General features: G+C 37.0%; 2 protein-coding genes and 2 non-coding genes across 4 annotated transcripts; 1 reads left to right on the forward strand and 3 right to left on the reverse strand.

The window, feature by feature from the left end:
• Nucleotides 1-21,033: 21,033 nt before the first annotated feature.
• LOC112713419 (small nucleolar RNA R71) lies at nucleotides 21,034-21,137 on the forward strand. The gene has a single exon (XR_003158392.1). It is a non-coding gene; the product is annotated as a small nucleolar RNA R71 (small nucleolar RNA).
• A 4,764-nt stretch (nucleotides 21,138-25,901) lies between these two features.
• LOC112713578 (small nucleolar RNA R71) lies at nucleotides 25,902-26,005 on the reverse strand. The gene has a single exon (XR_003158549.1). It is a non-coding gene; the product is annotated as a small nucleolar RNA R71 (small nucleolar RNA).
• Nucleotides 26,006-62,322: 36,317 nt separating this feature from the next.
• Nucleotides 62,323-64,483, reverse strand: LOC112709058 (uncharacterized). Its single transcript, XM_025760960.1, has 7 exons — nucleotides 64,412-64,483; nucleotides 64,036-64,285; nucleotides 63,824-63,923; nucleotides 63,605-63,689; nucleotides 63,240-63,359; nucleotides 63,033-63,145; nucleotides 62,323-62,365 (listed from the first exon to the last, which is right to left on the reverse strand). The coding sequence occupies exons 1-7, from the start codon at nucleotides 64,481-64,483 to the stop codon at nucleotides 62,323-62,325; spliced, it is 783 nt and encodes a 260-aa protein (XP_025616745.1).
• A 2,033-nt stretch (nucleotides 64,484-66,516) lies between these two features.
• LOC112710793 (large ribosomal subunit protein mL102 (rPPR5)) lies at nucleotides 66,517-69,050 on the reverse strand. Its single transcript, XM_025763197.3, has one exon. The coding sequence runs from the start codon at nucleotides 68,886-68,888 to the stop codon at nucleotides 66,609-66,611; it is 2,280 nt and encodes a 759-aa protein (XP_025618982.1). The 5' UTR covers nucleotides 68,889-69,050; the 3' UTR covers nucleotides 66,517-66,608.
• Between the last annotated feature and the right edge of the window lie 3,039 nt (nucleotides 69,051-72,089).

Raw genomic sequence — 72,089 nt, forward strand, 5'->3', positions numbered from 1 at the left:
TTTGTAGTTAATTTTTCTTATTTTCTAATGACTATTAATATCAGTAAGATCGAATGTTCAATAACATGATATAATACTACTATAGATCAAATTATTTAGGAAAATAATTTACACAAATATGCAAAATTTTGCGACTTGTTTTGGTGTACATAAAAAATTTGTTGAAATTACATTGTGATATAATAAATTAAAGATTGAATCTATCAATTTTAAATATGTTTAGTACAATAAATAGCTCTCTTGGGTGGAAAGCTCTAATCATTCATATTTTCTTGCATATACTGAAACGGTATCTACTTGAATCTATTGACACATTTCAATTTAATGACAAAAAAATCCAATATCAACATGCTATTTAATTTGGACAAACGAAATTTTTGTATAGTTGATCACCATTAAAAAAATACGTTAAATTAGTAGAGTCTTAGACAAACCAACATATAAGTATGACATTTTCTTTGAGGTTACAATCATAAACCAACACGAGGTAGTAGTACAAACAATAAAAAGAAAATTGTTTTTACAAATACAGTAGCACATACATGATAATACTCTGAATCAAATTGTAAAATACAAATTAATAAATACGACTTTGATCTCATAGCATTGCCATTAAATAGGAAACATGTCTTTATAATGAATATCCAGATACCTGAGCTCCACTTCACCATTATATTCCAGCCACTGAAGAATTTTTCTTGTATGATCAAATGGATTATAACGATAGATTTCGAACTGAGTGAACTGGATATCATCGAAATCATTCAGGTGAATATGCCTCTCCATAATCTGAATATGATCGGTGTCAACCACTATAGTAGGAACATAAATAGCTCCTTTTCTACCATTTTCAGACAACTTAGTCTAGAAAACAGAGTTATCATTATCATCTAGTTTCCAGATGCATGTTGTATATGATTAATTGTCATGAGTATTTGCAGCAAGACAAAGATGACCATCCTGGACCAAAAGCGAATGACAATGTCCCAGAGCTTCGGAAACAATGAATATCTAGCGAAAAGTAAGGCTTAGTATGCAGAATGTTACGATGTAGTGATGTTCTTTGTAACTACCATGTTCATGACTTGTTATCCAGTACACAATACCAACCATTAAAGCATAACTTGAATCCAATTTATGTACATAATTAGGGCATGTAATCTTGTCATTCCAGTTTCTTCTAAAACTGGTGTAAATAGTTAAAGTGAATGGAAGACTTTCGGTTTCTTGTTTAAAAATATTTAAGATGGCATAACGAAGGCTGTTTGGATAGTAAGTAAATGCGTAAAGATAAGCAAGATCACCATCGTTGTTGTTGCTCGAAGGATCCGCTATTATTCGTGACATTCGACTAACAGGATTTCAAGTTAGCAAGTAACTTGAACCCCCCATAGAACAATATCAGATACAAAAGATTCCATTATCCAACCATCAAAAGATAATAGGAAAGGAAGTGTGAAAGGCGCACCCTCACCTGTAGAAGCATCCATTTTTATGACCCAATCTATAGAATTGCTCAATGCAAATGAATGACCAAAATGAGCATAGAGATGGCAACCGCGACAAAGCCACCTCTTGGTTAGCTCTGTAAGAAACTCGTAGGATGTCAACTTCTGCCTCTAATAGCAACATATAGACTCCAAATTTAAAATAGTTGGACCATCACAACGGAAAATAATTTCATACATAACCTCGTCAGGAAGTTGTGGAATAAAATTGAAATTTGGTGGTATGTCACTCATGGTGTTGAACAAATGAGAAGGGTAATTACAAAGAAGGCACAAATAGATTCACTGATATAGATTAAAGAAGGATTAAGTAAGGTTAGATAGAAAAATGTTCAACTCTGTGTCCATTTATAGAGCTAATTTTCATTAATGATGAATTCAAAATTATTTCTTTTAGGTTCAGATTTGATAACTTGCAATAAATAGGATATTTTCATATTTACCTAAAACATACATATTTGCTTTTCCAAGAATACGAATATGGAAGTGCTGCTATAAATATTGAAAAATTATACACTAGTTTTGTTAGTTTGTTTGTTGTCATTTTTGCAAAAAGTATTCTTATTCAGCAATACCAATTTTGCATATGGAAAATAATAATTAAAGTAGTCTAAAATGGTATCATCAATTTAATTCTTCTAATCGCTATGGACAAAAAAATTTCACTTTTCCACTTCAAAATAGCAATATTTAGTGACTGATTAATTTAGTTGGATAAGCATCAACAACCCAAACAACATGGATCACAATTGCAAAAGTGGTATTATGGAGGACATGGAAAAGCATATTAAAAAATATTTTCTTTTGCATAACTTTACAGTTACTGCTGTTAGTCATTAATAGCATTCAATGGTCTTTTTAAATGCAATCTCTTATTAAAATGTACAATGACCACTTTATTTTCTTAAGGAAAAGTATTTGGAACCAAAAGGTTACCAGCCAAAAACTAAACAAAACCACATTAATTTATATTAATAATTAATTTTAAATTTAAGGAATTCAAAATTTAAAAAATTTAAAATTAATTAAGTAAACTTAATTAAAACCTATAAAAACCTTCCTCTTTTCTCTCACATTAACCTACCCACCTCCAACAATCACACACACCGACTTCTCTCTCTCTCATCAATGCGGGCACACTACTGATCGTAAGATTCGAAAAACACTGATGGAGTTGCTTAATCAACTAGATGGATTTGATCAACTTGAAAAGGTACAGCATGCTTCATTTACTTTGTTTTTATTTGGAGACCACCGTATGGTTTAAAAACATTTTTTCTCTTCCTTGTAGCAATTTAGAAGGATTAAAAACTTTATCTTGGAGACCACCGTATGGTTTAATAACATTTGCGACGTGTTCCAGCTGGAGGTTGGGATCCTGAGATCCAATTGGATGGACGGTGCTAACTACTTGGGCCAGGAGACGGTTGATAATTTTGTTTGCAATATTTGGGAGAAAGCTGATTTCATTGTTTATATGAAGATGTTGCTCTGTGTTTTGGGATATTAGGTGCCATTTTGATGATTAAAGAGACTGCAAACTACACAATTACAAAATTATAAAAAACATTTATTTAATAAAAAAACATTCTAATACTTAACAAAAGAAACATCTAACTATATTTTAGCAAAAATAATTAAATATCTATAAAATTTAAAAAATAAATATGAAATTCTTAAAGAAATATAGATATTCACATTTGCAATACAAAAAAATTCGAAAAATATATAAAGAACATCTATTTAGTATGAAAAAGAAACATTCTGATACTTAGCAGAAGAAACATCCATATATATTAACTCGTAGAGATTTTGGATTCATCCAAAGGTATTTGGCTAATTTTTTGCTAATACCCTTTTGGTTCCCTAGCATTGCTCTTTTCTTAATTGTCTATGTATAATAATACTAAACACTCAAGCATAGAGGAGATCAAGGTAGTTAACAAATAGAAATAAATTAGAATATTAATTTAATATAAGTAGTGGTAAGAAAGAAAATGCAGGCCAAATATTGTATTCTCATCGTGCTTATTAATTATTGAAAGGACAAGTTAAATTTGACAAATAGCTTCTGCAAAAAAGATCAGCAAAGTTAATTAATACATTAGGCTTATAGAACCACATTTTTTTACGTTTTCACGACTAAACGAAAAGACTAAAGTAACCATAAGTATAAAACATGTAGTTTGGTTCAATTGTAATCAGAGGACAAATATCACCAAAGAACAAATATGAACTTCTTATATAATACACATATATATAGTCACGAAATATAAAAAAATTAATACCTGCTTGGTTAAACAAAATTGATTAAAGGATTAAAATTTTGTATTTATATTTAACCTAACCAAATTTTAAAAATAAAAAACAGAATGTTTTACTACAAATTATTCCTTGTTATAACATAAAATATCTAGGATATAGAAACTTTTTTTATTGATTCAGTTGAATTACTAACATACAAAACAATAAACTAATTTAACTTGTCAATTTAGTTCGAAACAAACATAAAAAAACATATTTCATTAAAACATGAGTAATTTAAGAAAACTTTTAAGATCTCACTTCATTCTACTAATTAAAAAAATATATCCATTCACCTAAATATAATATTTTACTATCATAATTATTAACATTATCTTATTTAACCTATAATTTTATTAAGTATTTATTACTAAAGTTTTTTAATAATGCACAAACTACCATAATTTACTTATACATACAGTTCTTAAATTTAGGTACATTATTTATGGCTTTATTTTACAACTCTTCTCAACCATGAGTACATGTATTTTCAGTACTCTCTAATTGTAGTAGCGTATAAATGGGTGTTTTGATCCCACACCTTTTAGATAGTCTTCTTAAAACTAAATACAAAACATTAAAAAAGACATAAATAATCGAATTTGAAAAATACAAAATGAAACAAAAATAATAGTATCATTTCTTATTGTAAAGTTACATAATCTACACATTCATGATTTGTTTTCATTCAGATACATTGGAAATCCCGGATCCCATTATTTGCATCAGAAACCCACCCAAACTACTTTATTTTGATTTTTTTTTTGTATTGGGATAATCACAAAAAATGATACCCAAACCCCCTATCTATATCGCTCTTTTTAATTGTTCTTTTCTATTGATCTTTTTTTGTCATCGCACATGGCGAAACAGTCCAGGGTCACCCAAACTACACCAAGAACAGGATTCCCACCCTAATTCACTCCACATCATCTTTCTCAGAGGTATCCAGATCAACAATGTCGTCTCCTCCATTGATAATAAACAGTTGCCACCACCGGCCTACACCAAAGGTTGCATTGATCCTTTAACTCTCCATCAGCAGCGACAGCAGTGGCTTCAAAGGAGTCAGAGCCTATGGAAGCAACTTCATCGGTGATAGTAGCAGTGGTTAGGAATGAATGACGGCTTCCACAACCATGGAGGAGTACCTCTAATATGTATGAAATGACGGAGAGACCGAATGAGAAGGTTTGCAGTTGAAACCGGGTCAGGTAGTTATAAGGGTTCAATTTTCAGGTTTGGGCCAGCTTCTGGATCTAAGCATAGACCTAAAAGAAAAAGAAAATAAGAAATAATTAACACAAAATGACAAAAATATGATAAAGAATCTCCAAAGCTTGAATTTGAAGATAACATTCGTGTCTTTCCAAATTCAGCAGAAATAGCAGGCAGAAGAAGAAAACTTTCCTCATTAATCTCCATCGTATGAGGGAGCGCCATAATAGGTAAAACATGTTTGCTTAGTTAGCCCCAAATGTGGTACTGTATGTATTGTGTTAATTGAGTTTTTCCAAATTTGCACACATGCGTTTATTTTGTCAATGAATTAGGTTTGACTGTTTGAAACCCATTAATCAAACTTTAAAGAACTGCATAGTTGACCACCTTATTCGCAAAGTCTATGTTGCAGGAGACTTCAAATGACTAAGAATCAGTAGTAAAAAGGCCAGGATAGGATTCTTAAGTTTTTCTTATATAAAAGACATGTGAGATTTAACTCCGTAATAGCCATTTGATTTTGTCACATACCTCTATATAGTTTCCTTTTCTTTCATTAGCGTGAGTGGCGATTCCCAAAAGGGTTCTTAGAGAGTGTGGAGATTACTTTCAGAACGTCTGTTCTATAGTTGATGAATGTGACAATTTTATTGAGGTAGAACTCATCGGTAAGTTTAGGACCAGAATTACAACTGAATTCACTTTTCATAAGATTAAGACCATCAGTAAGTTTATCTTCTATGTCCATGCCAACACTTATAACCTTTCGTACGATGTTCCATATTTCAGGATACATGTTGGAGGATTTTGAAAAGAAGTCGTGTGATACGATTATGATTGACCAGAAAATTAAACTTTGGATATAGGCTATGATTCATGATATGATTCATGATATATGGTTTTTTGTCAAGCTATATTAGACTTTATATTTGTTATAGTGCTAAATGTAATATAGTTAGGAATGTGTCACTATGTATCCTAGGATTTTGTTCTTTTGATCAAGAATTTGAGACATATGCTTCAACTTTAATGTGATGTCAAGTTTAATGCTAACTATGGTGGATTAAACAATTTTCCTCTTTATTGTTTCATAATTCATGTATTCTTGATTTTGAACTCAAACCATTGCTTGTAATACTGAAAATCATAATTTTCATTAACAACCCAGGACTTTCTGGCTAGTAAATATAAATTTTAGAACATGTAATAGATAAAAGTTCATACAGAAAAAGGAATACATTCCAACTTCTGCATGTTATACAAGTGACCTAAGGGCATTAACAAACATGACTAAAATTACAAGATAAGTGGACACACCACCACTACTTGGTTTACGGCAAAAGCATAACACACAAGGTATTGACATAAATATCACGCGACTAACAAACATAAATATACAGCTTAAAAAGGAAGCACAATAAATTACTCCATTTTCCTTTTTGCACTACCTTGTCTAAAAATTTTGTTACTGGCAATTCAGGAGGAGAGATGTATGGAAGATCAGAATTAGATGCAACATCATGTGTTACAACCTTTCCAGGAGTTTGCAGACCGCTCTCATCATTGCTTTCTGTAGCACTATTTTGGTAGATTTTGGTTGCATACAAACAGAATAATTAATATAATCTTATACAATGGATATTAGTAGCTGTAAATTAATAAATAGTATGAAACAAAATCATTATTCACCTTTGATAAACATACAACAGATGCACTATTGACACCAGAATCTATTCCAGTTTGACCACCTGTAGCCAAACAACTCAGAATCATTCATCAACACCCTACAACACCATAAATACAATCTCAATAAATTAAAAACTATTAACTATGTTTTCTAAACTATATAGCAAACAACTCATAGGATCCAGAAACATACAGGAGTATCCATCGAAGATGACTGAGAGCCATGAAGTCCTATGATAGATTCATTATCGCTTATCTTGAGGACAGTGTAGACAGTTTCCACACAATTAATATTTTTTATGTGACCTATAAAATCCAAATTTAATAAAAATTAAATAAATAATTAATTAAATATAGGCAATAATGAGTGAAAATTTTAGAATCATAATTTGACAATTTAAATATGATATTTGGACTAAGTGAATTTTTCTGAGTCGGAAAGCACGGTTTTCTACGTAAAAAACGCACAATAAAAATTTGACCGGCAGTACCGGCTGAGATCTATCCGATACTACAGTTAAGGAAATTAATTATAAGTGAATAAGATTCAAAATTTAGAATTTATAATTTGAGAAGATAGAAATATTTAAAATACAATTTAGAACTATAATCTTAAATATTTTGACCCAAAATTGGACCAACGGGCTAAACCAAGTGAACCGAGCCCAAGTAGGCCCAAGCCCATATATATAAACACTCACTTCATAGAATTTCAGCAAATTATCCCCCATAATTGAGAGAGAGTCACGGACTTGAAAAGAGGAGAGTGAGGAGCCACCATTGTTACTATTCATTCCAACATTCAAATCACCATAACTTTTGATCCGAAGCTTCGATTGACGAGCCATTTACGGCCATGCGTAGCTCTTCTCATCCCCTTCGATTCTATTTAAGCTTGTAGTAAGAAACTCTCAGTTTTTTGCCCAGTTATTTGTTCCTTGGAAATTCGCATTTTTGGTTTTGGGATTGTTGAATTATTATGATTTTGGTTGTTTAGGGATGCTCTATCATAGATTCCTAGTGGGTTTTACCCTAATTTAAAGATGGGTTAAGGTAAGGGAAGCTTTTTCCTATTTGATTTTTCAATTTCATGAAACCTAGGTTGAGAAATTGTGATTTTTGTCGAATATAGTCCAATTGTTGATGTTGGTTGGTGCAAAGTTGGATTGTGGATCAAGCAGCATGAATTGATTTGGTGTGGAGCTCTTGTTTAGTGATTACAAGGCTTCGAAGGTTGAAACCGCCGACATTCAAGCTACGTGTTTGAGTTTCGAGTAGGCATTATGTAAAGTTATGTGAATGCCTAGGTTAGTTGACCTTAAGATAGGTGTGGATTGAATTTGGTTGTTGTTATGGATAGTTAATGGCTATCTGAATGTGTATATTGATTTAGAATTTTTGTGACATTATGAAGTGAATGGTATTTATTGATTTTATTCTTAATTGATTTGGGTGTTGGGCCGGAGGCCGTGATAGGGTGAGAAAATTCCCTATAAGGTAAGTGAAAGTAATCGGTGTGAATTATTGAATGAGATTATTGATGACAATTTAGTTGTGATTGATAATTGAAAATTTGATTGTGTTAAGTTTGGGTATGAATTATGATAAGAATAAGGTATGTTGAATGAGATGTAGTTAGTAGGATGTATGTTGATGATATGAATGATTATGGGTGAGTCATATGTTAGTGTGGATATGGATTGAGGACAAGGTGATTAGTTGCATGAAAGATTGGATATATGAAGTAATGATTATTGTTTAAAATTTGGATGGTAATATTGATGTTGATGCAAATTTATGGAACTTGAAAAGCATTGATGTGGTTTGTGTTGAGTTTAGAGTTGTTGGATGATTTGGAATTGCTTGATTAGGTGTGGAAATGGTTAGAGAGGGTAATGAATTGATGGATATATAATGAGTATATTTAAAAACGGTTTTGATATTGTTTTTTCTTGAATTTGGATTGAGAAATGGTAAACAATTGAGTTATGCAGAATTTTGGTAAAAGTTGGGTTTTAACCAATTTTGACGGGCCATATCTTATCCCTCAAAACTTAGATTCAAGTGAACTTTGGCTTAAATTAAAGATAATTAAGAGAGCTTTAAAATGGTATTAAGATTATTGAATTTGAAATTTTGCAAAGAAAGTTATGAATATTGGAAGTTAGAGTCAAAAGTTTGATTTCTGTGATGTGCAGAAAATTTGGAAATCCATCATGTGTGCCCACGCACACCTATGTGCGTACGCACAGAACAGAGCGGGTGTTTCAAGTTGTGCGTATGCACAACATCATGCGTATGCACAGGCCAAGAAAGCCTTCTGGTATGTGCATACGCACACAACCTGTGAGTTTGCACAAACCATGTTTTTCAATAAAAACTCTGTTTTTACTCGTTTTACCTTCCCGGCAAGCTTGTAAACTTCCCTGATACTTTTTTAAAACCTTTTGCTAGTATTTAGACTTTGAATCAAAGGAGAACACAATAAATGAATTAAAAATGGGTTATTTTAGTTATGAGTTTAGAGCCGGTGACCTAGGCTTGGGAAATCTGTGGATGGGTTACGTATATAAATATGGTGGAGTGTTATGTTGGTGATGAATGAGAAGGGAATATAAATTGAGAAATGATTGAGGTTGAGCAATGTCTTATTGAAAAGGTTTATGTGCTTAAAAGAACTTGAGGATGAGAGTGACTATGATGAGCTTAAAAGTGAGCCGGGCACTACATCCCAGAGACTTGGTTTATTGAAAGAGTTTTGTCCCGGCAAGAACACTGGTTTGACCCTGCTTGTCGTAGTTATTGTGCATCTGTAGGGATGGTGGTTTTATCCCACCTGCAGTGAGGACGGAGGCTCTATCCCGCTCACGTATTGATGAATTGTTTTGTGTTGAGCAAGGACGGTAGTTTAATCCCTCTTGCATATTGATTTGTGAATGCAATCCGAGAAAGAATGGTGGTATAATCCCGCTTGTTTGAGGTGTCCAGTAAAGATGGTGGTTTAATCCCGCTTACTGTGGAGGCAAGGAAGGTGGTTTAATCCCGCTTGCCTATTTCGAGCAAGGATAGTGGTTTAATCCTGCTTGTTTATGGAACCTATGGATAAGGTTTGTGGTTTAATCCCGCTTATCCGAGTTGGTTCTGCCAACATAACTGACGCGTGAACTCATGGCCAGTAGGACATGCATGCATCATTTACATCTATGTGACATTGTTTGGGTGTGTTTATTGTATATGTGGTTTGCCTATGTAATTATTATTTTTTAACTGCTATATGTTATAATTGCTGTAATTGAATCTGTTGTGCTTGAATTTCATTACTTGTGTTTGCTGTTACTATTTTATTATGAGACCTTGTATATATGGAGATTGAGACGAAATGAGAAGGACTTGAGGTTTATTGGAAAGAGAAAGGTCGAATGAAAACAAAGGTGCATGAGTGTAGTTAGTTGGTCTAGCATACCTTACTGTTTTTCTGGTTTATTAGTATATTTCTAGGCTTGGATTTTTGTTTGTCGAAGTGTTAGAATTGCCTAGAGGATTCGTGTAGTCTTTTCATCGTATCTGCTTTAGAACTATTACCCCTGCTGAGAACCCCAAAAGGGATGATGCTCTCACCCGTTTTGAAGATTTCCATCTTACAGGTACTGGACGTGATTCACTCGTTGGGTGTGCCAGTTTCTCTCCGCGAAGTGAAGATTGTCATTTGGGGATTTTACTTTTTCTTAGATATTATATATATGTTCTCCACTGTTGTATATTATGAATTGTATATCCCTCTTAGAGGTTGATTATGGAGAAACAGAATGTATGTTTATGATTCTATCATACTTTTGGGTTGTATTATATTAACTAGTCTGCCTTACCTTCGCAGGTCAAGACTAGTGTTGTTATGTATAACTTCTTGAATTATATATATATATATATATATATATATATATATATATATATATATATATATATATATATATATACTTCTGTCATTTCTGCTTATGTATATCGTCGGTTTTTGAATGTGATGCGATTTTGCTTATGTCTTTTCTTCACGGGCTCCTAGTATATCATACTCCTTCCATTATATATATGTATTTTGTTTTTAGAAGTCATGATACCTGACCACCATTGATTTACGACCTAGGCGTAAAGCTCTATGTGGTAGGGTGTTACATTATGGTATTAGAGTAATTTGTTTCTATTGAGCCTGAGGGACGGATTGACTATGCTTCTGAGCATACTCTAAGTTGTGTTTTCGTTCTATTTAGGATATCTGATTGATAAACATAGCATAAGGTTCATGTGTTTACGCTTGGAACTTTGAAGCGTTAGACTTGCGATATTGAGACTGATCACCTTGATATCACTTGTTTGGTGTGAACAGAACCAGATGGCGACTCGTGGACATGGCCACGGGCAAGGGAGAGGTACGAATCGAAATGAGGAACACGAGACGAATGAAAACAACCCCGCAAACTTTATGGTTGCCTTGGAGAATATGGTTGCGGCTATGCAAGCCACGGCTGCTGCCTTGGGCAATCAAGCTAACAATGTAAATGGAGGAAATGAGAATAATGGACCAATGACATTGTCATCCTTTCTAAAGGTGCATCCTCCAACCTTTAGAGGAACTACGAGTCCCACTAAAGCCGACAATTGGTTTCAGGCAATGGAACAAGCGTTGCAAGCTCAGCATGTACCTGAAAATCAGTATGTAGAGTTTGCCACATGCAAGTTTGAGGGAGAAGCTCAGTTTTGGTGGCAAGGAGCTCATCATTTATTGCAACAAGGTGATGTTGCAGTTAGTTGGGATGCCTTTTGAGTGGAGTTCTATAAGAAGTATTTTCCTAACTCGATTAGGGCGACGAAGGGGTTAGAGCTGCTACAGCTAAAGCAAGATTCTGTGACAGTGGCGAAATACACTAGTAAGTTTGAGGAGTTATGTCGATTCTCGATGGTTTGTCAAGGTGCTCCAGAGAGTTATGATGAGTGAAAGTGTATTAAGTACGAGAGTTGACTTCAGAGAGAAATTTTGACCGCTGTGGGGCCTATGGAGGTCCGAATCTTCTCCGAGTTGGTGAATAAGAGCAAAGTTGTAGATGAGTGCTTAAGGAAGGTTGTTATGGAAAAGAATGACTGTGGGGATTTCTATAGGAATGGCCAAGGCAGAGATCTTGCACCAAGAGGTCAAGACAGAGATTTCACACCAAGGCACCAAAACTTTAAGAGGAGTGGTCATGCATCGCAATACTCATAAGACTGCAACGCCTATCGAAAGAGTGACTATCACAAAGGACATGGTAAGGGAAAGCAGGCAGGGACTCAGCGAGAGGACTTGAGATGCCCGAGATGCGAAAGATACCATCCGAAAATGTCGTGCATGGCTGGGCTAAGATTATGCTACCATTGTGGATTGCCTGGGCATGTCTCTAGACATTGTCCTAACAGGAAGGACCAGGATGCGAGCTGGTCTTAGCAACAAGGGTTGAGAATCTCTAATATGAGGTATTTGTGAAATGGGTAACCAAATTCTAATTGCATTGTATGATATTGGAACATTGCGTTTATCCATAGTTTGTAACGGAGATAAGCATTTAAAACTAAAAGTGTCAAACTTAGTATCACATCTAGGATTAAATTTAATAGTTCCAGGTAGAGTATTGCCATTAGATTTGGCAAAACTTGAGAAGATTTTTGGTTGATGTGGGCAAATAATTAAATTCTTAAAGGCAAGCGAATCAAAGTAACGTTGTGGAAGCACAGTGATCTTGATGGCGACGTGAGATTTTATATGAATGAGAGTACCAATAAAATCTTTGTGACCTGATCTATCTCTTCTTTTGTTAGTTGCATTGCAGTTCTTTATTCCAAATTCTTTCTTGGAAATAATTTGAATATTCCCAATTCTATTCCTCGTTTTCATATATCCTTACATGAAACTTGTACTCATTGATGTGAGCCCGAACTCATTTTGAACTAATCATATGAAACTTCGACCCTTAAGGGATCATTGTTGAGTTGAGTCACCTCCATTCATGAACTTAAAATTCTTCTAAATCTTGCAGGGATATGTTACGAGTCAATGAGCTTTTTGTTTTCGCTAAGGATTCTTAATTTGGAAATTTCTTTCTTGAGATTCACTTTAGTTCTCTTTCTGGTGTATTTCGTTATTTTCTATGACCTCACTTGATCGTAACACATAGCGTCTTTCCAATTTCTGGTGGATACTATTCGAGTTCCTTGTTTTCTTTTGGGTCTAGTATAACTTCGAATAACTCGAGCCTATTTCGGCATTGCATGCGATTCATAGATGCAACCATTGAAATGCTAGTTCCTTAGAGCATGATTTGTGGACATGGAAGGTGAAACCTATAAGTATACGCCATCGCTAGAAGTTATAAAGTGGTGATTTTCAGGGAAAGAGTTTCGGATTGAACTAAGTCTAAAGTGGATGGTAGTAAGATTGCGAGGGGTTCATGCTCCGTTGTGTTGGTATGAGGATGGAGAGCTAAGTGTGGTTAGGTTCTAACTTGTGTTGAGAGACATCGCAGAAAAAGAAGTTCTGCTGATTATGTTCACTCAGAGTCGAACTGGGGTGAAATAACACACGTAGAAGCTTGATGTTAAATATGATAAAGGACTATCATCAGTATTGAGACAAGGTAACTTTTGGTTAACATAGAGAAATAACTAAGTTCTTGGTGGCTAATAATCAGAGTGACGCAGCGGAAGTACGTTGGAACATTCAACTTGAATTAGGTTTATGGAATTGGTAGGGGCGTTAGTAGCGTGGAGTTATCAGTTGCATTCTATAAAGAGTGAGAATAGGTTATATAAGTCGCGAATCTTACTATAAGTATTGAGGAAGCTTCATTAATGAAGATTGCCTGGAGTCGGACGGACCTTGAGAAGCATACTTGGAAAGTGGAGATACATGAGAGGAAGAATCATTCAGAGTTTGTTATGAGCGGTCAAATTTTGAGGACAAAATTTTTATTAAGGTGAGTAGGATGTAAAACCCTGATTTAACAAAAATTAAATGAATAATTAATTAAATATGTGCGGAAATGAGTGAAAATTTTAGAATCATAATTTGACAATTTAAATATGATATTTGGACTCAGTGGATTTTTTTGAGTCGGAAAACATAGTTTTCTGTGTAAAAAACACACACTGAAAATTTGACCGGCAGTACTGGCTGAGATCTGTTTGGTACTGCAGCTAAGGAAATTAATTATAAGTGAATAAGATTAATAATTTAGAATTTATAATTTGAAAAGATAGGAATATTTAAAATATGATGTAAAACTTTAATCTTAAAGATTTTGGCCCAAAATTGGACCAACGGGCTAAACCAAGTGAACTGGCCCAAGTGGGTCCTGGTGCACGAAATTATAAATCACACTTTTCACAATTCTTACCACTAACCACCAAGTGCACTGGGTCGTCCAAGTAATACCTTACATGAGTAAGGGTCGATCCCACAGAGATTGTTGGCTTGAAGCAAGCTATGGTTATCTTGTAACTCTTAGTCAGGATATCAATTATAATTATCAGTTGACTTGCAAATGAACAAGAGAGCATGGATTAAATGATACTTATTATTTAGTAATGGAGAATATGTTGGAGTTTTGGAGATGCTTTGTCTCCTGAATCTCTGCTTTCCCCCTGTCTTCTTCCTCACGCACGCAAGGTTCCTCCTATGGCAAGCTGTGTGTTGGTGGATCACTGGTGCACGAAATTGTGATCACTAACAATGGCATTCAACTTGGTATGTGCATCTACTAACCCAGCACTTTCTTCACAAATTCGCATCACTAACTGGCAAGTGTATTGGGTCGTCCAAGTAATAAACCTTACGTGAGTAAGGGTCGATCCCACAGAGATTGTTGGTATGAAGCAAGCTATGGTCATCTTGTAAATCTCAGTCAGGCGGATAATAAATGGTGATAGAGTTTTCGAATAATAATAATAAATAAATAGAAAATAAAGATAGAAAAACTAATGTAGATCATTGGTGAGAATTTCAGATAAGTGTACGGAGGTGCTTTGTCCCTGTTGGATCTCTGCTTTCCTACTGCCTTCCTTCAATCTTTCTTATTCCTTTCCATCGTGAGCTGTATGTAGGGCATCACCGTTGTCAATGGCTACATCCCATCCTCTCAGTGAAAAAGGTCCAAATGCTCTGTCACGGCACGGCTAATCATCTGTCAGTTCTTGATCATGTCGAAATAGAATCCATTGATTCTTTTGCGTTTGTCATCACGCCTAACAATCGTGAGTTTGAAGCTCATCACAGTCATTCAATCCCAGAATCCTACTCGGAATACCACAGACAAGGTTTAGACTTTCCGGATTCTCATGAATGCCGCCATCAATTCTAGCTTATACCACGAAGACTCTGATCTCACGGAATGGAAGGCTCGATTGTCAGGCGAGGGCAACCATGCATCGTTCATCAGGAATCCAAGAGATACACACTCTAGCTTTCGCTTGTAGAACGGAAGTGGTTGTCAGGCACGCGTTCATAAGGATGGATGATGATGAGTGTCACGAATCATCACATCCATTAGGTTGAAGTACGAATGGTATCTTAGAACAGGAATAAATTGAATTGAATAGAAAATAGTAGTAATTGCATTAAAACTTGAGGTACAGCAGAGCTCCACACCCTTAATCTATGGTGTGTAGAAACTCCACTATTGAAAATATATAAGTAATAAAAATTCAGGCATGGCCGAATGGCCAGCCCCCAAAACAAAAACCAAGATGTAAAAAATCCAGATATGGAACCAAGATGTCAAATACAATAGTAAAATGTCCTATTTATACTAGACTAGCTACTAAGGTTTACAGAAGTAAGTAATTGATGCAGAAATCCACTTCCGGGGCCCACTTAGTGTGTTCTTGAGCTGAGCTTGATCTTTACACGAGCTGAGGCTTCTCTTGGAGTTGAATGCCAAGTTGTAACGTGTTTTTGGCGTTCAACTTTGGTTCGTGACGTGTTTCTGGCGTTTGACTCCAGAATGCAGCATGGAACTGGCGTTGAGCGCCAGTTTATGTCGTCTAAACTTGAATAAAGTGTGGACTATTATATATTTCTGGAAAGCTCTGGATGTCTACTTTCCAAAGCCATTAGGAGCGTGCCATTTGGAGTTCGGTAGCTCCAGAAAATTCATTTCAAGTGCAAGGAGGTCAGATTCCAACAGCATCAGTAGTCTTTTGTCAGCCTTTTATCAGAGTTTTGTTCAGGTCCCTTAATTTCAGCCAGAAAATACCTGAAATCACAGAAAAATACACAAACTCATAGTAAAGTCCAGAAATGTGAATTTAGCATAAAAACTAATGAAAACATCCCTAAAAGTAGCTAGATCCTACTAAAAACTACCTGAAAACAATGCCAAAAAGCGTATAAATTATCCGCTCATCACAACACCAAACTTAAATTGTTGCTTGTCCCCAAGCAACTGAAAATCAAATAGGATAAAAAGAAGAGAATATACTATAAATCTCAAAATATGAATGAATATTAGTTCTAATTAGATGAGCGGGACTTGTAGCTTTATGATTCTGAACAGTTTTGGCATCTCACTTTTTCCCTTGAAGTTCAAAATGATTGGCATCTTATGGGAACTTAGAATTTTAGATAGTGTTATTGATTCTCCTAGTTAAGTATGTTGATTCTTGAACACAGCTACTTTTATGAGTCTTGGCCGTGGCCCTAAGCACTTTGTTTTCCAGTATTACCACCGGATACATAAATGCCACAAACACATGACTGGGTGAATCTTTTCAGATTGTGACTCAGCTTTGCTAAAGTCCCCAGTTAGAGGTGTCCAGAGCTCTTAAGCACAATCTTTTGCTTTGGATCATGACTTTAACCACTCAGTCTCAAGCTTTTCACTTGGACGTGCATGCCACAAGCACATGGTTAGGGACAGCTTGATTTAGCCGCTTAAGCCTGGATTTTATTTCCTTGGGCCCTCCTATCCATTGATGCTCAAAGCCTTGGATCCTTTTTACCCTTGCCTTTTGGTTTTAAGGGCTATTGGCTTTTTCTGCTTGCTTTTTCTTTTTCTTTCTAAAATTTTTTTTGCCATTTTTTTTCGCAAGCTTTGTTCTTCACTGCTTTTTCTTGCTTCAAGAATCAATTTTTTTTATTTTTCAGATCATCAATAGCATTTATCTTTGTTCATCATTCTTTTAAGAGCCAACAACTTTAACATTCATAAACAACAAGATAAAAAATATGCACTGTTCAAGCATTCATTCAGAGAACAAAAAGTATTGTCACCACATCAATATAATTAAACCAAATTCAAGGATGAATTCGAAACTCATGTACTTCTTGTTCTTTTGAATTAAAAACATTTTTCATTTAAGAAAGGTGAAGGATTTATGGAATTATTCATAGCCTTAAGACATAGTTACTAAATACTAATGATCATGAAGTAGAGACACAAAACATAAACAAACATATAGCATAAAAATCGAAAAACAGTGAAATAAGAACAAGGAGTGAGTCCACCTTAGTGGCGTCTTCTTCTTGAAGGACCCATGATGTCCTTAAGCTCTTCTATGTCTCTTCCTTGCCTTTGTTGCTCTTCCCTCATTGCTCTTTGATCTTCTCTAAGCTCATGGAGAATGATGGAGTACTCTTGATGTTCCACCCTTAATTGATCCACATTGTAACTCAAATCTTCTAGAGAAGTGTTGAGTTGTTCCCAATAGTTATTTAGAGGAAAATGCATCCCTTGAGGCATCTCAGGGATTTCTTGATGATGAGCTTCCTCATGCATCTCTTGAGATCCATGGATGGCTTCTCTTGTTTGCTCCATCTTCTTCTTAGTGATGGGCTTGTCTTCTTTAATGAGGATGTCTCCTTCTATGATAACTCCAGCTGAGTAGCATAGATGGCATATAAGATGAGGAAAAGCTAGCCTTGCCATGGTGGAGGACTTTTCGGCTATTTTGTAGAATTCAAGAGAGATGACTTCATGAACTTCTACTTTCTCTCCAATCATGATGCTATGGATCATGATGGCCCGATCCACAATAACTTCAGATCGGTTGCTAGTGGGGATGATGGAGCGTTGGATGAACTCCAACCATCCTCTAGCCACAGGCTTAAGGTCCAGTCTTCTCAGTTGAACCAGCTTGCCTCTTGAGTCTCTTTTCCATTGAGCTCCTTCCACACATATGTCCATGAGGACTTGGTCCAACCTTTGATCAAAGTTGACCCTTCTAGTGTAGGGGCGTTCATCTCCTTGCATCATGGGCAAGTTGAATGCCAACCTCACATTTTTCGGACTAAAATCTAAGTATTTCCCCCGAACCATTGTAAGATAATTCTTTGGGTTCGGATTCATACTTTGATCATGGTTCCTAGTGATCCATGCATTGGCATAGAGCTCTTAAACCATTAGGATTCTGACTTGTTGAATGAGGTTGGTCAGAACTTCCCAACCTCTTCTTTGGATCTCATGTCGGATCTCCGGATACTCATTTTTCTTGAGCTTGAAAGGGACCTCAGGGATCACCTTCTTCTTTGCCACAACTTCATAGAAGTGGTCTTGATGGGCTTTAGAGATGAATCTTTCCATCTCCCATGACTCGGAGGTGGAAGCTTTTGTCTTCCCTTTCCCTTTTCTAGAGGTTTCTCCAGCCTTAGGTGCCATCAGTGGTTATGAAAAAACAAAAAAGCTATGCTTTTACCACACCAAACTTAGAATATTGCTCGCCCTCGAGCAAGAGAAGAAAGAATAGATGAAGAAGAAGAAAATATGGAGGAAAGGTGGAGGTGTGTGGGTTCGGCCAAGGTGAAGAAGAGAGGGTTGTGGTGTGTGAAAATGAAGAAGGATAGAGGGGTTTATATAGTGAAGGGAGAGGGGGTAGGTTCGGCCATTGAGGGTGGGTTTGGGTGGGAAAGAGATGTTAAATTTTGAAGGTAGGTGGGGTTTATGGGAAAAAGTGGATGGATGTGAGTGGTGAAGAGGTGATGGGGAAGAATGATTGAGGTGATTGGTGAAGGGTTTTTGGGAAAGAGTGTTATTGGATTGTGTGAAGAAGAGAGAAGGTAAGTGGAGGTAGGTGGGGATCCTGTGGGGTCCACAGATCCTGAGGTGTCAAGGATTTACATCCCTGCACCAATGAGGCGTGTAAAACGCCTTCTGCATGCAATCCTGGCGTTTAACACCAGATTGATGCTTGTTTCTGGCATTGAACACCAACTTCATGCTTGTTTTGGGCGTTCAATGCCCATCTGCAGCATGTTTCTGGCGTTGAATGCCAGTTCCATGCTTGTTTCTGGCGTTCAGTGCCAGCTCTCCTCAGGGTGTATTCCTGGCATTTAAACGCCAGGATATTGCTTGTTTCTAGTGTTCAATGCCAGATCCATGCTCTGTTCTGGCATTGAACGCCGGCCAGATGCTCCTTACTGGCGTTTAAACGCCAGTAAGTCCTTCCTCCAGGGTGTGCTTTTTCTTCTGCTGTTTTTGAATCTATTTTAATTTTAGTATTTTTTCGTGATTCCACATGATCATGAACCTAATAAAACACAAAAGAAAAATAAAATTAAATTAGATAAATAAAAATTGGGTTGCCTCCCAATAAGCGCTTTTTTAGTGTCACTAACTTGACAGTGGGCTCTCATGGAGCCTCACAGGTGATCAGGTCAATGTTGTAGACTCCCAACACCAAACTTAGAGTTTGGCTATAGCTTCCCAACACCAAACTTAGAGTTTGATTATGGGGGCTTTGTTTGACTCTGTCTTGAGAGAAGCTTTTCATGCTTCCTCTCCATGTATACAGAAGAACACCCTTGGGTCTTAAACACAAGGTAGTCCCCATTCAATTGAAGGACTAATTCTCCTCTGTTAACATCTATCACAGCTCCTGCTATGGCTAGGAAAGGTCTTCCAAGGATGATGCATTCATCCTCCTCCTTCCTAGTGTCTAGGATTATAAAATCAGCAGGGATGTAAAGGCCTTCAACCTTCACTAACACATCCTCTACCAATCCATAAGCTTGTCTTACTGACTTGTCTACCATTTGTAATGAGAACATGCAGGCTGTACCTCAATGATCCCCAGCTTCTCCATTGCAGAGAGTGGCATAAGATTTATGCCTTACACTAGGTCACACAGAGCCTTTTCAAAGATCATGGTGCCTATGGTATAGGGTATTAAGAATTTACCATGATCTTGTTTCTTTTGAGGTAAAGTTTGCAGAACCCATGTATCTAGTTCTCTAATGAGCAAGGGAGGTTCACCTTCCCAAGTCTCATTACCAAACAACTTGGCATTCAGCTTCATGATAGCTCCTAGATATTGAGCAACTTGCTCTCCAGTTACATCTTCATCCTCTTCAGAGGAAGAATAGTCTTCAGAGCTCATGAAAGGCAGAAGGAGATTTAATAGAATCTCCATGGTCTCTATATGACCTTCAGATTCCTTTAGGTCCTCAATAGGGAACTCCTTCTTTCTTGAGAGACGTCCCATGAGGTCTTCCTCATTGGGATTCACGTCCTCTCCTTCCTCTCTAAGTTCGGCCAATTTGATTATGTCAATGGCCTTGCACTCTCATTTTGGATTCTCTTCGGTATTTCTTGGAAGAGTACTAGGAGGAGTTTCAGTGACTTTCTTACTCAGCTGGCCCACTTGTGCCTCCAAACTTCTAATGGAGGACCTTGTTTCACTCATGAAACTTAAAGTGGACTTAGACAGATCAGAGACTATGTTTGCTAAGTTAGAGGGGCTCTGCTCAGAATTCTTTGTCTGTTGTTGAGAAGATGATGGAAAAGGCTTGCTATTGCTAAACCTGCTTCTTCCACCATTATTAAAGCCTTGTTGAGGCTTTTGTTGATCCTTCCATGAGAAATTTGGATGGTTTCTCCATGAGGAGTTATAGGTGTTGCCAAAGGCGTCCCCCGTGTAATTTACCTCTGCCATTGCAGGATTTTCAGGACCATAAGCTTCTTCTTTAGAAGGTGTCTCTTTAGTACTGTTGGATGCATTTTGCCATCCATTCAGACTTTGAGAAATCATGTTGACTTGCTGAGTCAACATCTTGTTCTGAGCCAATATGGCATTCAGAGCATCAATTTCAAGAACTCCCTTCCTCTGAGGCGTCCCATTACTCACGGAATTCCTCTCAGAAGTGTACATGAATTGGTTTTTTGCAACCATTTCAATAAGTTTCTGAGCTTCTGCAGGTGTTTTTTTTAGGTAAATGGATCCACCTGCAGAATGGTCCAGTGACATCTTAGAGAACTCAGATAGACCATAATAGAATATATCTATCATGGTCCACTCTAAAAACATGTCAGAAGGACACCTTTTGGTCATCTGCTTGTATCTTTCCCAAGCTTCATAGAGGGATTCACCATCTTTTTGTTTGAAGGTCTGAACATCCACTCTAAGCTTGCTCAGCTTTTGAGGAGGAAAGAACTTAACCAAGAAGGCCGTGACCAGCTTATCCCAAGAGTCCAGGCTATCTTTAGGTTGTGAGTCCAACCATGTTCTAGCTCTGTCTCTTACAGCAAAAGGGAAAAGCATGAGCCTGTAGACATCAGGATCTACTCCATTAGTCTTAACAGTCTCACAAATCTGCAAGAACTCAGTTAAAAACTGGTAGGGATCTTCTGATGGAAGTCCATGAAACTTGTAATTCTGTTGCATTAGAGCAACTAGTTGAGGTTTCAGCTCAAAATTGTTTACTCCAATGGCAGGAATTGAGATGCTTCTTCCATCAAATTTGGAAGTAGGTGTAGTATAATCACCAAATATCCTCCTTGCATTATTGTTGTTAGGTTCGGCTGCCATATCCTTTTCTTGTTCAAAAATTTCAGTAAGGTTGTCTCTGGATTGTTGTAATTTAGCTTCTCTTAATTTCCTCTTCAGAGTCCTTTCAGGTTCAGGGTCAGCTTCAACAGGAATGCTTTTTTCCTTGTTCCCGCTCATATGAAATAGAAGAGAACAAAAGAAGAAGAGGAATCCTCTATGTCACAGTATAGAGATTCCTTTATGTTAGTAGAAGAAGAAGGGAATAGAGGAAGGAAAAGGTAAGAATCCAAACACAAGGGTGAAGTGATAAGTGGATACTTTATACGCTTTTTGGCATTGTTTTTAGGTAGTTTTTAGTATGATCTAGTTACTTTTAGGGATATTTTCATTAGTTTTTATGCTAAATTCACATTTTTGGACTTTACTATGAGTTTTTCTATTTTTCTGTGATTTCAGGTATTTTCTTGCTGAAATTGAGGGACCTGAGCAAAACTCTGATAGGAGGCTGACAAAGGACTGTTGATGCTGTTGGAATCTGACCTCCCTGCACTCGAAATGGATTTTCTGGAGTTACAAAACTTCAAATGGCGCGCTCTCAATGGCGTTGGAAAGTATACAACTAGAGCTTTCCAGAAATATATAATAGTCTATACTTTGTTCGAGATTTGACGATGTAAACTGGCGCTCAACGCCAGTTCCATGCTGCATTCTGGAGTCAAATGCCAGAAACACGTCACGAACCAGAGTTGAACGCCAAAAACACGTTACAACTTGGCGTTCAACTCCAAGATAAGCCTCAGCTCGTGTAAAGATCAAGCTCAGCCCAAACATACACCAAGTGGGCCCCGGAAGTGGATTTATGCATCAATTACTTACTTTTGTAAACCCTAGTAGCTAGTTTAGTATAAATAGAACTTTTTACTAGTGTATTAGTCGTCTTTTGACCATTGGTCCTTCTCTCTATTTTTGAATTCATATCATATTTTGGGGCTGGCCATTCGGCCATGCCTGGACCTTTTACTTATGTATTTTCAACGGTGGAGTTTCTACACACCATAGATTAAGGGTGTGGAGCTCTGCTGTACCTCAAGTTTTAATGCAATTACTACTATTTTCTATTCAATTTAATTTATTCTTGTTCTAAGATACCATTCGTACGTCAACCTGATGGATGTGATGATTTGTGACACTCATCATCATCCATCCCTATGAACGTGTGCCTGACAACCACTTCCGTTCTACAAGTGAAAGCTAGGATGCGTATCTCTTGGATTCCTGATACACGATGCATGGTTGCCCCTCGCCTGACAACCGAGCCTTCCATCCCGTGAGATCAGAGTCTTCGTGGTATAAACTAGATTGATGGCGGCATTCATGAGAATCCAGAAAGTATAAACCTTGTCTGTGGTATTCCGAGTAGGATTCTGGGATTGAATGACTGTGACGAGCTTCAAACTTACGATTGTTGGGCGTGATGACAAACGCAATAGAATCAATGGATTCTATTCTGACATGATCGAGAACCGATAGATGATTAGCCGTGCCGTGACAGAGCATTTGGACCTTTTTCACTGAGAGGATGGGATGTAGCCATTGACAACGGTGATGCCCTACATATAGCTTGCCATGGAAAGGAGTGACAAAGATTGGATAAAAGCAGTAGGAAAGCAGAGATTCAGAACGAACACAGCACCTCCATACACTTGTCTGAAATTCCCACCATTGAATTACATGAGTAACTTTACCTTTATTTTATGTTTATTATTTATTATTTATTTTTGAAAATCCATAATCAATTACTATCCGCCTGACTGAGATTTACAAGGTGACCATAGCTTGCTTCATACTAACAATCTCTGTGGGATTGACCCTTACTCACATAAGGTTTATTACTTGGATGACCCAGTACACTTGCTGGTTAGTTGAGCGGAGTTGTGAAAGAAAGTACTGAGTTAATAGATGCACATACCAAAGTTTCATTGTTGATGATCACAATTTCGCCCACCAAGTTTTTGGCACCGTTGCCGGGGATTGTTCGAGTATGGACAACTAACGGTTTATCTTGTTGCTCAGATTAGGTAATTTTCTTTTTTTATTATTTTATTTTCTTTTCAAAAAGTTTTCAAAAACATTTTTGAAAATTCCTCATCTGTTTTCGAAAATTATTCTAAATTTTTAAGAATGAATTCTAGAGTTTCACAGTAACATGTTAAAGACTGGTTGGCTGTAAAGCCATATCCAAATTCTTTTGGACTGAGGTTTCCAACCATCATCATAGAGGCAAGTTAATTGGAATATCAGTTGTTACATGCATGATTTATATCTTCTAAAGCTGGCTGGCTATTAAGCCATGCCCAACCCTTGGATTGGAGCTTTAGACTAACATTGAAAGATTCTTGGAATTCTTATTAAAAATTTTGAATTTCTTATTTTATTTTTCCTATATGTTTTTCGAAAAATTAAAAGAAAAATACAAAAAAAATCATAAAATCATAAAAATCAAAAATATTTTTTGTGTTTCTTGTTTGAGTCTTGTGTCATGTTTTAAGTTTTATGTCAATTGCATATTCATCTTGTTCTTGCATTTTTCAAAAATTCATGCATTCATAGTGTTCTTCATGATCTTCAAGTTGTTCTTGGTAAGTCTTCTTGTTTGATCTTTGATGTTTTCCTGTTTTGTGTTTTTTGTTGTTTTTCATGTGCATTTTTGCATTCATATTGTCTAAGCATTAAAGATTTCTAAGTTTGGTGTCTTGCATGTTTTCTTTGCATCAAAAATTTTTCAAAAATATGTTCTTGATGTTCATCATGATCTTCAAAGTGTTCTTGGTGTTCATCTTGACATTCATAGTGTTCTTGCATGCATCATGTGTTTTGATCCAAAATTTTCATGTTTTGGGTCATTTTCGTGTTTTTCTCTCTCATCATTAAAAATTCAAAAAAATATCTTTTTCTTAATTTTCTCATAATTTTCGAAAATTTGAGTTGACTTGGTCAAAAATTTTTAAAATTAGTTGTTTCTTACAAGTCAAGTCAAATTTTCAAAATTTAAAAATCTTATCTTATTAAAACTTTTTCAAAAATTAAATCTTTTTCATTTTTCATATTAATTTTCGAAAATTTCTTAAAATATTTTTCAAAAATCTTTTTCTTAATTTTATCTTTATTTTCAAAAATTATACTAACAATTAATATGATTGGTTCAAAAATTTGAAGTTTGTTACTTTCTTGTTAAGAAAGGTTCAATCTTTAAATTCTAGAATCTTATCTTTTAGTTTCTTGTTAGTCAAATAATCAAATTTAATTTTAAAAATTAAATCTTTTTCAACCATATCTTTTTGATCATATCTTTTTATCATATCTTTTCCAAAATTTTATCTTTTTCAAAAATTTGATTTCAAAATATCTTATCTAACTCCTTATCTTTTTATCTTTTCAAATTTGATTTTAATATCTTTTTCAACTAACTATTTGACTTTTTGTTTGTTTCTTATCTTTTTCAAAACCACCTAACTATTCTTTCCTCTCTAATTTTTGAAAATATCTCACCCCTTTTTTCAAAATTCTTTTTAATTAATTAATTGTTTCAAATTTTAATTTTAATTTTAATTCATCTTTAATTTTCGAAATTACTAACTCCTTTTCAAAATTAATTTTCGAATTCTCCCTCTCTTCTCTTCTTCTATTTATTTATTTATTCACTAACACTTCTCTTCATCTCAAATCACTGCCCCTATCCTTACCCTTGTGTTTGGATTATTCCTTCCTCTTAATCCTTATCCCCTTTCTTCTTCTACTAATAATAAGGATCCTCTTTACTGTGACATAGAGGATTCCTCTTCCTTTTCTTTTTCTCTTCTCTTTCATATGAGCAGGAACAAGGAAAAAGGCACTCTTGTTGAAGCTGATCCTGAACCTGAAAGGACTCTGAAGAGGAAACTAAGAGAAGCTAAATTACAATAATCCAGAGGCAATCTTTCTGAAATTTTCAAACAAGAGAAGGAGATGGCAGCCGAACCCAACAACAATAATGCAAGGAGGATGCTTGGTGATTTTACTAAACTCACGTCCAAGTTTGATGGAAGAAGCATCTCAATTCCTGCCATTGGAGCAAACAATTTTGAGCTGAAACCTCAATTAGTTGCTTTAATGCAACAGAACTGCAAGTTTCATGGACTTCCATCTGAAGATCCTTATCAGTTTTTAACTGAGTTCTTGCAGATTTGTGATACTGTTAAGACTAATGGAGTAGATCCTGAAGTCTACAGGCTCATGCTTTTCCCTTTTGCTGTAAGAGACAGAGCTAGAACATGGTTGGACTCACAACCTAAAGATAGCCTGGACTCCTGGGATAAGCTGGTCACGGCCTTCTTGGATAAATTCTTTCCTCCTCAAAAGCTGAGCAAGCTTAGAGTGGATGTTCAGACCTTCAAGCAAAAAGATGGTGAATCCCTCTATGAAGCTTGGGAAAGATACAAGCAGATGACCAAAAAGTGTCCTTCTGACATGTTTTCGGAATGGACCATATTAGATATATTCTATTATGGTCTATCTGAGTTTTCCAAGATGTCATTGGACCATTCTGCAGGTGGATCCATTCACCTAAAGAAAACGCCTGCAGAAGCTCAAGAACTCATTGACATGGTTGCAAATAACCAATTCATGTACACTTCTGAGAGGAATTTCGTGAATAATGGGACGTCTCAGAGGAAGGGAGTTCTTGAAATTGATGCTCTGAATGCCATACTGGCTCAGAACAAAATGTTGACTCAACAAGTCAACATGATTTCACAAAGTCTGAATGGATGGCAAAATGCATCCAACAGTACTAAAGAGGAATCTTCTGAAGAAGAAGCTTATGATCCTGAGAACCCTGCAATAGCAGAGGTAAATTACATAGGTGAACCTTATGGAAACACCTATAATTCATCATGGAGAAATCACCCAAATTTCTCATGGAAGGATCAACAAAAGCCTCAACAAGGCTTTAATAATGGTGGAAGAAACAGGTTCAAACCTTTTTCATCATCTTCTCAGCATCAGACAGAGACTTTCGAGCAGAGCACCTCTAACTTAGCAAACATAGTCTTTGATCTGTCTAAGGCCACTTTAAGTTTTATGAGTGAAACAAGGTCCTCCATCAGAAGTTTGGAGACAAAAGTGGGCCAGCTGAGTAAGAAAGTCACTGAAACTCCTCCTAGTACTCTTCCAAGCAATACTGAAGAGAATCCAAAAAGAGAGTGCAAGGCCATTGACATACTCAACACGGCCGAACCTAGAGAGGAAGGAGAGGACGTGAATCTCAATAAGAAATACCTCATGGGACGTCTCTTAAGCAAGAAAGAGTTCCCTATTGTGGACCTAAAGGAATCTGAGGCTCATATAGAGACCATAGAGATTCCACTAAATATCCTTCTGCCATTCATAAGCTCTGAAGACTATTCTTCCTCAGAAGAGGATGAAGATGTGACTGGAGAGCAAGTTGCTCAATATCTAGGAGCCATCATGAAGCTGAATGCCAAGTTGTTTGATAATGAGACTTGGGAAGGTGAACCTCCCTTGCTCATTAGTGAACTAGATACATGGGTTCAGAAAACTTTACCTCAAAAGAAACAAGATCCTTAAAAATTCTTAATACCATGTACCATAGGCACCATGACTTTTAACAAGGCTCTGTGTGACATAGGGTCAGGCATAAATCTTATGTCACTCTCTGTAATGGAGAAGCTGGGGATCATTGAGGTACAGCCTGCCCTATTCTTATTACAATTGGCAGACAAATCAGTAAGACAAGCTTATGGATTAGTAGAGGACGTGTTAGTAAAGGTTGAGGGCCTTTACATCCCTGCTGATTTCATCATCTTAGACACTAGGAAGGAGGAGGATGAATGCATCATCCTGGGAAGACCTTTCCTAGCCACAACAGGAGCTGTGATATATGTTAACAGAGGAGAATTAGTCCTTCAATTGAATGGAGACTACCTTGTGTTTAAGGCACACGGCCATCCCTCTGTAACACTGGAGAGAAAGCATGAAAAGCTTCTCTCAGTACAGAGTCAAAAAGAGCCCCCACAGTTAAACTCTAAGTTTGGTGTTGGGAGGACACAACCAAACTCTATGTTTGGTGATGAGAAAACCCCACATTCAAACTCTAAGTTTGGTGTTGGGAGGACTTCATCGTGGTCTGAACTTCTTTAAAGGCTCCATGAGAGCCCACTGTCAAGCTAGTGACATTAAAAGAGTGCTTGTTGGGAGGCAACCTAATTTTTATTTATCTAATTTTATTTTTATTTTATTGTTATTTTATGTTTTATTAGGTTCATGATCATGTGGAGTCACGAAAAAAATACAAAAATTAAAAACAGAATCAAAAACAGCAGAAGAAAAATCACACCCTGGAGGAAGGACTTACTGGCGTTTAAACGCCAATAAGGAGCATCTGGCTGGCGTGCAACGCCAGAACAGAGCATGGATCTGGCGCTGAACGCCAGAAACAAGCAACATCCTGGCGTTCAAACGCCAGGAATATGCCCTGAGGAAAGTTGGCGCTGAACGCCAGTAACAAGCATGGAACTGGCGTTCAACACCAGAAACATGCTGCACATGGGCGTTGAACGCCCAGAACGTGCATCACTTTGGCGTTTAAATGCCAGAATTGTATACAAAGGCATTCTACATGCCTAATTGGTGCAGGGATGTAAATCCTTGACACTTCAGGATTTGTGGACCCCACAGGATCATCTCAGGATCTGTGGACCCCACAGGATCCCCACCTACCTCCACTCACCTTCCCTCCTTATAATCCTATAACACCTCTTCCCAAGAACCTTTCACCAATCACTTCAATCTCTCTTCCCCATCACCTCTTCACCACTCACATCAATCCACTCTTCCCCAAAAACCCCACCTACCTTCAAAAATTCAAAATTCTTTCCCACCCAACCCACCCTAAATGGCCGAACCTACTCCCTCTCCCCTCCCTATATAAACCCCTCCATTCTCCTTTATTTTCACACAACACAACCCTCTCTTCTCCATTTTGGCCGAATACACCTCTCCCCTTCTCCTCCATATTTTCTTCTTCTTTTTCTTCTCTTCTTTCTTCTCTTGCTCGAGGGCGAGCAATATTTTAAGTTTGGTGTGGTAAAAGCATAAGCTTTTTGTTTTTCCATTACCATTGATGGCACCTAAGGCCAAGAATCCTCTAGAAAAGGGAAAGGGAAGACAAAAGCTTCCACCTCCGAGTCATGGGAGATGGAAAGATTCATCTCCAAAGCCCATCAAGACCACTTCTATGATGTTGTGGCCAAGAAGAAGGTGATCCCTAAGGTCCCTTTCAAGCTCAAGAAAAATGAGTATCCGGAAATCCGACATGAGATTCAAAGAAGAGGTTGGGAAGTTCTGGCCAACCCCATGCAACAAGTTGGAATCTTAATGGTTCAAGAGTTCTATGCTAATGCATGGATCACTAGGAACCATGATCAAAGTATGAACCCAAATCCAAAGAATTATCTTACAATGGTTCGGGGGAAATACTTAGATTTTAGTCCGAAAAATGTGAGGTTGGCATTCAACTTGCCCATGATGCAAGGAGATGAACGCCCCTACACTAGAAGGGTCAACTTTGATCAAAGGTTGGACCAAGTCCTTATGGACATATGTGTGGAAGGAGCTCAATGGAAAAGAGACTCCAAAGGCAAGCCAGTTCAACTGAGAAGACTGGACCTCAAGCCTGTAGCTAGAGGATGGTTAGAGTTCATCCAACGCTCCATCATCCCTACTAGCAACCGATCTGAAGTTACTATGGATAGGGCCATCATGATTCATAGCATCATGAATGGAGAGGAAGTAGAAGTTCATGAAGTCATCTCCCTTGAATTCTACAAAATAGCCGAAAAGCCCTCCACCATGGCAAGGCTAGCTTTTCCTCATCTTATTTGCTATCTATGTTACTCAGCTGGAGTTATCATAGAAGGAGACATCCTCATTGAAGAGGACAAGCCCATCACTAAGAAGAGGATGGAGCAAACAAGAGAGACCATCCACGGATCTCAAGAGATGCATGAGGAATCTCATCATCAAGAAATCCCTGAGATGCCTCAAGCGATGCATTTTCCTCCAAATAACTATTGGGAACAACTCAACACTTCTCTAGAAGATTTGAGTTACAATGTGGATCAATTAAGGGTGGAACATCAAGAGCACTCTATCATTCTCCATGAAATTAGAGAAGATCAAACAGCAATAAGGGAGGAGCAACAAAGGCAAGGAAGGGACATAGAACAGCTTAAGGACATCATTGGTCCTTCAAGAAGAAGACGCCACTAAGGTGGATTCATTCTTTGTTCTTATTTCTCTGTTTTTCAATTTTTATGCTATATATTTGTTTATGTTTTGTGTCTCTACTTCATGATCATTAGTGTCTTGTGTCTATGTCTTAAGGCTATGAATAATTCCATGAATCCTTCACCTTTCTTAAATGAAAAAATGTTTCTAATTCAAAAGAACAAGAAGTACATGAATTTCGAATTTATCCTTGAATTTAGTTTAATTATATTGATGTGGTAACAATACTTTTTATTTTCTGAATGAATGCTTGAACAGTGCATATTTTTGATCTTGTTATTTATGAATGTTAAATTTGTTGGCTCTTGAAAGAATGATGAACAAAGAGAAATGCTATTGATAATCGGAAAAATCATGAAATTGATTCTTGAAGCAAGAAAAAGTAGTGAAAAAGCAAAGGCTTGCGAAAAAAAATGGCGAAAAAAATAGAAAGAAGAAGAAAAAGCAAGCAAAAAAAGACAATTGCCCTTAAAACCAAAAGGCAAGGGTAAAAAGGATCCAAGGCTTTGAGCATCAATGGATAGGAAGGCCCAAGGAAATAAAATACAGGCCTAAACGGCTAAATCAAGCTGTCCCTAACCATGTGCTTGTGTCATGAAGGTCCAAGTGAAAAGCTTGAGACTGAGTGGTTAAAGTCGTGATCCAAAGCAAAAAGAGTGTGCTTAAGAACCCTGGACACCTCTAACTGGGGACTTTAGCAAAGCTAAGTCACAATCTGAAAAGGTTCACCCAGTCATGTGTCTGTGGCATTTATGTATCTGGTGGTAATACTGGAAAACAAAGTGTTTAGGGCCACGGCCAAGACTCATAAAAGTAACTGTGTTCAAGAATCAATATACTTAACTAGGAGAATCAATAACACTATCCGAAATTCTATGTTCCTAGAGAAGCCAATCATTCTGAACTTCAAAGGATAAAGTGAGATGCCAAAACTGTTCAGAAGAAAAAAGCAACAAGTCCCGCTCATCTAATTAGAATTAATATTCATTGATATTTTGGGATTTATAGTATATTCTCTTCTTTTTATCCTATTTGATTTTCAGTTGCTTGGGGACAAGAAATAATTTAAGTTTGGTGTTGTGATGAGCGGATAATTTATACGCTTTTTGGCATTATTTTTAGGTAGTTTTTAGTATGATCTAGTTACTTTTAGGGATATTTTCATTAGTTTTTATGCTAAATTCATATTTCTGGACTTTACTATGAGTTTATGTGTTTTTCTGTGATTTCAGATATTTTCTGGCTGAAATTGAGGGACCTGAGCAAAACTCTGATAGGAGGCTGACAAAGGACTGCAGATGCTGTTGGAATCTGACTTCCCTGCACTCGAAATGGATTTTCTGCAGCTACAGAACTCCAAATGGCGCGCTCTCAACGGTGTTAAAAAGTAGACATCTAGAGCTTTCCAGAAATATATAATAGTCCATACTTTGTTCGAGATTTGACGACGTAAACTGGCGCACAACGCCAGTTCCATGCTGCATTCTGGAGTCAAACGCCAGAAACACGTCACGAACCAGAGTTGAACGCCAAAAACACGTTACAACTTGGCGTTCAACTCCAAGATAAGTCTCAGCTCGTGTAAAGATCAATCTCAGCCTAAACATACACCAAGTGGGCCCCAGAAGTTCATTTATGCATCAATTACTTACTTCTGTAAACCCTAGTAGCTAGTTTAGTATAAATAGAACTTTTTACTAGTGTATTAGTCATCTTTTGACCATTGGTCCTTCTCTTTATTTTCGAATTCATATCATATTTTGGGGGCTGGCCATTCAGCTATTCCTGGACCTTTCACTTATGTATTTTCAACGGTGGAGTTTCTACATACCATAGATTAAGGGTGTGGAGCTCTGCTGTACCTCAAGTTTTAATGCAATTACTACTATTTTCTATTCAATTCGATTTATTCTTGTTCTAATATACCATTCGTACGTCAACCTGATGGATGTGATGATCCATGACACTCATCATCATCCATCCCTATGAACGCGTGCCTGACAACCACTTCCGTTCTACAAGCGAAAGCTAGGATGCGTATCTCTTGGATTCCTAATACACGATGCATGGTTGCCCCTCGCCTGACAACCGAGCCTTCCATCCCGTGAGATCAGAGTCTTCGTGGTATAAACTAGATTGATGGCGGCATTCATGAGAATCTGGAAAGTCTAAACTTTGTCTGTGGTATTCCAAGTAGGATTCTGGGATTGAATGACTGTGATGAGCTTCAAACTCGCGATTGTTGGGCGTGATGACAAACGCAAAAGAATCAATGGATTCTATTCCGACATGATCGAGAACCGACAGATGATTAGCGGTGCCGTGACAGAGCATTTGGACCTTTTTCACTGAGAGGATGGGATGTAGCCATTGACAACGGTGATGCCCTACATATAGCTTGCCATGGAAAGGAATAAGAAGGATTGAAAGAAGCAGTAAGAAAGCAGAGATTCAACAGGAGCAAGCATCTCCATACACTTATCTGAAATTCCCACCATTGAAATACATGAGTAACTTTACCTTTATTTTATGTTTATTATTCATTATTTATTTTTGAAAATCCATAATCAATTACTATCCGCCTGACTGAGATTTACAAGGTGACCATAGCTTGCTTCATACCAATAATCTCTGTGGGATCGACCCTTACTCACGTAAGGTTTATTACTTGGACGATCTAGTACACTTGCTGGTTAGTTGAGCGGAGTTGTGAAAGAAAGTGATGAGTTAATAGATGCATGGTGGACGAAATTGTGATCACTATTCTTTGTGCTTATATGGATTTATTCAAAAATTGTCTTTATTTGGATTCACAACTCCGTTCAACTAACCAGCAAGTGTACTGGGTCGTCCAAGTAATAAACCTTACGTGAGTAAGGGTCGAATCCACAGAGATTGTTGGTATGAAGCAAGCTATGGTCACCTTGTAAATCTCAGTTAGGCAGATTAAAGGGTAATTGTGATTATTGGAATAAATAATAAAGAGGAATAATAAAAGGGATAGAATACTTATGCAGATTCATTGGTGGGAATTTCAGATAAGCGGATGGAGATGCTGTAGAGCCCAAGGACGCCTGCTCTCCTATTGCTTCTACTCAATCCTTCTTACTCTTTTCCATGGCAAGCTTTGGTTAGGGGTTCACCATCAACTGTGGCTACTTTCAATCCTCTCGGGGAAATATCCTATGCGGCTGTCACTCGCACAGCTAACCAGTCTGGAGGCATCACCCATGGTTGATGGCTACATCCCATCCTCGCAGTGAAAACTAATGCTCACGCACTCTGTCACAGTACGGCTAATCACCGGTTGGTTCCCTCCCCTACTGGAATAGAATCCCTCTTTTGCGTCTGTCACTAACGCCCAGCAGGTTACAAGTTTGAAGCACGTCACAGTCATTCATTACCGGAATCCTACTCGGAATACCACAGACAAGGTTAGACTTTCCGGATTCCCAGGATCCTACTCGGAATACCACAGACAAGGTTAGACTTTCCGGATCCTCATAAATGCCGCCATCTATCTAGCTTATACCACGAAGATTCTGTTGGGGAATCTAAGAGATACGCATTCAAGCTCTGTTGCATGTAGAACGGAAGTGGTTGTCAATCACGCACGTTCATAAGTGAGAATGATAATGAGGGTAATCTAACTCATTACATTCATCATGTTCTTGGGTACGAATGAATATCTTGGAATAAGAATAAGGGAGAATTGAATAAAAGAAAATAGAACTTCATTAATACTTGAGGTACAGCAGAGCTCCACACCCTTAATCTATGGTGTGTAGAAACTCCACCGTTGAAAATACATAAGCAAAAGGTCCAGGCATGGCCGAATGGCCAGCCCCCAATATGTGATCACAGGATTCAAAATACAATCCAGGATGTCTAATACAATAGATAAATGTCCTATATATACTAGACTAGCTACTAGGGTTTACATGAGTAAGTAATTGATGCATAAATCCACTTCTGGGGCCCACTTGGTGTATGCTTGGGCTGAGCTTGATCAATCCACGAGTAAAGGCATTTCTTGGCGTCAAACTCCAGGTTATGACGTGTTTTGGGCGTTCAACTCCGGATCATGACGTTTTTCTGGCGTTTAACTCCAGACAGCAGCGTGTACTTGGCGTTCAACGCCAAGTTACGTCGTCTTTCTTCGAATAAAGTATGGACTATTATATATTTCTGGAAAGCTCTGGATGTCTACTTTCCAACGCCGTTGAGAGCGCGCCAATTGGAGTTCTGTAGCTCCAGAAAATCCATTTCGAGTGCAGGGAGGTCAGATTCTAACAGCATCAGCAGTCCTTTTGTCAGCCTTCTTCAGAGTTTTGCTCAAATCCCTCAATTTCAGTCAGAATTTACCTGAAATCACAGAAAAACACACAAACTCATAGTAAAGTCCAGAAATGTGAATTTAACATAAAAACTAATGAAAACATCCCTAAAAGTAGCTCAAACTTACTAAAAACTATATAAAAACAATGCCAAAAAGCGTATAAATTATCCGCTCATCACAACACCAAACTTAAATTGTTGCTTGTCCCCAAGCAACTGAAAATCAAATAGGATAAAAAGAAGAGAATATACTATAAAGTCCAAAATATCAATGAATATTAATTTAATTACATGAGCGGGACTTGTAGCTTTTTGCTTCTGAACAGTTTTGGCATCTCACTTTTTCCTTTGTAGTTTAGAGTGATTGGTATCTCTAGGAACTTAGAATTTTGGATAGTGTTATTGACTTTCCTAGTTAAGCATGTTGATTCTTGAACACAGCTACTTATGAGTCTTGGCTGTGGCCCTAAGCACTTTGTCTTCCAGTATTACCACCGGATACACAAATGCCACAGACACATAACTGGGTGAACCTTTTCAGATTGTGACTCAGCTTTGCTAGAGTCCCCAATTAGTGGTGTCCAGAGCTCTTAAGCACACTCTTTTGCTTTGGATCACGACTTTAACCACTCAGTCTCAAGCTTTTCACTTGGACCTTCATGACACAAGCATATGAATAGGGACAGCTTGATTTAGCCGCTTAGGCCTGGATTTAATTTCCTTGGGCCCTCCTATCCATTGATGCTCAAAGCCTTGGATCCTTGCTTTAAAATTTTCGCCACTTTTTTTTTTTGACTGCTTTTTCTTGCTTCAAGAATCAATTTCATGATGTTTTTCAGATCATCAATAACATTTCTCTTTGTTCATCATTCTTTCAAGAACCAACAATTTTAACACTCATAAACAACAAGATAAAAAATATGCACTGTTCAAGCATTCATTCAGAAAACAAAAAGTATTACCACCACATCAATATAATTAAATTAAATTCACTAATAATTTCAAAAATTATGTACTTCTTGTTCTTTTGAATTAAAACATTTTTCTTTTAAGATAAGTGAAGGACTAATGGATTTTATTCATAGCTTTAAGGCATGGTTACATACTAATGATCATGAGATAAAGACACAAAGCATAGATAGACATAATACTTAAAAACCGAAAACAGAAAGAAAATAAAGAACAAGGAATGAATCCACCTTTAGTGGCGTCTTCTTCTTGAAGGACCAATGATGTTCTTCAACTCTTCTATGTCCCTTCCTTGCCTTTGTTGCTCCTCCCTCATTGCTCTTTGATCTTCTCTTATTTCTTGGAGAGTGAGGGCGTGTTCATGGTGTTCCACCCTTAGTTGTTCAACATTATGGCTCAAGTCTTCCAAAGAGGTACTAAGTTGCTCCCAATAGTTGTTGGGAGGAAAGTGCATCCCTTGAGGCATTTGTTGATGATGAACTTCCTCATGTTCTTCTTGAGGGCCGTGAGGAACTTCTCTTGTTTGCTCCATCCTTTTCTTGGTGATGGGCTTGTCTTCTTCAATGGAGACATCTCCATCTATGATAACTCCAGCCGAGTAGCATAAATGGCATATGAGGTGGGGGAAGGCTAGCCGTGCCATGTATGAAGGCTTGTCAGCTATTTTGTAGAGTTCATTGGATATGACTTCATGAACTTCCACTTCCTCTCCAATCATGATGCTATGAATCATGATGGCCCGATCCACAGTAACTTCAGATCGGTTGCTTGTAGGGATGATGGATCTTTGGATGAACTCCAACCATCCTCTAGCTACAGGCTTGAGGTCCAGTCTTCTTAGTTGGACTGGTTTGCCTTTGGAGTCTACTCTCCATTGGGCGCCTTCCACGCAAATGTCCATTAGGACTTGGTCCAACCTTTGATTAAAGTTGACCCTTCTTGTGTAGGGGCGTTCATCACCTTGCATCATGGGTAGATGGAATGCCAACCTCACATTTTCCGGACTGAAATCTAAGTATTTCCCCCGAACCATTGTGATATAGTTCTTTGGATTCGGGTTCATACTTTGATCATGGTTCCTAGTGATCCATGCATTGGCATAGAACTCTTGAACCATCAATATTCCAACTTGTTGCATGGGGTTGGTTATGACTTCCCACCCTCTTCTTTGAATTTCATGTTGGATTTCCGGATACTCATTCTTTTTGAGCTTGAAAGGGACCTCGGGGATCACCTTCTTCTTTGCCACAATCATCATAGAAGTGGTCTTGATGGCTCTTGGAGATGAATCTCTCCTTCTCCCATGACTCGGAAGTGGAAGCTTTTGCCTTCCCTTTTCCTTTTCTTGAGGATATTCTGGTCTTGGGTGCCATTGATGGTGAATGAAAAATAAAAAGCTTAGGCTTTTTTTCCGCACCAAACTTAAAATTTGCTCGTCCTCGAGCAAAAAAGAAAAGAAGAGTAGAAGAAGAAGAAGAGAATTTTGGTAGAGAAGGAGAGGGAGGGGTTCGGCTATATGAGAGAAGAAGGGGTTTGTGTTGTGTGAAAATGAAGAAGAAAGGAGAGGTATTTATAAGGAGAGGGAGGGTGGGAGTTCGGCCATGTTGGGTGGGAAAGGGTGGGAAATTGAATTTGAATGTAATGGAGGTAGGTGGGATTTATGGGGAAGAGGAGGTTGATGTGAATGGTGCATGGGGTAATTGGGAAGAGGAATTGAGGTGATTGGTGAAGGTTTTTGGGAAGTGTGACATTGAAAATGAGATTTGGATTAGGAGAGTGTGATTAGGATTAAAAGAAAAGGTAGGTGGGGATTCTGTGGGGTCCACAGATCCTGAGGTGGGGATCCTGTGGGGTCCACAGATCCTGAGGTGAAAAGAAATACCATTCCTTCACCATATAGGCGTGTAAATTGCCCTTCATGCATCATTCTGGCGTTCAAACGCCCATTGGTGCATGTTCTGAGCGTTAAACGCCCATGTAATGCATGTTTCTGGCGTTGAACGCCAGTTTCATGCATGTTTCTGGCGTTCAGCGCCAGATTGTCCTCTGTGTGCGCATCCTGGCGTTAAACGCCAGGATGTAGCTTGTTTTGGGCGTTCAGCGCCAGAAAGATGCTCTGTTCTGGCGTTGAACGCCAGCCAGATGCATCTTCTGGGCGTTGAACGCCAGCCCGTGTGTCCTCCAGGGTGAAAAATTTTTTTCTTCTGTTTTTGACTCTGTTTTTAATTTTTTTGATTTTTTTCGTGACTCCTCATGATCATGTACCTAATTAAACACAAAAATAAAAAAGAAACAAAATAAAATAAAATTAGATAAATAAAATTGGGTTGCCTCCCAACAAGCGCTTCTTTAATGTCAATAGCTTGACAGTGGCTCTCATGGGGCCACAAGATGATCAGATCAATTTAGTGTGTTGTCTCCACACCAAACTTAGAGTTTGGATATGGAATTTGAACACCAAACTTAGAGTTTGGTTGTGGCCTCACAACACCAAACTTAGAGTTTGACTGTGTGGGCTCTTCTTGACCTTGAACTGAGAGAAGCTCTTCATGCTTACTCTCTTTTGTCACAGAGGGATGGCCATGTGCTTGAAACACAAGGTATTCTCCATTCAATTGAAGGACTAACTCTCCTCTGTTGACATCTATCACAGCTTCTGCTGTGGCTAGGAAAGGTCTTCCTAGGATGATGCATTCATCATCTTCCTTCCTAGTATCTAGGATTATGAAATCAGCAGGAATGTAAAGGCCTTCAACCTTCACTAGCACGTCCTCTACTGTTCCATAGGCTTGTCTCACTGACTTGTCTGCCAATTGTAATGAGAACAAGGCAGGTTGTACCTCAATGATTCCCAGCTTCTCCATTACAGAGAGTGGCATCAGATTTATCCCTGACCCAAGGTCACATAGAGCTTTTTCAAAGCTCATGGTGCCAATGGTGCAAGGTATTAAGAACTTGCCAGGATCTTGTTTCTTTTGAGGTAGAGTTTTCTGAATCCAAGTATCTAGTTCACTAATGAGCAGGGGAGGTTCACTTTCCCAAGTCTCATTACCAAACAACTTGGCATTCAGCTTCATGATAGCTCCTAAGTATTGAGCAACTTGCTCTCCAGTCACATCTTCATTCTCTTCAGAGGATGAATATTCTTCAGAGCTCATGAATGGCAGAAGGAGATTTAATGGAATCTCTATGGTCTCTGTATGAGCCTCAGATTCCTTTGGATCCTTAACAGGAAACTCCTTCTTGCTTGAAGGACGCCCCAGGAGGTCTTTCTCACTGGGATTTTTGTCTTCCTCCTCCTTAATGCATTCGGCCATGTTGACTAAGTCAATGGCTTTGCACTCTCCTTTTGGATTCTCTTCTGTATTACTTGGGAGAATACTGGGAGGAGTTTCAATAACTTTCTTACTCAGCTGACCTACTTGTGCCTCCAAATTTCTAATGGAGGATCTGGTTTCATTCATGAAACTGAAAGTGGCCTTTGACAGATCAGAGACTATATTGGCTAAATTAGAATTATTTTGTTCAGAGTTCTTTGTCTGTTGCTGAGAAGATGATGGATATGGCTTACTATTGTTCAGCCTATTGCGTCCACCATTGTTAAAGCCTTGTTGAGGCTTTTGTTGATCCTTCCAGGAGAAATTTGGATGATTTCTCCATGATGGGTTATAGGTATTTCCATATGGTTCACCCAGATAATTAACCTCTGCCATGGCAAGGTTCTCAGGATCATAAGCTTCTTCAGAAGCTGCCTCTCTAGTACTGTTGGATGCATGTTGCAATCCATTCAGATTTTGAGAGATCATGTTGACCTGTTGAGTCAACACTTTGTTCTGAGCCAATATGGCATTCAGAGCATCAATTTCAATAACTCCTTTCTTCTGAGGTACCCCATTATTCACGGAATTCCTCTCAGAGGTATACATGAACTGGTTGTTAGCAACCATGTCAATGAGTTCTTGAGCCTCTTCAGGCGTTTTCTTCAGGTGAATAGATCCACCTGAAGAATGGTCCAGTGACATTTTCGAAAATTCAGAGAGACCATAATAGAATATATCTAACATGGTCCATTCTGAAAACATGTCAGATGGACATCTTTTGGTCAGCTGCTTGTATCTTTCCCAAGCTTCATAGAGGGATTCACCATCTTTTTGTTTGAAGGTTTGAACATCCACTCTCAGCTTGCTCAGCTTTTGAGGAGGAAAGAATTTATCCAAGAAGGCAGTGACCAGCTTATCCCAGGAGTCCAGGCTATCCTTAGGTTGTGAATCCAACCATATTCTAGCTCTGTCTCTTACAGCAAAAGAGAAAAGCATGAGTCTGTAGACTTCAGGATCAACTCCATTCGTCTTTACAGTCTCACAGATTTGCAAGAACTCAGTTAAGAACTGATAGGGATCTTCAGATGGAAGTCCATAAAACTTGCAGTTTTGTTGCATCAGTGCAACTAGTTGAGGCTTAAGCTCAAAGTTATTGGCTCCAATGGCAGGAATGGAGATGCTTCTTCCATCAAACTTGGATGTTGGCTTTGTGAAGTCGCCAAGCATTCTCCTTGCATTATTATTATTATTATTTTCGGCTGCCATGTCCTTCTCTTGTTCGAAAATTTCTGACAGGTTGTTTCTGGATTGTTGTAATTTAGCTTCTCTTAATTTTCTCTTCAGAGTCCTTTCAGGTTCTGGATCAACTTCAACAAGAGTGCCTTTTTCCCTGTTCCTGCTCATAAGAAAGAGAAGAAAACAAGAAAAGAAAAAGGAATCCTCTATGTCAAAGTATAGAGATTCCTTTATGTTAGTAGAAGAAGAAAGGGGTAGAAGAAAGAAGAAGGATTCGGATTTTTGGATGAAGAGAGGTGAAGAGAAGTGTTAGTAATTAAATAATTAAATAGAATAAGAAAGGAGAGGGAGAAATTTCGAAAATAATTTTGAAAAAGAGTTAGTGATTTTCGAAAATCAAAGACAAAATATAATTAAAATTAAAATCTAAAACAAAAAGAATTTTTTTGAAAAAGAGAGGGAGAATTTTCGAAAATTAGAGAGGAAAAAGTAGTTAGGTGGTTTTGAAAAAGATATGAAACAAACAAAGAGTTAGTTAGTTGATTGAAAAAGATTTGAAATCAAATTTTGAAAAAGATAAGAAGATAAGAAGTTAGATAAGATATTTTGAAATCAAATTTTGAAAAAGATAAAGTTTTTGAAAAAGATAAGATAAAAAGATAAAAAGATTTTTAAGAAAAAGATATTTTGAAAAAGATTTAATTTTTAAAATTACTTAACTAACAAGAAACTACAAGATAAGATTCTAGAACTTAAAGATTGAACCTTTCTTAACAAGAAAGTAACAAACTTCAAATTTTTGAACCAATCACATTACTTGTTAGTTAATTTTCGAAAATTAGATATAAAAGATAAGAAAAAGATTTTGAAAATATTTTGAAAAAGATTTTTGAAATTTTCGAAAATTATAAAAAAATGAAAAAGATATGATTTTTGAAAAAGATTTTGAAAAGATAAGATTTTTAAAATTGAAATTTTGACTTGACTTGTAAGAAACAACTAATTTTAAAAATTTTTGACCAAGTCAACCCAAAATTTCGAAAATTTGGAGGGAAATAAGGAAAAGATATTTTTGTTTTTTTTTATTTTTAAATTTTTGAAGAAAAACACAAAAATGACCCAAAACATGAAAATTTTGGATCAAGACACAAGATGCATGCAAGAATGCTATGAATGTCAAGATGAACACCAAGAACACTATGAAGATCATGATGAACACCAAGAACATAATTTTGAAAATTTTTTTGATGCAAAGAAAACATGCAAGACACCAAACTTAGAAATTTTTAATGCATGGAAAATATGAATGCAAAAGTGCACAAGAAAAACAAGGAAAGACACAAAATGAGAAAACATCAAGATCAAACAAGAGGACTTATCAAGAACAACTTGAAGATCATGAAGAACACTATGAATGAATGAGATTTTCGAAAAATGCAAGAAAAATTTTTAAAAGCATGCAATTGACACTAAACTTAAAAATTAACACAAGACTCAAACAAGAAACACAAAATATTTTTTATTTTTATGATTTTCTAATTTTTTTGTATTTTTATTTAATTTTTTTTTCGAAAAACATTTTTAGAAAAACGAAAAAGAAAAGAAAAATTTTGAAAAGGATTTTTGAAAAGAAAATTACCTAATCTGAGCAACAAGATGAACCGTCAGTTGTCCATACTCGAATAATCCCCGGCAACGGCGCCAAAAACTTGGTGTTGTTGCCGGATCAACTTGGTGCTGTGGTTGCACGTAATTGTAATTCAAATATTCCCCGGCAACGGCGCCAAAAACTTGGTGGACGAAATTGTGATCACTATTCTTTGTGCTTATATGGATTTATTCAAAAATTGTCTTTATTTGGATTCACAACTCCGTTCAACTAACCAGCAAGTGTACTGGGTCGTCCAAGTAATAAACCTTACGTGAGTAAGGGTCGAATCCACAGAGATTGTTGGTATGAAGCAAGCTATGGTCACCTTGTAAATCTCAGTTAGGCAGATTAAAGGGTAATTGTGATTATTGGAATAAATAATAAAGAGGAATAATAAAAGGGATAGAATACTTATGCAGATTCATTGGTGGGAATTTCAGATAAGCGGATGGAGATGCTGTAGAGCCCAAGGATGCCTGCTCTCCTATTGCTTCTACTCAATCCTTCTTACTCCTTTCCATGGCAAGCTTTGGTTAGGGGTTCACCATCAACTGTGGCTGCTTTCAATCCTCTCGGGGAAATATCCTATGCGGCTGTCACTCGCACAGCTAACCAGTCTGGAGGCATCACCCATGGTTGATGGCTACATCCCATCCTCGCAGTGAAAACTAATGCTCACGCACTCTGTCACAGTACGGCTAATCACCGGTTGGTTCCCTCCCCTACTGGAATAGAATCCCTCTTTTGCGTCTGTCACTAACGCCCAGCAGGTTACAAGTTTGAAGCACGTCACAGTCATTCATTACCGGAATCCTACTCGGAATACCACAGACAAGGTTAGACTTTCCGGATTCCCAGGATCCTACTCGGAATACCACAGACAAGGTTAGACTTTCCCGATCCTCATAAATGCCGCCATCTATCTAGCTTATACCACGAAGATTCTGTTGGGGAATCTAAGAGATACGCATTCAAGCTCTGTTGCATGTAGAACGGAAGTGGTTGTCAATCACGCACGTTCATAAGTGAGAATGATAATGAGGGTAATCTAACTCATTACATTCATCATGTTCTTGGGTACGAATTAATATCTTGGAATAAGAATAAGGGAGAATTGAATAAAAGAAAATAGAACTTCATTAATACTTGAGGTACAGCAGAGCTCCACACCCTTAATCTATGGTGTGTAGAAACTCCACCGTTGAAAATACATAAGCAAAAGGTCCAGGCATGGCCGAATGGCCAGCCCTAATATGTGATCACAGGATTCAAAATACAATCCAGGATGTCTAATACAATAGATAAATGTCCTATATATACTAGACTAGCTACTAGGGTTTACATGAGTAAGTAATTGATGCATAAATCCACTCCAGGTTATGACGTGTTTTGGGCGTTCAACTCCGGATCATGACGTTTTTCTGGCGTTTAACTCCAGACAGCAGCGTGTACTTGGCGTTCAACGCCAAGTTACGTCGTCTTTCTTCGAATAAAGTATGGACTATTATATATTGCTGGAAAGCCCTGGATGTCTACTTTCCAACGCCGTTGAGAGCGCGCCAATTGGAGTTCTGTAGCTCCAGAAAATCCATTTCGAGTGCAGGGAGGTCAGATTCCAACAGCATCAACAGTCCTTTTGTCAGCCTTCTTCAGAGTTTTGCTCAAATCCCTCAATTTCAGTCAGAATTTACCTGAAATCACAGAAAAACACACAAACTCATAGTAAAGTCCAAAAATGTGAATTTAACATAAAAACTAATGAAAACATCCCTTAAAGTAGCTCAAACTTACTAAAAACTATATAAAAACAATGCCAAAAAGCGTATAAATTATCCGCTCATCAATGCACATACCAAAGTGCCATTGTTGATGATCACAATTTCGCCCACCATGAAGATAGGTTCAGATTTCTGAGATGAAGAGAAGTGTTAGTGAATAAATAAATAAATAGAAGAAGATGAGGGGGAGAGAGTTCAAAAATTAATTTTGAAAAAGGGTTAGTGATTTTCGAAAATTAAGAGAAGAAATAAAATTAAAATTAAAATTTGAAACAATTAATTAATTAAGAAAATTTCGAAAAAGAGGGAAGTGATTTTCGAAAATTAGAGAGGGAAAAGTAGTTAAGTAGTTTTGAAAAAAATAAGAAACAAACAAAAAGTCAATTAGTTAGTTGAAAAATATATGAGAATTAATTTTGAAAAGATAAGAAGATAAGAAAAGATATTTTGAAATCAAATTTTTGAAAAAGATATAATTTTAAAAGATATGATAAAAGGATATGATTTTTTTTTTTAGAAAAAGATATTTTGAAAAAGATTCAATTTTTAAAGTTAAAATTGATTACTTGACTAACAAGAAACTAAAAGATATGATTCTAGAATTTAAAGATTGAACCTTTCTTAACAAGAAAGTAACAAACTTCAAATTTTTTAATCAATCACATTACTTGTTAGTTAAGTTTCGAAAATTTGAAATAAAATTAAGAAAAAGATTTTGAAAGATGTTTTCAAATTTTCGAAAATAAAAAAAATTGAAAAAGATTTTATTTTTGAAAAAGTTTTCGAAAAGATAAGATTTTTAAAATTGAAAATTTGACTTGACTTATAAGGAATAGCTAAGTTTTAAAAAATTTTTTGACTAAGTCAACTCAAATTTTCGAAAATTATGAGCAAATTAAGGAAAAGATATTTTTTATTTTTGAATTTTTAATGAGGAGAGAGAAAAACATAAAAATGACCCAAAACATGAACATTTTGGATCAAAACACTTAATGCATGCAAGAACACTATAAATGTCAAGATGAACACCAAGAACACTTTGAAGGTCATGATGAACATCAAGAACATATTTTTGAAAATTTTTTTATGCAAAGAAAACATGCAAGACACCAAACTTAGAAATCTTTAATGCTTAAACAATATGAATGCAAAAATGCACATGAAAAACAATAAAAGATACAAAACAAGAAAACATCAAGATCAAACAAGAAGACTTACCAAGAACAACTTGAAGATCATGAAGAACACTATAAATGCATGAATTTTTCGAAAAACAATGCATAAATTTTAAAAACATGCAATTGACACTAAACTTAAAAATTGACTCAAGACTCAAACAAGAAACACAAAATATTTTTGGTTTTTATGATTTTATTAATTTTTTGTATTTTCTTTTATTTTTTTCGAAAAGCATATAGGAAAAAGAAAATAAGAAATTCAAAATTTTTAATAAGAATTCCAGGGGGTTGGACATGGCTTAATAGCCAGCCAGCTTTAGGATATAAATCAGGCATGTAACAGCTGATATTCCAAGTAACTTGCCTCTATGCTGATGGTTGGAAGCCACAGTCCAAAAGAATTAGACATGGCTTTACAGCCAGCCAAGCTTCAACATGTTTCATGAAACACTAGAATTCATTCCTAAAAATTTAGAATAATTTTCGAAAACAAAAGGAAAAATTTTTTTTGAAAGATATTTTTGAAAACTTTTTGAAAACGCAATAAAAGAAAATTACCTAATCTAAGCAATAAGATGAACCGTCAGTTGTCCATACTCGAACAATCCCCGACAACGGCGCCAAAAACTTGGTGCACGAAATTGTGATCTCTAACAATGGAATTCAACTTGATATGCGCATCTACTAACTCAGCACTTTCTTCACAACTTCGCATCACTAACCAGCAAGTGTACTGGGTCGTCCAAGTAATAAACCTTACGTGAGTACGGGTCGATCCCACAGAGATTGTTGGTATGAAGCAAGCTATGGTCATCTTGTAAATCTCAGTCAGGCAGATAATAAATGGTGATAGAGTTTTCGAATAATAATAATAAATAAATAGAAAATAAAGATAGAAAAACTTATGTAGATCATTGGTGAGAATTTCAGATAAGTGTACGGAGGTGCTTTGTCCCTGTTGGATCTCTGCTTTCCTACTGCCTTCCTTCAATCCTTCTTATTCATTTCCATGGCAAGCTGTATGTAGGGCATCACCGTTGTCAATGGCTACATCCCATTCTCAAAGTGAAAAAGATCCAAATGCTCTGTCAAGGCACGGCTAATCATTTGTCGGTTTTCGATCATGTCGGAATAGAATCTATTGATTCTTTTGCGTTTGTCATCACGCCCAACAATCGCGAGTTTGAAGCTCGTCACAGTCATTCAATCCCAGAATCCTACTCGAAATACCACAGACAAGGTTTAGACTTTCCGGATTCTCATGAATGTCGCCATCAATTCTAGCTTATACCACGAAGACTCTGATCTCACAGAATAGAAGGCTCGGTTGTCAGATGAGGGCAACCATGCGTCGTGCATCAGGAATCCAAGAGATACACACTCTAGCTTTCGCTTGTAGAACGGAAATGGTTGTCAGGCACGCATTCATAAGGATGGATGATGATGCGTGCCACGGATCATCACATCCATCAGGTTGAAGTACGAATGGTATCTTAGAATAGGGATAAATTGAATTGAATAGAAAATAGTAGTAATTGCATCAAAACTTGAGGTACAGCAAAGCTCCACACCCTTAATCTATGGTGTGTAGAAACTCCACCGTTGAAAATACAGAAGTAATCAAGGTTCAGGCATGGCCGAATGGCCAGCCCCCAAAACGAAAACCAAGATGTAAAAAATCTAAATATGGAACCAAGATGTCAAATACAATAGTAAAATGTCCTATTTATACTAGACTAGCTACTAGGGTTTACAGAAGTAAGTAATTGATGCAGAAATCCACTTCCGGGGCCCACTTGGTGTGTGCTTAGGCTGAGCTTGATCTTTACATGAGCTGAGGCTTCTCTTGGAGTTGAACGCCAAGTTGTAACGTGTTTTTGGCGTTCAACTCTGGTTCGTGACGTGTTTCTGGCATTTGACTCTAGAATGCAGCATGGAACTGGCGTTGAGCGCCAGTTTATGTCATCTAAACTTGAATAAAGTGTGGACTATTATATATTGCTGAAAAGCTATGGATGTCTACTTTCCATCGCCATTAAGAGCACGCCATTTAGAGTTCTGTAGCTCCAGAAAATCCATTTCGAGTGCAAGGAGGTCAGATTCCAACAGTATCAGTAGTCCTTTGTCAGCCTTTTATTAGAGTTTTGCTCTGGTCCCTCAATTTCAGCCAGAAAATACCTGAAATCATAGAAAAACATAAAAACTCATAGTAAAGTCTAGAAATGTGAATTTAGCATAAAAACTAATGAAAACATCCCTAAAAGTAGCTAGATCCTACTAAAAACTACCTGAAAACAATGCCAAAAAGCGTATAAATTATCCGCTCATCAATCACCATTGTCAATGGCTACCATCCGTCCTCTCAGTGAAAATGGTCCAGGTGCACTGTCACCGCACGGCTAATCATCTGTCGGTTCTCACTCATGCTGGAATAGGATCTATTGATCCTTTTGCGTCTGTCACTACGCCCAACCCTTGTGAGTTTGAAGCTCATCATAGTCATTCAATCCCTGAATCCTACTTGAAATACCACAGACAAGGTTTAGACTTTTCGGATTCTCAAGAATGCTGCCAATGGATTCTAGCTTATACCACGAAGATTCTGATTAAGGAATCCAAGAGATACTCATTCAATCGAAGGTAGAACGGAGGTGGTTGTCAGGCACGCGTTCATAGATTGAGAATAGTGATGAGTGTCACGGATCATCACATTCATTATATTGAAGTACGAATGAACATCTTAGATTGAAACAAGCGTGTTTGAATAGAAAACAGAAATAGTTGCATTAATTCATCGAGACGCTGCAGAGCTCCTCACCCCCAACAATGGAGTTCAGAGACTCATGCCGTCAAAAAGTACAAAGTTCATATCTAAAATGTCATGAGGTACTGAATAAATCTCTGAAAGTTGTTTAAATACTAAACTAGTATCCTAGGTTTACAGAAAAGGAATAAACTAAGATAGATAGTACAGAAATCCACTTCTGGGGCCCACTTGGTGTGTGCTGGGGCTGAGACTTGAGCCTTTCACGTGCCTGGGCTGTTTCTGGAGTTAAACGCCAGGTTGTAACCTATTTTAGGCGTTTAACTCCAACCTGTAACCTGTTTCTGGCGTTTAACGCCAGAATAGAACATGAAACTGGCGTTAAACGCCAGTTTACATCGTTTATATTCGAGCAAAGTATGAACTATTATATATTGCCGGAAAGCACTAGATGTCTACTTTCCAACCCAATTGAGAGCGCGCCAATTGGACTCCTGTAGCTCCAAAAAATCCATTCCGAGTGCAGGGAGGTCAGAATCCAACAGCATCAGCAGTCCTTTTTTAGCCTGAATCAGATTTTTGCTCAGACCCCTCAATTTCAGCCAGAAAATACCTGAAATCACAGAAAAATACACAAACTCATAGTAAAGTCCAGAAATGTGAATTTTTCCTAAAAACTAATAAAAATATACTAAAAACTAACTAGAACATACTAAAAACTACATGAAAATACCCCCCCAAAAAGCGTATAAAATATCCGCTCATCACAACACCAAACTTAAACTGTTGCTTGTCCCCAAGCAACTAGATAAATAAAATAGGATAAAAAGAAATCAAGAAGCAATAATATCTCAGAGCTTTAAGTGAAGCTCAGATTCTAATTAGATGAGCTAGACTAGTAGCTTTTTGCTTCTGAACAGTTTTGGCATCTCACTTTATCCTTTGAAATTCAGAATGATTGGCATCCATATGAACTCAGAATTCAGATAGTGTTATTGATCCTCCTATTTCGGTATGTTAATTCTTGAACACAGTTACTTATGAGTCTTGGCTGTGACCCTAAGCATTTTGTTTTCTAGTATTACCATCAGATACATAAATGCCACAGACACCTAACTGGGTGAACCTTTTCAGATTGTGACTCAGCTTTGCTAAAGTCCCCAGTTAGAGATGTCCAGAGTTCTTAGGCACACTTTTTTGCTTTGGATCACAACTTTAACCACTCAGTCTCAAGCTTTTCACCTGGACCATCATGACACAAGCACATGGTTAGGGACAGCTTGATTTAGCCGCTTAGGCCAGGATTTTATTCCTTTTAGGCCCTCCTTACCATTGATGCTCAAAACCTTGGATCCTTTTTGCCCTTGCCTTTTGGTTTAAAGGGCTATTGGCTTTTTCTGCTACTCCTTTTTTTTCACTGCTTTTTCTTGCTTCAAGAATCAATTTCATGATTTTTTAGATCATCAATAATATTTCTCTTGGTCATCATTCTTTCAAGAGCCAACAATTTTAACATTCATAAAATTCAATATAAAAAATATGCACTGTTCAGGCATTCATTCAGAAGACCAGAAGTATTGCCACCACATATAAATAATTAGAATTTTCCTTATTAAAAACTCGAAAAAAATTATTGCTTCTTTATTCTAAAAATCTGCTATTTTATTCATGTTTGATGATGATGAGAAAAATAAATTATAGCTTAATTGGTGATAAAATCAAAATAGAGATACTAATTACTACTACTCATATATAACTTCTAAGGTAAATTCCTAATAAGAACAATTATCACAGAGTTAAGGCTAAGATTTGGACTCAACAACCTTTATTTTGGGAGGTGGATGCTCCTTTAGTCTGTGGGGTGCTTGGCCCTTCAAGAGATAGCTTCTGACGCTTCAGTTCCTTAAGTTCACGCCTTTGCTCTTCTTGTTCCCCAAGCAGTCTGCAAAGCATGCTACTTTGATTTTGCTGTTCTTCCTTTAATTGGTCCATAGCTTCTTGCAACTTGGTGACAGATGCTTCAAGACACTCCCAGTATTCAATTTGAGGGATTTCTAGGAGGAACTCCTGTGCTTTCCTCTTGATGGGGTCGTCCTGCACTTGTTGTCCTTCCATTGACTTTTTGGTGATTGGTTGCTCAACTAAGATATACTCATTTACTCCCATCTTCACCCCAGCATCTTTACATAGCATAGAGATTAAGCTTGGATAAGCCAATTTGGCATCTTTGGAGTTCTTGTTTGCAATTGTGTAAAGTTCACAAGAGATCAGCTGATGAACTTCCACTTCTTTTCCCAACATAATGCAATGGATCATTACTGCTCTTTTGATGGTGACTTCAGAGCGGTTGCTAGTGGACAGTATAGAACGCCCGATGAAGTCCAGCCAGTCTCTGGCAAATGGTTTGAGATCTCCTCTCTTGAGTTGGTTTGGGACATCCTTTGTGTTGGTTGTCCACTTGGTTCCAGGGAGGCATATGTCCTCTAGAATTTTGTCCAAGCCCTTATTTGTTCTCATCATTCTCCTATAAAAGGAGTCTGGGTCATCTTACAGTTGAGGCAGCTTGAAGATCTCTCTTATTTTGTCAGGGTGGAGGTGAACAATCTTCCCTCTGACCAGAGTTCGATAGTCATAGAAGGCGGTTCCAGCTATTCTCTGCCTATCTGTTTGCCACAGATTAGAATAGAATTCCTGAACCATGTTTCTTTCCACCTTTGTTTCAGGATTAGCTAGGATTTTCCAGCTCCTGTTTCAAATTTGCTCTTGGATCTCCGGATATTCGTCTTCTTTCAGATCAAATTTAACTTCCGTGATCACTGACCTTAGACCCATTATTTTGTAGTAATGGTCTGAATGTTCTTTGGTTAAGAACTTTCCTTGATTCCAAAGTGGTTTTGGAATATTTTCTTTCTTGCCTCTTGGAGTGGTTTGTTTTCCCTTAGGTGCCATGATCTTAGTGGGTATTGGTTTAGTGATCACGGATAAACACACCAAACTTAGAGGTTTGCTTGTCCTCAAGCAAAAGAAATGAAAGGAGAGGGATAGAGGGAGAGCCAAGTCCGAATTGTGGAGGAGATGAGTGAGGCCGAATGTGGATTTAAAGGGAAGGGGGTGGATTTTCAAAAATTTTGAGGAAGATATGATAGAAGATATGATTTGTAAAAGATAAGTATGATAGGAAAAAGATGCACTTTTAAAATTTAAAAGATATGAATAATATGAAAGATATTTGAAAAAGATAGATTTGTTTTGAAAAAGATATTGTGAAATTTGAAAAAGATATTGATGAGTTGAAAAGATTTGAGAGGGAAAAGAGATAGATTTGTTTTGAAAAAGATTTGAAAAGAAGTTGAAGAGGATTTAAAAAAGATTTATGTTTAGAATTAAGATACATTTGATATCTTTGAAAAAGAATTTGAAAAATTAGTATTTGTAATATGTTTATGCAAGAAATTATGGATGGAGACATGAAAATTTGAAAAAAATCAAGTTAGGAACAAAAACTTCCTCCCTTCCACAATCCTGGCATTAAACACCCAACTGCTGCATGTTTTGGACGTTTAACGCCCAGTTGGTGCTTGGTCTGGGCGTTTAACGCCCAGCTGTTGCTTCTAGCTGGCGTTAAACGCCAGAAACTCCTTTATCACTGGGCATTTTTCTGAACGCCTAGGACGCTGTAAATCTAGCGTTAAACGCCCAGAAGCTGCTTCTTTCTGGCATTTAACGCCCAGATGGCTATCTCTACTGGTGTTTTCACACCAGTGAGCTTTTTTTTGCTGTTTTATCCTCTGAATCCTTCTGTAACTCTGTGAACTCATGCAATTGCTATTTTACCTTGAAGATAATTAATATGAACCTGTAAAATTATCATTTAATTAACAAATAAGCTTTGTTAATGGCTGGGTTGCCTCCTAGCAAGCGCTTCTTTATTGTATTTAGCTGGACTATAATTGAGCTTTAATCAAGTCTCAGTTTTGAGCATTCTTGCTCAAAATTACTTTCAAGATAATGTTTGACTCTCTGTCCATTAACAATGAATTTTTTGTTAGAGTCATTATCCTGAAGCTCTACATATCCATATGGTGACACACTTGTAATCACATATGGTCCTCTCCACCGGGATTTCAACTTTCTGGGGAATAATCTGAGCCTGGAGTTAAACAGCAGAACTTTTTGCCCTGGTTCAAAGGCTCTGGATGACAGCTTCTTATCATGCCATCTTTTTGCTTTCTCTTTGTAAATTTTTGCATTTTCGAAAGCATTGAGTCTGAATTCCTCTAGCTCATTTAACTAGAGCAATCATTTTTCTCCAGCTAACTTGGCATCAAGGTTTAGGAATCTGGTTGCCCAGTAGGCCTTGTATTCCAGTTCCACTGGCAAGTGACAGGCTTTTCCATACACAAGCTGGTATGGAGAAGTCCCTATAGGAGTCTTGAATGCTGTTCTATATGCCCACAGAGCATCATCCAAGCTTCTTGCCCAATCCCTTCTACGGTTAATCATAGTCCGTTCCAGGATTCTTTTAAGTTCTCTATTAGGGACTTCAGCTTGCCCATTTGTCTGTGGATGATATGGAGTTGCCACCCTGTGGCTAACTCCATATCGAACCATAGCAGAGTAAAGTTGTTTATTGCAGAAATGAGCGCCCCATCATTGATTAGTACTTTAGGGACACCAAATCTGCTGAAGATATATTTCTGGAGGAATTTCAGCATTGTCTTAGTATCATTAGTGGGTGTTGCAATAGCCTCCACCCATTTGGATACATAATCCACTGCCACCAGAATATAAGGGTTTTAGTATGATGGTGGGAAAGGCCCCATGAAGTCAATACCCCATACATTAAACAACTCAATCTCCAAGATCCCTTGTTGAGGCATGGCATAATCGTGAGGCAGATTACCATATCTTTGGCAACTATCACAATTATGTACAAACTCTCAGGAGTCTTTATAGAGAGTAGGCCAGTAGAAGCCACATTGGAGGACTCTTGTGGCTGTTCGCTCACTTCCAAAATGTCCTCCATACTGTGATCCATGGCAATGCCAGAGGATCTTCTGTGCTTCTTCTTTAGGCACACATCTACGTATTACTCCGTCTGCACATCTCTTGAAGAGATATAGTTCATCCCACAAATAGTACTTCGCATCCGAGATCAATTTCTTTGATTGCTGCCTACTATACTCTTTGGGTATGAATCTCACAGCCTTGTAGTTTGCAATATCAGCAAACCATGGTACTTCCTGGATGGCAAAGAGTTGCTCATTCGAAAAGTTTTCAGAAATCTCAATAAGAGGGAGGGACGCCCCTTCTACTGGTTCTATTCGGGACAGGTGATCTGCTACTTAGTTCTCTGTCCCTTTTCTGTCTCTTATTTCTATATCAAACTCTTGCAAAAGCAACACCCATCTTATAAGTCTGGGTTTTGAATCCTGCTTTGTGAGTAGATATTTAAGAGCAGCATGGTCAGTGTACACAATCACTTTTGATCCTACTAAATAAGATCTGAACTTGTCAATGGCGTAAACCACCGCAAGTAACTCTTTTTCTGTGGTTGTGTTGTTCTTCTGTGTGGCATTTAAAACACGAATGGCATAATAAATGACGTGTAGAAGCTTGTCATGCCTTTGTCCCAATACTGCACCAATGGCATGGTCACTGGCATCACACATTAGTTCAAATGGTAACGTCCAGTCTGGTGCAGAGATGACTGGTGCTGTGACCAGCTTAGCTTTCAGAGTCTCAAATGCCTGCAGACACTCTTATCAAAGATAAATGGCATGTCAGCAGCTACCAGATTACTCAGAGGTTTTGCAATTTTTGAAAAATCTTTTATAAACCTCCTGTAGAATCCTGCATGCCCCAGAAAGCTTCTGATTGCCTTAACATTGGCAGGTGGTGGTAATTTTTCAATTACCTCTACCTTAGCTTGATCTACCTCTATTCCCTTGTTCGAAATTATGTGCCCAAGGATAATTTCTTTTGTCACCATAAAGTGACATTTCTCCTAGTTTAAAACCAGGTTAGTCTCTTGGTACCTCTTTAGAACAAGTGCTAGATGGTCAAGACAAGAGCTGAATAAGTCTCCAAATACTGAAAAGTCATCCATGAAGACTTCCAGAAATTTTTCCACCATATCAGAGAAAATAGAGAGCATACACCTTTGAAAGGTTGCAGGTGCATTGCACAGACCAAATGGCATCCTTCTATATGCAAATACTCCAGATGGACATGTGAATGCTGTTTTCTCTTGATCCCTGGGGATCTACTGCAATTTGATTATAACCTGAATATCCATCCAGAAAGTAGTAGTAATCATGACCTGCTAGTCTTTCTAGCATCTGGTCTTTGAATGGTAAAGGAAAATGATCCTTTCTGGTAGCTGTATTAAGCATTCTGTAATCAATACACATACGCCACCCTGTAACTGTTCTTGTAGGAACCAGTTCATTTTTTTCAATATGAACCATTGTCATGCCACCCTTCTTAGGGACGACTTGGACAGGGCTTACCCAGCGACTATCAGAAATAGGATAAATAATCCCAGCCTCTAGTAATTTAGTGACCTCCTTCTGCACCACCTCCTTCATGACTGGATTTAGCCGCCTCTGTGGTTGAACCACTGGCTTAGCGTCATCCTCCAATAGGATCTTGTGCATGCATCTGGCTGAGCTAATGCCCTTAAGATCACTGATGGACCACCCAAGAGCTGTCTTGTGTGTCCTCAGCAGTTGAATTAATGCTTCCTCTTCCTGTGGCTCTAAGTTAGAGCTTATGATTACAGGAAAAGTGTCACCTTCTCCCAGAAATGCATATTTCAGGGATGGTGGTAATGGTTTGAGCTCGGGTTTAGGAGGTTTCTCCTCTTCCTGAGGGATTTTCAGAGGTTCTATTATTCTCTCTGGTTCCTCCAGATCAGGCTGAACATCTTTAAAGATATTCTCTAGCTCTAATTTGAGACTCTCAGTCATATTGACTTCTTTCACCAGAGAGTCAATAATATCAATGCTCATGCAGTCGTTTGGGGTGTCTGGATGCTGCATAGCTTTGACAACATTCAACTTAAACTCGTCCTCATTGACTCTCAGGGTTAATTCCCCTTTTTGGACGTCAATGAGGGTTCGTCCAGTTGCTAGGAAAGGTCTTCCTAGAATGAGAGTTGCACTCTTGTGCTCCTCCATTTCCAGCACCACAAAGTCAGTGGGAAAGGCAAATGGCCCAACCTTGACAATCATGTCTTCAATCATGCCTGATGGGTATTTAATGGAGCCATCAGCAAGTTAGATGCAGGTATTAGGTTTATACTTGCTCCAAGATCACATAGAGCTTTCTTGGTACAAGTACCCTCTAATGTGCATGGTATCATGAAGCTTCTGGGATCTTTAAGCTTCTCTGGTAAGCTTTTCAGAATGACTGTACTGCATTCTTCAGTGAGGTGAACTTTTTCAGTTTCTCTCCAATCCTTCTTATGACTTAAGATCTCTTTCATGAACTTAGCATAAGAGGATATTTGCTCAAGTGCCTCTGCAAACGGAATCTTTATTTCAAGAGTCCTGAGATAGTCTGCAAAGCGGGCAAATTGCTTATCCTGTTCTGCTTGGCGGAGTTTCTGAGGATAAGGCATTTTGGCTTTGTATTCTTCAACCTTAGTTGCCGCAGGTTTATTTCCTACAGATGTGGTTGGAGAAGCCTTTTTAGAGGGGTTGCTATCAGCACTTGTATATGTCTGATCCCTCACTGGCGTTTGAACGCCAGGGTTGGAAGCTGGATTGGCGTTGGACGCCAACTCCTTACCTGTTTCTGGCGTTTGAATGCCAGAACTAAGCTTCCATTGGGCGTTTAATGCCAACTCATTGCCTGGTTGTGGCGTTTGAACGCCAGAACTGAGCATGGGTTGGGCGTTTAACGCCAGCTCTTCACCCTTTTCTGGCATTTGAACGCCAGAATTATTCCTCTCTAGGCTCTTACTGTCCTCAGAGGGATTTTGGGTAGCAGTTTGTTCATTTCTTGGCTTCCTGCTGCCTTGAAGTGAGGTATTTAATGTTATTCCACTTCTTAATTGAACTGCTTGGCACTCTTCTGTTATTTGTTTTGATAACTACTGTTCTGTTTGCTTTAACTATACTTCCATATTCATATTAGCCTTTCTTGTGTCTTGTAGTATCTCCTTGAATTCGGCTAGCTGCTTTGTTAGAAAATCTAATTGCTGATTGAATTCAGTAACTTGTTCTGCAGGACTGAGTTCAGCAGTTAATGTTTTAGCCTCTTCTTTCATGAAAGGTTCACTACTTAGGTACAGATGCTGATTTCTGGCAACTGTATCAATGAGCTCTTGAGCTTCTTCAATTGTCTTTCTCATGTGTATAGATCCACCAGCTGAGTGGTCCAAAGACATCTGAGCTTTCTCTTTAAGTCCATAATAGAAGATGTCTAACTGCACCCACTCTAAAAATATTTCAGAGGGGCATTTTCTTAGCATCTCTCTGTATCTCTCCCAGGCATCATAAAGAGATTCATTATCTCCTTGTTTAAAGCCTTGGATGTTCAACCTTAGCTGTGTCATCCGTTTTGGAGGGAAATATTGATTCAGGAATTTTTCTGACAGTTGTTTCCATGTCCTTATGCTAGCCTTAGGTTGGTTATTTAACCACCTCTTAGCTTGGTCTTTTACAGCAAATAGAAACAGTAATAATCTGTAGACATCCTGATCTACTTCCTTATCATGTACTGTGTCAGCAATTTGTAAAAACTGTGCCAAAAACTCTGTAGGTTCTTCCTGTGGAAGGCCAAAATACTGGCAACTTTGCTGCACCATGATAATGAGCTGAGGATTCAACTCAAAACTACTGACTCCGATGGAGGGTATACAGATACTACTCCTATATGAAGCAGTAGTGGGGTTAGCATATGACCCCAGAGTCCTTCTGGACTGTTCATTTCCACTTAGATCCATGATGGAAAAAGGAAGATGACGTGGATTTATTTTATTATATAAAAAAATTTTGAAATAATAAAATAAAATAAAATAAAAACTACAATAAAAATAAACAAAAAAAGAATTGAAAATATTTTATGAGGATTTTCGAAAAAGTGAGGAGAGAGAAAGTGGTTAGGATATTTTTGAAAAAGATATGATTTTAAAAATCTTAAAAGGATATGATTTGAAAAATTTTGACCAAGTCAACCCAAGTATTTCGAAAATTATGAGAAATTAAAGGAAAATATATTTTTTATTATTTTTGAAATTTTATTATGAAAGAGAAGAACACACAAAAGACACAAGACTTAAAATTTTTAGATCCAATGCTCCTTGTTTTCAAAAATTTTGGAGGGAAAATACCAAGGCACACCAAACTTAAAAATTTTAAGATCAAAACACAAAGAAGACTCAAGAACAACAAGAACAAAAGAAAGAACACCAAACTTAAAATTTTTTGAAAACCAAAATAAAATTTGAAAAATTTGAAAAAAATTAACAAGAAAACACCAAACTTAAAACTTGACACAAGATTTAATCAAAGAGAACTTATTTTTAAGAAACAGATGCCAAGAACATAAGCCAATGCTTTAACCAATTGAGCTATGAACGAAAAAGTATTTTCTTGAAAAATCTTTTTGGAATTTTCGAAAATCACAAGAAAAACAAGGCAAGATACTAAACAAGAAAAACTAAAGATCAAACAAGAAAAATAAACAAGAACAACTTGAAGATCAAAGATGAACAAAGAACATGCAATTCAAAAATTGAAAGACAAAGAAAAGCATGCAATTGACACCAAACTTAAGATGTGAAACTAAACTCACAGAAAAACTAAAAATTAATAAAGAAAAATAATATTTTTGAAAAATTTTTAAAAAGAAAATAAAAGACTCTGACCCAAATGACAAAATTTTCCTAATTTAAGCAACAAGATTCATCGTCAGTTGTTCAAACTCAAACAATCCCCGGCAACGGCGCCAAAAACTTGGTGCACAAAATTGTAAATCATACTTTTCACAATTCGTACCACTAACCAGCAAGTGCACTGGGACGTCCAAGTAATACCTTACGTGAGTAAGGGTCGATCCCACAGATATTGTTGGCTTGAAGCAAGCTATGGTTATCTTGTAACTCTTAGTCAGGATATCAATTATAATTATGAGTTGACTTGCAAATGAACAAGAGAGCATGGATTAAATGATACTTATTATGCAGTAATGGAGAATATGTTGGAGTTTTGGAGATGCTTTGTCTTCTAAATCTCTGCTTTCCCCCTGTCTTCTTCTTCACGCACGCAAGGTTCCTCCTTTGGCAAGCTGTGTGTTGGTGGATCACCGTTGTCAATGGCTACTATCCGTCCTCTCAGTGAAAATGGTCCAGGTCCGCTATCACCGCACGGCTAATCATCTGTCGGTTCTCACTCATGCTGGAATAGGATCCATTGATCCTTTTGCGTCTGTCACTATGCCCAACCCTTGTGAGTTTGAAGCTCATCACAGCCATTCAATCCCTGAATCCTACTCGGAATACCACAGACAAGGTTTAGACCTTCCAGATTCTCAAGAATGCTGCCAATGGATTCTAACTTATACCACGAAGATTCTGATTAAGGAATCTAAGAGATACTCATTCAATCGAAGGTAGAATGGAGGTGGTTGTTAGGCACGCGTTCATAGATTGAGAATAGTGATGAGTGTCACAGATCATCACATTCATCATATTGAAGTACGAATGAGCATCTTAGATAGAAACAAGCGTGTTTGAATAGAAAACAGAAATAGTTGCATTAATTCATCGAGACGCTGCAGAGCTCCTCACCCCCAACAATGGAGTTCAGAGACTCATGCCGTCAAAAAGTACAAAGTTCAGATCTAAAATGTCATGAGGTACTGAATAAATCTCTAAAAGTTGTTTAAATACTAAACTAGTAACCTAGGTTTACAGAAAATGAGTAAACTAAGATAGATAGTGCAGAAATCCAGTTCTGGGGCCCACTTGGTGTGTTTTGGGGCTGAGACTTGAGCTTTTCATGTGTTTGGGCTGTTTCTAGATTTAAACGCCAGGTTGTAACCTGTTTTAGGCATTTAACTCCAACCTGTAACCTGTTTCTGGCGTTTAACGCCAGAATGTAACATGAAGTTTACGTCGTTTATCTTCAAGAAAAGTATAAACTATTATATATTTCTGGAAAGCGTTGGATGTCTACTTTCCAACCAAATTAAGAGCGCGCCAATTGGACTTCTGTAGCTCCAAAAAATTCATTCCGAGTGCAGGGAGGTCAGAATCCAATAACATCAACAGTACTTTTTCAGCCTGAATCAGATTTTTGCTCAGACCCCTCAATTTTAGCCAGAAAATACCTGAAATCACAGAAAAATACACAAACTCATAGTAAAGTCCAGAAATATGAATTTTGCCTAAAAACTAATAAAAATATACTAAAAACTAACTAAAACATACTAAAAACTACATGAAAATACCCCCAAAAAGCGTATAAAATATCCGCTCATCAGGCCCAAGCCCATATATATAAACACTCACTTCATAGTATTTCAGCAAATTATCCCCCATAATTGAGAGAGAGCCACGGACTTGAAGAGAGGAGAGTGAGGAGCCACCATTGTTACTATTCATTCCAACATTCAAATCACCATAACTTTTTATCTGGAGCTCTGATTGACAAGCCGTTTATGGCCACGCATAGCTCTCCTCATCCTCTTCGATTCTATCTAAGCCTTGTAGTAAGAAACTCTCAGGTTTTTATCTAGTTTTCTGTTCCTTGCAAATTCACATTTTTGGTTTTGGGGTTGTTGAATTATTGTGATTTTGGTTGTTTAGGGATGCTCTAGCATGAATTCCTAGTAGGTTTTACCCTAATTTCAAGTGGGTTGAGTTAAGGGAAGCTTTTCTCTTTTTGATTTTTCAAGTTCATAAAATCTAGGTTGAGAAATTGTTATTTTTGTGGTATATAGTGCAATTGTTGATGTTGGTTGGTGCGGAGTAGGATTGTTGATCAAGCGGCGTGAATTGATTTGGTGTGGAGATCTTGTTTGGTGATTACAAGGCTTCGAAGGTTAAAATTGCCGACATTCAAGGTATGGGTTTAAGTTTCGAGTAGGCATTATGTACAGTTATATGAATTACTAGGTTAGTTGACCCTAGGATAGGTGTGGATTGAATTTAGTTGTTGTTTTGGATAATGAATGGCTATATGTATGTGTATATTGATTGAGAATTTTTGTGACATTATGAAGTGAATGGTATTTATTGATTTTATGCTTAATTGATTTGGGTGTTGGGCCAGAGGCCGTGATAGGGTGAGAAAATTTCCTATGAGATAAGTGAAGGTAATTGGCGTGAATTATTGAATGAGATGATTGATGACAATTTGGTTGTGATTGATAATTTAGAATTTGATTGTGTTGAGTTTCGGTATGAATTATGATAAGAATATGGTATGTTGAATGAGATGTAGTTAGTATGATGTATGTTGATGATGAGGATTTATGAATGTTTGTGCGTGAGTCATATGTTGGTGTTGATATGGATTGAGGACAAGGTGATTAGTTGCATGAAATATTGGATATATGAAGTAATGACGATTGTTTAAAATTTGAATGGTAATATTGATGTTGATACAAATTTATGGAACTTGAAGAGCATTAATGTGGTTTGTGTTGAGTTTAGAGTTGTTGGATGATTCGGAATTACTTGATTAGGTATGGAAATGGTTAGAGAGGGTAGTGAATTGATGGATATATAATGAGTATATTTGAAAACGGTTTTGATATTGTTTTTACTTGAATTTGGATTGAGAAATAGTAAACAATTATGTTATGCAGAATTTTGGTAAAAAGTGGTTTTTAACCAATTTTGGTGGGCCATAACTTAGCCCCCAAAACTTGGATTCAAGTTAACTTTAGATTAAATTAAAGATAATTAAGAGAGCTTTAAAATGGTATATGGATTATTGAATTTGGAATTTCGCAGAGCAAGTTATGAATGTTGGAAGTTAGGGTCAAAAGTCTAATTTCTGTGATGTGCAGAAAATTTGGAAATCTGTCATGTGTGCCTACGCACACCTATGTGCGTACGCACAGAACAGAGCGGGTGTTTCAAGTTGTGCGTATATACAACATCATGCGTATACACAGGCCGGAAAAGCCTTCTGGTGCGTGTGTACACACACAACCTATGCGTATGCACAAATCCTGTTTTTCAATAAAAACTCTGTGTTTACTCGTTTTACCTTCCCGGCAAGCTTGTAAACTTATATGATACTTGTTTAAAACCTTTTGCTAGTATTTAGACTTTGAATCAATGGAGAACACAATAAATGAATTAAAAAGGGGTTATTTTGGTTATGAGTTTAAAGCCGGTGACCTAGACTTGGGAAATTCTATGGATGGGTTATGTATATAAATATGGTGGAGTGTTATATTAGTGATGAATGAGAAGTGAATATAAATTGAGAAATGAATGAGGTTGAGCAATGTCTTATTGAAAAGGTTTATGTGCTTGAAAGAACTTGAGGATGAGAGTGACTATGATGAGGTTAAAAGTGAGTCGGGCACTATATCCTAAGGACTTGGTTTATTGAAAGAGTTTTGTCCCGGCAAGGACAGTGATTTGATCCCACTTGTCGTGGTTATTGTGCATATATAGAGATGTTGGTTTTATCCCGCCTGCAGTGAGGACAGAAGCTCTATCCCGCTCACGTATTAATGAATTATTTTGTGTTGAGCAAGGATGGTGGTTTAATCCACTTACAGATTGATTTGTGAAAGTAACCCGACCAAGGATGGTGGTGTAATCCCGCTTGTTCGAGGTGCCCAGTAAGGATGGTGGTTTAATCTGGCTTACTGTGGAGGCAAGGACGGTGGTTTAATCTCGCTTGCGTGTTCTGAGCAAGGATGGTGGTTTAATCCCGCTTGTTTATGGAACCTACGGATAAGGATTGTGGTTTAATTCCGCTTATCCGAGTCTAGTCTGGCAATATAACTGACGCGTGAACTCATGGCCAATAGGACAGGCATGCATCATTTGCATCTATGTGACATTGTTTGGGTGTGTTTATTGTATATGTAGTTTGCCTATGTGATTATTATTGTTTAACCGTTATATGTTATAATTACTGTAATTGAATCTGTTGTGCTTGAATTTCATTATTTGTGTTTGCTGTTACTGTTTTATTATGAGACCTTGTATATATGGAGTTTGAGATGAAATCAAAAAGACTTGAGCTTTATTGGAGAGAGAAAGGTCGAATGAAAACAAAGGTGCATGAGTGTAGTTAGTTGGTCTAGCATACCTTACTGTTTTTCTGGTTTAGTATATTTCTAGGCTTGGATTTCTGTTTGTTGAAGTGTTAGGATTGCCTAGAGGATTCATGTAGTCTTTTCATTGTCTCTACTTTGGAACTATTACCCCTGCTGAGAACCCCAAAAGGGATGATGTTCTCACCCATTTTGGGAATTTCCATCTTACAGGTACTGGACGTGATGCACTCGTTGGGTGTGCCAATTTCTCTCTGCGAAGTGAAGATTGTCTTCTGGGAATTTTACTTTTGCTTAGATATTATATATATATATATATATATATATATATATATATATATATATATATATATATATATATATATATTCTCCACCGCTGTAAATTTTGAATTGTATATCTCTCTTAGAGGTTGATTATGGAGAAACAGAATTTATGTTTATGATTCTATCATACTTTTGGGTTGTATTTATTAACTAGTTTGCCTTACCTTCGCAGGTCAAGACTAGTGTTGTTATGTATAACTTCTTGAATTATATATATATGCACTTCTGTTGTTTCTGCTTATGTATATCGTCTGTTTTTGAGTGTGATGCGATTTTGCTTATGTCTTTTCTTCACGAGCTCCTAGTATATCATATTCCTTCCATTACACATATATGTATTTTGTTTTTAGAAGTCGTGATACCTGACCACCGTTGATTTACGACCTAGACATAAAGCTCTATGTGGTAGGGTGTTACATGACCGATAATTTAAAAAGGAACTTTTTCTCAAGTATATCATTTAGAGCTTTAGGATAGGATTCATCATGATCATCTTTATGTTACAAACATTAAAAATAATCGCAATTGAAAACAATTTGAAATCCAAACATGAAAAATTTAACCAAGTCATCTCTACAAAAATAAAAAACTTACACTCCCATCCATTATTTCATTTGCAATTTTACCAACCATGACCCGAGCCTCATAGTTCCAAATGATTATCTTTATACACCAGTTCCATCAGTTATAATAGCATTAAGACGATACCTGCAAATACAAAATCACTAAAAAATTAGTTGCACAGTAAATAATGAGTCACTGATATTTAATAGCCAATATGAATACACTCGTTTACATTGTAAAAATAAACTTATGACTTATATTATATCATAAATTAGCGTTAAATTATAAAAAAAGTTAATAAATTACAATTATTGTTAACTGTATTCTTTACGAATTCTAAATTAATTACTGTTAACTATATTCTTTACGAATTCTAAATTCATTAGTATAAAGTATAATATAAATTAGTATTTACTTTGTTTACTATAATATAATAAATGCTAAATTCATTAACATAAATTGAATTGTATAATTTTTATTGTGTGTGAATTAGTATGTTCTTTGTTTATTATTATTATTTTTTATAATATAAATTATAAGATAAATTATTTATTCTATTAAGAACAGCAAATTAAATAAAAAAATAGTACTGAAAGAAGTACTAAAAAATTATAAGCCAAAAGAACTTAAATTTATGTGTTAGAATTTAATATTCTTTTGATTAAGTACTCTTTTTTCAATACTCCTTTTTTTGAACACAAAGACATAAGCTTTTTCACCAAAATTATAAAATCAAATTACTTGAAAAAGATTATTTCATTACCTAAGAGAAGGATTGAACCTACCCTTCCTACAATGTTCACACCAATACCTATCTTTATTAACTTGAACTTTCCTGGGATAGAATCCACATGAAGCATAACACCAATCTCGAACACCATGCTCAATAGAAACTATAGTGTCAACCACCCAATATGTAGATTCCTAAAATTATAGAAACTTATCACTAACACAACATATCTGTCTAAATATAATTTAAATGAGCTACATATAAACCATCTTTAAATTGCCAACACACCTCCCTCATGTTCATAATTTCCACAACTGACTTAATAGAGTCCCCATTGATTTCATCGGACACAGATTGTGGTGGCTGACTTTGAATGGAAGTGATCCCTTGTGAGCATAGATCTCCTTCCTTCATCAAGTTAACTCATGCCAAATATTTCATAAAACAATATCGCAGTGACGTTATATTTAAGCATACATCAAATAAGTAAACAACATTTGCAGTTCATGGCCTAAATGAGTTGCATACCTATCTCTAAATATAACAACATCAGGGAAGTCAGGATTAATATAAATCTAAGACACATGAAAACTATTTTAAATGTTGATTTCATTCAAATACAAATGAGACTTAAACAATTGAGCCACCATCACCAAGGGCTGACCATCAGCTTTATCTAAGAAATTTTCAACTTTGTTAACCAAGTCATCAAACAGGATACACTTCAATCGATTCTTCCTAAACACAGCACATAGTCAGATAGAAGTGATTAAAAAGAAGTCAACAAAAATTCTATGTCACATATATTACACACAACATGAAAATAATTTTATATAAGAAGTTAGAAATTATAATTTTGGTAGCAAACATACTGCAGATCCTCCAAATAGATCCCTAGAAGTTTACACTCTCTTCCTGATTTTGTCACCATATTTGTTATATCCTCTTTACCTACAATATGGCCAATATAGTCTACACAACATGAAAAAATGTCCCATTCATAAGAAATGATAAAAAAAATTATTTTTTTACACAGATTAAGTTGAAACCATAAAAAATAATAATACAATGTCTTTCAAGATACCTATGAGATGGTTTTCATTTCCAGCAGGCATGGCCTGAACCTCTTCATAAGATACAAAATGGAAGGGATTAAAGAAAAATGTCCCACTTGTTAGCCGTGATACTGACGTCTTGATATAAAAGTTTAACTTGTACTTGTGACCACAGGTCCTAATCCCTTTCCCCCAACCCTTCACAATGAAATTCTTCATAGAATAAAACCCATGTTTCCGAATAAGATTCTTGAATACAGTGTATTTTGTTTTGGTATGCTGCAATGGATTCGATCACCCTTGCATAGCAACAAAAGAAAATAAAATTTAAATGTAGAGAGTTAATGCCACACATATCTAATGAGCCAATCCATAAAATTTAGAATAATAACATCGGTAACATACCCATTCATCTTGCAACACCATTTTCACATTGTAAACCTCAGCCGGATTCCACTGGTTTTGCATTTCATACATCCTAACAACTCCAACCTCTAGAGATCAAGACAACTTTGTTGGATTCACTTCAAAAACTGCATCAACCCCATTATCTCGCATATTAGATGGAATTGGTTCAGCCATGACCATACAGGATGTATCAAAAAGACCAACTCTCTAACAGATTGTATTAATCATGGACAAACAACAACCATCAATATTGAAGAACTAATACCAACTTAATAATTTTCTTGTTAAGTATTTATAGTGGTTGACTGGTTGGTTGTTAATAACACTATTGATTATTCAAATTACACACACATATCCATAAAATCAACCAAAAACCACGAATATAGATTAACATAATCTCACTTAACAAATTCAAAAGTTACCCGGGAATCTAAGCATCTGCCTCTTTAAGGAAAGGCAATCCTCGTGATGGTATCAGCAAACCACGAATATAGATTAACATAATCTCACTTAACAAATTCAAAAGTTACCCGGAAATCTAAGCATCTGCCTCTTCAAGGAAAGGCGATCCCCGTGATGGTATCAGCCAATCAAATGCTATGACCGTCCATTATGTGTTGCAAAATTGGGATTTCGGGATTAGAGATGCACTGAGCACGTAAAGAACCATTGTGCAAAATAATGCTACATCCTTCTTTCGGTAATAGCAGGATTTTTGGGTAATACATGTTGGGTTTGAATATCATAACACAAAGAGGAAAGAAAGAAAAGGTTTGGGAGACACCTGTCACTTTCTTAGAAACTATCTAACAGTACCAAATAGAGTGTCATTTTACTGTTTGGCTAGTTAACTATTATATATTTATAGATTAATGACAAATAACGTATATATTTATCTAATTTTTACAATAATATTGGAATAATTATTTAATAGATACATGCAGAGTTCAAGCAATCAAAACGGGTGTTAACAGTTCAAGCAATCAAACAGCGCAAAACAACAACCGGCGAAGTCCATGAAATAACACAAATTCAAGTAGTATATAGAGCCATTGTCACACATCGAAATCAAACTACCAAAGTAGACAAACAATAACTAGTTAACTACTTGCATCCTAATCGCTGGATGAAGTGATGAGCAGAAATAATATAGGGAAATACATCAACATACAGATGAGTCGTATCAGTACTTTCGTACCTATTCATATACCAAACTAGGGGTGTGCATGGGCCAGGTGAAACCGGATTTAATGTGACCCAGACTCGACCCGAAATATATACCGGGCCTATTTGTTAGACCCGAACCTGACCCTAGACCCGATGAAACCTATACACTTTCGGGTCACGATTATACCGGGTAAAAACCGGGTGAAAACTGGGCCGTTAACATTATATTACCTTGATACCTTCTTGTAAGTTAGCATGTAAAAATATCCAAATTTTCAAGACTCCAACCATTATTTGACATGGTAAAATTCACTTAGAAAAATATAATAAGAACCAACTCTTCTCTAAAATTAAAGCATAATCATAATCAATACTAATATTGCCTAATAACACCAAATATTTAAATCAATACAAATAACACAAGATTATGCATTAGTCTAAAGTCTTATACATTTTAAACATAAAACATTAACTTATAGTCTTATATATAATGACTAATAACACAAAATATTAAGGATTACAATACTTAAATTTCACATAATAATAGACATCATCCATCACTAATAATACAAAATATTAATTATGTATGATGACTGAGCCACCGGACTGATTTCGGGTGACCCGAGCTATGACTCGGACCCGACCCGAAATAATGACAGGGTCTATTTTTAAGACCCATACCCGACCCTAAACCCGATGAAATCACACTAAATTAGCCCCAAAAGTGTTCGGGACCGGGTCGGGTCTTCGGGTCGGGTCGGACCATGCACACCCCTATACCAAACTAGCGCAGTACATTTCTTCTCAGGAGTATTGCAGTTTTATATAATAAATTTGTATAAAAGGAGGTAATGTCATTTATTATGATACACGGGACTACAGAGTTAGTCAAAAGGAATGGCAATTTTGGATCAGTATAAAGAACAATTCTTGAATTCTAAAAAAAAAACAACTGATTAGGATCAAGATTTAACCCTGTAATACTTCTCAACTCTAAAACCAAAAAAGAAAAATAAGACGGACCAAATTATGTAGCTGGAGCAAATTTCTTCTTTCCTTCTCTCTTTAGGGGAGTACCCTCTGTCCCCTTGATCATTCTCGATAAAATATCCGCTTGCTTTGTGTTCCCCTCTCGATTAAGGCTCTTGATCAGCTCATCACGGCTACTCCAATCTGTTCCGCCTCTTTTCTCCAAAATTTTACACAAGATGGAATATGCATTGAGAGTCTTCCCCGCTGCCAAGAGAGGATCTAAAACCTTATCATAAATTGAAAAGCCTACAATATAGTCTCTCTCAAGAGCAAAATCAAACAGTTTGAGAGCAGCAATTGTCTTTTCTTTCTCACAAAGAACAGATAGTAGGTGGTCTAAATCAGGCTCGAATCCATTTTGATTCAGTAACTCGATACGGCCCAGTGCTTCTTCGACATGACCTCTCATGAGAAGAGCCTCCAAAATTTTAGAAACCAAATCCATATTCTCCTTGATTTCCTTCTCCACCATACATTTCATTACTCTGCTAGCCGTTTGGACCCTGCCATCTTCAAACAAACTCTCCATTACTGACCTAAAAAGAGTTGACTCCGGTACATGTCCACTTTCAAGCATGCTATCCAAAGCTGTCTTAGCATCAGCTGGTTCACCTTTTCTCAGGTAACTCTCGATAAGTAACCTGTAGGAATCTGCATCTCTTGCAACCCCTCTCCTCCCCATGATCTTTAAAATTTCAAAAGCAGAATCAGGATTTCCTTCTTTCGAGTGCCCGTGGATCAGATTATTAAAAGAAACTGAATCCTGCACACCCTTTTTCATTAACTGGCGGAAAAACGTTTCTGCTTTAGCTGTCTGGCCATTTTCACAAAGATACTTAATCATCAGGTTATAAGCACTAGGTTCCATATCGAAAGAACTCTGCGGTCTCAAGATAATTTCCTTCTCAATTAACTTGTCCAACAATTTCACTGCCTTGTCATACACGTTGGCCTTGCAGAAATTCTCAATCAAGACACCGTAATGACCAGCCTCTGTCGGAATGCTCAACCTTATCATCCCTTTCAGCACATCCCCAGCTGCGTCCAAGTCACTGCACTCACACTGGCAACTCAGCAGTTTCATGAAGATGGAATTATCCTTGGGGGCAATATACCTATCCACCATCTCCTGCAACACATTCTTCGCCTCAGCTGCTTTCCCAGCATCACAAAGCGCAGGCAACAGTGTAGTGAAGGTAACGGCATTCGGCTTAACACCACAAGACTTCATCTCCTCGAAAATCCTCGCGGCATCATCAACCCGCCCTGCCCCTACATACCCTTTCAACATAGTAGTATAACTAATCACATTGGGCACAGTATCTCCCCTCCCCTTCATCTCCGCAAACAACTTCTCCGCCTCATCAACATTCTTAAACCGGAAATACCCATTAATCATAGTGTTATAAGTAACAACATCAGGTAAAATATCCCTACTCTTCATTTCATCATAAAATCTAATTGCAGAATCCAATCTCAAAGACAAGAACATACCCCAAAGCAGCAAATGATAAGTATGCCGGGTAGGCTCGATGCCTTCCCGAAGCATAGCATTGTAGTACCTTTTCGCCATCATATACCGTCTGCGGCGGAGAATGACCTTGAAAAGCGCATCGTAGGACTTCACGGTGCGGTCGACGCCCAGCTCCTTCATCTTCTGGAAGATCCTAATGGATTCCTGAACGATGCCGGCGCGGCCGTAGGCGTCGATAAGGGAAACAAACATGTCCTCAGAGCAGGGGAGGCCTTTCTTGGGGGCGTCGAGGACGATCAAGCGAGCATGGTTGAGCTTCGAGAAGCGACCAAGGATCTGCACCATCTTGAGTGTGGTGCCTGCGTCGTGGACGAAGAGCCCGGCCCGCTCGACCCATCGAAAGAAGCGGAGGGCCTGGTCGGGGGAAGAGGAGGTGCCATGGAGGATGTTCCAGACGAGAGAGGAATCCATGTGTGGGGCCACTGATCGGATCGAGTTCTGGAGACGGGTGGTCCAGGCCCGGTTGCTAATCATCCTGATGATTATTGTTTCGGGCTTTTTCGGGGAGTGCTGATGGGCTTTGTTTGCTGGGAGTGGTGTATCGGGTTGGGTGGATGGGTTTTGGGGTTCGGAGGAGGTGGCGCCTAGAGGTGGAGGAGGGGGAGGTGGGTGGTGGTGGTGGTCGTCGGGCTTGGAGAGAGGCTCGGCGGTGGAAGTGGAGGAGAAGCGGGGGAAGGGTAGTTTGGGAATGATGAAAGTGGGTCTCCATTGGAGAAGCTTGGAATTTGAGAGGAAACCCATGGATATGAGATTTGGGAATGGAAATTGGAGATTGTCGAGAGTGGGTTTTAGTGTCGAGAGTGAACGAGTGAAGTGAGGAATAGTTGGATGCAGCAGCCAAAAATGGGGGAGGACAGCACTCTGAGGCTTAAGACTTTTGGTGGTTAGGGTTTAACACTTACAGCAGCCCTGTCTTCTTTTCTTTTTGCTGCTTTATTTATTTATTTTTTTTTTCTTTTGTTTTGGTGACATCACTATCAGAATTTGTTAATAAATAAAATCAATTAATTATTTACTGATATATATTTTTATAAAAATTTTATTTATATATTAATTTCAGCCAATATTTTAGCCACCGTATACAAAAACGATGAAATACGCTATTATGGGTTGTGCGATTGTTCCTTGAGCTGCTGCTTTTTGATTCTCTAATAAGTCTAGTAAGTAATTTCTTTTCAGAACTCTTGATATATCGGTTTTTGTTTATATGGCTGAGGTTTTGCGGCGTTATTTGTCATAAGATTAAGTATCGATGTTTGCATGTCGTGTTTGAAGTCGCTATTATTGTCTCAAAAATGGTTCGACGCTGTGACAGTTACAAAATGTAAGGAAAATGGGTTTTAACGCGTTTGAGTTTTGAGTTTTGACGAGTTGAGGTAGGAAATTTATTTCAAAATTAACTATTTTAATTTATGAATGCCATTGAAATTTAGTGAGTAACTATAAATAATTTATAAATGTCTTGTTTGATTAATTGATGAAATTGAGATTACTGGTGATTGTGAATATGGTTGAATGTGATGAAATTGTACTAAAATTGATTTGTGGTTGTGTTTGAGGATGAAGATTTCTGTTGGTTTGTGATTTGATGATGAGGGTATGCTTGAAAACGCTATTGGAAGTTGATGAACTATTATGAATATGTGTGTGTAATTTTGTGAATTATTGACTCTGAGTTCTTGGAGCTATACTACTAATTCTAATATCTTTGTTTAATGAAATAGAAGTTGGAATTGTGATATTGGAAGAGTTCTAGGCCTAGATACAAAATTGGAAGTGTAAGGTTGCTTAATTGTTACTATATTGGAATATGATAAGTTAATTATTGAATGAAATGTATTTGGAAGAAGTTAGTTGTGGAGATTACTCTAAATTATGATTGAAGCTGGATGTGGTTGTGAGTTGTGCTCAAGTTATTGATGGTTATGATGAATGAATTGGAATTCTGGTCTTTGATGAATTAATATTGAATCGGTTGTTGATAAGCTAGTTATTCGGTATATGGTAACGGTAGTGGACTTGATTGGTGACTGATTGAGAATTGGTTCTGAAAACTAGTTATAAATTTTTGAAGTTGGACTGGTTTATTTTTAAAGAATGATTGATGAAAATTCTAAATTTATTTGATGATAGGATGTTAGTCGTTAAAATTACGCGAAGCACTGCCGAAATTTTTATAAAATTTAGGACTTTATTTGAAATGCTATTTTAAAAGATTTGGTTTTGGAAAGTTAAATTATTTGAGACTTATTTAGTTGGAGAAAGATTTATTCTATTTTGAATTCGATTTATTAAGAAAAGTATAATGTATTAAATTCTATCTTTTGAGAAGGGAGTTTGTTTTAAGTAATAATTTGAAATCAATTTATTAAGGAATGGGATCTTTATTAAACGATAAAGAAGTTTGACTGTTTAGAAACTTGAGGCAATGATAAGTGAATAATAAATAAGGTGATGCGGAGGTATGTATAGTTAAGCGATGATGCAAAGGTACGTTTAATAATATAGGGATGCGGAGGTATGAGTGTGTAATTGGTTATGTGGAAGTAAAATGAAAAGAAAAAAAATGAAAAGTCATGAGTGTAATAAATAATTGAAATAGATTATGATTCATGAAAATGAAATGTAAATGGGCCTTTGTGCCAAAGTGCTAATGCGAAAGTGCCCGCCTAACTAATAGCTTGAGATCGCTAATGTGGGAATGTCCGTCTAATTGATAGCATATTGTATGTTGAATGGGTCTGGTGCCAAATTGCTAATGCGAAAGGGTCCACCTAACTGATAGCCTGAAGTTGCTAATACGGGAATGTTCGCCGAACTGATAGCACTGTTTCTTACTGTGATACACATTAAGATATTATTATGATGATGCCTAACTGACACGGGTAACCGTGATGCCAAGGTGTCTAACTGATACAGTAAAGAAATTATATTCTCCTTCCTCCGAGTGAATGATTGGAAAATAAATTAGGGTAAAAGGTTTTAGCTTTGGGTGTGTTGTGACATAAGGAAAGCTATAGATAAAGAATTGAAAAGGATAAGACTCACATTACAAGATTCTTGCCATTTTGTGGCATTTTTTTTGTTTTATGGCGGTTTAAAACTCCCACAAAATGAATTATGACAGTTTCTAAAACCTCCAAAATTGGTGGTGCCACGAGCTTATTTGTGGCAGTTTTATAAAATTGCGACAACGTTATTTAGTGGCGGTTCTTTTGCTGTTTTGCGGGGGATTCTAAGTTAATGGATCTTATAGTTTTTTGTCATTTTTGTGGCAATTTAAAACCGCCACAAAGTTAATATTCAAATTAAAAAAAAAAAGAGCCACAAACTAAACAACAGCAAACCACTACCAGACTACTATTCCTAATTCTGAGCACTGCCAAAAAAGAGGTTCATATCAAAATCAGTTCAACCAAAAGTAAGATAATATTACATTAGCTAAGGTAACATTATCCTAGGATCATAGCTATATGATAATCTTCCATAAATCAGTTTTACTAACTAATAAGGTAACATTATCCTTCAACAAAAAACAGAATCAAATCTCAAATTCTAGCATTCAACACATCTATACAATGTCATCATCTATTTTCCATTTTTTTGTCTATTTTAAATTAAAAACTACTCAGAAGCATCAATAAAAAAAGCAATTTAGTGTTTGAGAATGTTAGCATATGCTAAACATAGTAGCACATCATTGTAGAATAAAATTGCATCATATATGTTTTGTAGAAATTTTACCTCTTCATCAATTTAAATACATTCCATTTGATGTCTGGAACCACTATATCTTTGGCTTCCATTTCCTGCATTGCAAATCTTAAGACGTTATGAAGAATATTGACACTAGATTGGAATAGCTATCAACATTAAGTTTATATTTGAATATGGGAGTCCACCCTGCAACCACCATAAAACCTTGCTCGAAATACATCTAAC

The sequence above is a fragment of the Arachis hypogaea genome, chromosome 9 (assembly GCF_003086295.3).
Source record: "Arachis hypogaea cultivar Tifrunner chromosome 9, arahy.Tifrunner.gnm2.J5K5, whole genome shotgun sequence".
NCBI lineage: Eukaryota > Viridiplantae > Streptophyta > Magnoliopsida > Fabales > Fabaceae > Arachis > Arachis hypogaea.

Excerpts from the sequence above, each read along its gene's own strand:
- LOC112709058 (XM_025760960.1), bottom strand. The coding sequence starts at position 64,483 with ATGTATGAAATGCAAAACCAGTGGAATCCGGCTGAGGTTTACAATGTG. Across the intron at positions 63,924-64,035 it reads AAATGAAAACCATCTCATAG|ACTATATTGGCCATATTGTA; the intron begins GTATCTTGAAAG and ends CATGTTGTGTAG. Across the intron at positions 63,360-63,604 it reads AAGCTGATGGTCAGCCCTTG|GAAGGAGATCTATGCTCACA; the intron begins GTGATGGTGGCT and ends AACTTGATGAAG.
- LOC112710793 (XM_025763197.3), bottom strand. The coding sequence starts at position 68,888 with ATGGGTTTCCTCTCAAATTCCAAGCTTCTCCAATGGAGACCCACTTTC.